Source organism: Somniosus microcephalus, unplaced genomic scaffold (assembly GCF_052327205.1).
Source record: "Somniosus microcephalus isolate GS21.2 unplaced genomic scaffold, FLI_Smic_1.0 scaffold965, whole genome shotgun sequence".
Lineage (NCBI taxonomy): Eukaryota > Metazoa > Chordata > Chondrichthyes > Squaliformes > Somniosidae > Somniosus > Somniosus microcephalus.
Window position 1 is genome coordinate 2,084 of NW_028226152.1, and position 67,060 is coordinate 69,143.

Below are 67,060 nucleotides of genomic sequence, written 5' to 3' on the forward strand. Positions count from 1 at the left end.
CAGAGTACACTGGCAGTGTGTCTGACTCTCACACACACAGAGTTCACTGGCAGTGTGTCTGACTCACACACACAGAGTACACTGGCAGTGTGTCTGACTCTCACAGACACAGAGTTCACTGGCAGTGTGTCTGACTCTCACAGACACAGAGTACACTGGCAGTGTGTCTGACTCTCACAGACACAGAGTACACTGGCAGTGTGTCTGACTCTCACACACACAGAATACACTGGCAGTGTGTCTGACTCACACACACACAGAGTTCACTGGCAGTGTGTCTGACTCACACACACAGAATACACTGGCAGTGTGTCTGACTCTCACACACACAGAATACACTGGCAGTGTGTCTGACTCTCACACACACACAGAGTACACTGGCAGTGTGTCTGACTCTCACACACACAGAATACACTGGCAGTGTGTCTGACTCTCACACACACAGAGTACACTGGCAGTGTGTCTGACTCTCACACACACAGAATACACTGGCAGTGTGTCTGACTCTCACACACACAGAATACACTGGCAGTGTGTCTGACTCTCACACACACAGAATACACTGGCAGTGTGTCTGACTCCCACAGACGCAGAGTACACTGGCAGTGTGTCTGACTCTCACACACACAGAATACACTGGCAGTGTGTCTGACTCTCACAGACACAGAGTACACTGGCAGTGTGTCTGACTCTCACACACACAGAGTACACTGGCAGTGTGTCTGACTCTCACACACACATAATACACTGGCAGTGTGTCTGCTCTCACACACACAGAATACACTGGCAGTGTGTCTGACTCTCACAGACACAGAGTACACTGGCAGTGTGTCTGACTCTCACAGACACAGAGTACACTGGCAGTGTGTCTGACTCTCACACACACAGAGTACACTGGCAGTGTGTCTGACTCACACACACAGAATACACTGGCAGTGTGTCTGACTCACACACACAGAGTACACTGGCAGCGTGTCTGACTCTCACACACACAGAGTTCACTGGCAGTGTGTCTGACTCTCACAGACACAGAATACACTGGCAGTGTGTCTGACTCTCACACACACAGAATACACTGGCAGTGTGTCTGACTCACACACACAGAGTACACTGGCAGTGTGTCTGACTCTCACACACACAGAGTTCACTGGGAGTGTGTCTGACTCTCACACACACAGAATACACTGGCAGCGTCTCTGACCCTCACACACACAGAATACACTGGCAGTGTGTCTGACTCACACACAGAGTACACTGGCAGTGTGTCTGACTCTCACACACAGAGTACACTGGCAGTGTGTCTGACTCTCACAGACACAGAATACACTGGCAGTGTGTCTGACTCTCACACACACAGAATACACTGGCAGTGTGTCTGACTCACACACAGAATACACTGGCAGTGTGTCTGACTCTCACACACAGAGAGTACACTGGCAGTGTGTCTGACTCTCACACACACAGAATACACTGGCAGTGTGTCTGACTCTCACACACACAGAGTACACTGGCAGTGTGTCTGACTCTCACACACACAGAGTTCACTGGCAGTGTGTCGGACTCTCACACACAGAATACACTGGCAGTGTGTCTGACTCTCACACACACAGAATACACTGGCAGTGTGTCTGACTCTCACACACACAGAGTTCACTGGCAGTGTGTCGGACTCTCACACACAGAATACACTGGCAGTGTGTCTGACTCTCACACACACAGAATACACTGGCAGTGTGTCTGACTCTCACACACAGAATACACTGGCAGTGTGTCTGACTCTCACACACAGAATACACTGGCAGTGTGTCTGACTCTCACACACACAGAATACACTGGCAGTGTGTCTGACTCTCACATACACACAGAATATACTGGCAGTGTGTCTGACTCTCACACACACACAGAATACACTGGCAGTGTGTCTGACTCTCACACACACAGAGTACACTGGCAGTGTGTCTGACTCTCACACACACAGAGTTCACTGGCAGTGTGTCGGACTCTCACACACAGAATACACTGGCAGTGTGTCTGACTCTCACACACACAGAATACACTGGCAGTGTGTCTGACTCTCACACACACAGAGTACACTGGCAGTGTGTCTGACTCACACACACAGAATACACTGGCAGTGTGTCTGACTCACACACACAGAGTACACTGGCAGTGTGTCTGACTCTCACACACACAGAGTTCACTGGCAGTGTGTCTGACTCTCACAGACACAGAATACACTGGCAGTGTGTCTGACTCTCACACACACAGAATACACTGGCAGTGTGTCTGACTCACACACAGAATACACTGGCAGTGTGTCTGACTCTCACACACAGAGAGTACACTGGCAGTGTGTCTGACTCTCACACACACACAATACACTGGCAGTGTGTCTGACTCTCACACACACAGAATACACTGGCAGTGTGTCTGACTCTCACAGACACAGAGTACACTGGCAGTGTGTCTGACTCTCACACACACAGAATACACTGGCAGTGTGTCTGACTCTCACACACACAGAATACACTGGCAGTGTGTCTGACTCTCACAGACACAGAGTACACTGGTCTGACTCTCACAGACACAGAGTACACTGGCAGTGTGTCTGACTCTCACACACACAGAGTACACTGGCAGTGTGTGACTCACACACACAGAATACACGGGCAGTGTGTCTGACTCACACACACAGAGTACACTGGCAGTGTGTCTGACTCTGACACACACAGAGTTCACTGGCAGTGTGTCTGACTCTCACACACACAGAATACACTGGCAGTGTGTCTGACTCTCACACACACAGAGTACACTGGCAGTGTGTCTGACTCTCACAGACACAGAATACACTGACAGTGTGTCTGACTCTCACACACACAGAGTACACTGGCAGTGTGTGACTCACACACACAGAATACACGGGCAGTGTGTCTGACTCACACACACAGAGTACACTGGCAGTGTGTCTGACTCTGACACACACAGAGTTCACTGGCAGTGTGTCTGACTCTCACACACACAGAATACACTGGCAGTGTGTCTGACTCTCACACACACAGAATACACTGGCAGTGTGTCTGACTCTCACACACACAGAATACACTGGCAGTGTGTCTGACTCCCACAGACGCAGAGTACACTGGCAGTGTGTCTGACTCTCACACACACAGAATACACTGGCAGTGTGTCTGACTCTCACAGACACAGAGTACACTGGCAGTGTGTCTGACTCTCACACACACAGAGTACACTGGCAGTGTGTCTGACTCTCACACACACAGAATACACTGGCAGTGTGTCTGCTCTCACACACACAGAATACACTGGCAGTGTGTCTGACTCTCACAGACACAGAGTACACTGGCAGTGTGTCTGACTCTCACAGACACAGAGTACACTGGCAGTGTGTCTGACTCTCACACACACAGAGTACACTGGCAGTGTGTCTGACTCACACACACAGAATACACTGGCAGTGTGTCTGACTCACACACACAGAGTACACTGGCAGTGTGTCTGACTCTCACACACACAGAGTTCACTGGCAGTGTGTCTGACTCTCACAGACACAGAATACACTGGCAGTGTGTCTGACTCTCACACACACAGAATACACTGGCAGTGTGTCTGACTCACACACACAGAGTACACTGGCAGTGTGTCTGACTCTCACACACACAGAGTTCACTGGGAGTGTGTCTGACTCTCACACACACAGAATACACTGGCAGCGTCTCTGACCCTCACACACACAGAATACACTGGCAGTGTGTCTGACTCACACACAGAGTACACTGGCAGTGTGTCTGACTCTCACACACAGAGTACACTGGCAGTGTGTCTGACTCTCACAGACACAGAATACACTGGCAGTGTGTCTGACTCTCACACACACAGAATACACTGGCAGTGTGTCTGACTCACACACAGAATACACTGGCAGTGTGTCTGACTCTCACACACAGAGAGTACACTGGCAGTGTGTCTGACTCTCACACACACAGAATACACTGGCAGTGTGTCTGACTCTCACACACACAGAGTACACTGGCAGTGTGTCTGACTCTCACACACACAGAGTTCACTGGCAGTGTGTCGGACTCTCACACACAGAATACACTGGCAGTGTGTCTGACTCTCACACACACAGAATACACTGGCAGTGTGTCTGACTCTCACACACACAGAGTTCACTGGCAGTGTGTCGGACTCTCACACACAGAATACACTGGCAGTGTGTCTGACTCTCACACACACAGAATACACTGGCAGTGTGTCTGACTCTCACACACAGAATACACTGGCAGTGTGTCTGACTCTCACACACAGAATACACTGGCAGTGTGTCTGACTCTCACACACACAGAATACACTGGCAGTGTGTCTGACTCTCACATACACACAGAATATACTGGCAGTGTGTCTGACTCTCACACACACACAGAATACACTGGCAGTGTGTCTGACTCTCACACACACACAGAGTACACTGGCAGTGTGTCTGACTCTCACACACACAGAGTACACTGGCAGTGTGTCTGACTCTCACACACACAGAGTTCACTGGCAGTGTGTCGGACTCACACACAGAATACACTGGCAGTGTGTCTGACTCTCACACACACAGAATACACTGGCAGTGTGTCTGACTCTCACACACACAGAATACACTGGCAGTGTGTCTGACTCTCACACACACAGAATACACTGGCAGTGTGTCTGACTCTCACACACACAGAATACACTGGCAGTGTGTCTGACTCCCACAGACGCAGAGTACACTGGCAGTGTGTCTGACTCTCACAGACACAGAGTACACTGGCAGTGTGTCTGACTATCACACACACAGAGTTCACTGGCAGTGTGTCGGACTCTCACACACAGAATACACTGGCAGTGTGTCTGACTCTCACACACACAGAATACACTGGCAGTGTGTCTGACTCTCACACACACAGAGTACACTGGCAGTGTGTCTGACTCTCACACACACAGAATACACTGGCAGTGTGTCTGACTCTCACACACAGAATACACTGGCAGTGTGTCTGACTCTCACACACAGAATACACTGGCAGTGTGTCTGACTCTCACACACACAGAATACACTGGCAGTGTGTCTGACTCTCACACACACACAGAATATACTGGCAGTGTGTCTGACTCTCACACACACACAGAATACACTGGCAGTGTGTCTGACTCTCACACACACACAGAGTACACTGGCAGTGTGTCTGACTCTCACACACACAGAGTTCACTGGCAGTGTGTCGGACTCTCACACACAGAATACACTGGCAGTGTGTCTGACTCTCACACACACAGAATACACTGGCAGTGTGTCTGACTCTCACACACACAGAATACACTGGCAGTGTGTCTGACTCACACAGAGTACACTGGCAGTGTGTCTGACTCTCACACACAGAGTACACTGGCAGTGTGTCTGACTCTCACAGACACAGAATACACTGGCAGTGTGTCTGACTCTCACACACACAGAATACACTGGCAGTGTGTCTGACTCACACACAGAATACACTGGCAGTGTGTCTGACTCTCACACACACAGAATAAACTGGCAGTATGTCTGACTCTCACACACACAGAGTACACTGGCAGTGTGTCTGACTCTCACACACACAGAGTTCACTGGCAGTGTGTCGGACTCTCACACACAGAATACACTGGCAGTGTGTCTGACTCTCACACACACAGAATACACTGGCAGTGTGTCTGACTCTCACACACAGAATACACAGGCAGTGTGTCTGACTCTCACACACAGAATACACTGGCAGTGTGTCTGACTCTCACACACACAGAATACACTGGCAGTGTGTCTGACTCTCACACACACACAGAATATACTGGCAGTGTGTCTGACTCTCACACACACACAGAATACACTGGCAGTGTGTCTGACTCTCACACACACACAGAGTACACTGGCAGTGTGTCTGACTCTCACACACACAGAGTACACTGGCAGTGTGTCTGACTCTCACACACACAGAGTTCACTGGCAGTGTGTCGGACTCTCACACACAGAATACACTGGCAGTGTGTCTGACTCTCACACACACAGAATACACTGGCAGTGTGTCTGACTCTCACACACACAGAATACACTGGCAGTGTGTCTGACTCTCACACACACAGAATACACTGGCAGTGTGTCTGACTCTCACACACACAGAATACACTGGCAGTGTGTCTGACTCCCACAGACGCAGAGTACACTGGCAGTGTGTCTGACTCTCACACACACAGAATACACTGGCAGTGTGTCTGACTCTCACAGACACAGAGTACACTGGCAGTGTGTCTGACTCTCACAGACACAGAGTACACTGGCAGTGTGTCTGACTCTCACACACACAGAGTACACTGGCAGTGTGTCTGACTCTCACACACACAGAATACACTGGCAGTGTGTCTGCTCTCACACACACAGAATACACTGGCAGTGTGTCTGATTCTCACAGACACAGAGTACACTGGCAGTGTGTCTGACTCTCACAGACACAGAGTACACTGGCAGTGTGTCTGACTCTCACACACACAGAGTACACTGGCAGTGTGTCTGACTCACACACACAGAATACACTGGCAGTGTGTCTGACTCACACACACAGAGTACACTGGCAGTGTGTCTGACTCTCACACACACAGAGTTCACTGGCAGTGTGTCTGACTCTCACAGACACAGAATACACTGGCAGTGTGTCTGACTCTCACACACACAGAATACACTGGCAGTGTGTCTGACTCACACACACAGAGTACACTGTCAGTGTGTCTGACTCTCACACACACAGAGTTCACTGGCAGTGTGTCGGACTCTCACACACAGAATACACTGGCAGTGTGTCTGACTCTCACACACACAGAATACACTGGCAGTGTGTCTGACTCTCACACACACAGAGTTCACTGGCAGTGTGTCGGACTCACACACAGAATACACTGGCAGTGTGTCTGACTCTCACACACACAGAATACACTGGCAGTGTGTCTGACTCTCACACACAGAATACACTGGCAGTGTGTCTGACTCTCACACACAGAATACACTGGCAGTGTGTCTGACTCTCACACACACAGAATACACTGGCAGTGTGTCTGACCCTCACATACACACAGAATATACTGGCAGTGTGTCTGACTCTCACACACACACAGAATACACTGGCAGTGTGTCTGACTCTCACACACACACAGAGTACACTGGCAGTGTGTCTGACTCTCACACACACAGAGTACACTGGCAGTGTGTCTGACTCTCACACACACAGAGTTCACTGGCAGTGTGTCGGACTCTCACACACAGAATACACTGGCAGTGTGTCTGACTCTCACACACACAGAATACACTGGCAGTGTGTCTGACTCTCACACACACAGAATACACTGGCAGTGTGTCTGACTCTCACACACACAGAATACACTGGCAGTGTGTCTGACTCTCACACACACAGAATACACTGGCAGTGTGTCTGACTCCCACAGACGCAGAGTACACTGGCAGTGTGTCTGACTCTCACAGACACAGAGTACACTGGCAGTGTGTCTGACTCTCACACACACAGAGTTCACTGGCAGTGTGTCGGACTCTCACACACAGAATACACTGGCAGTGTGTCTGACTCTCACACACACAGAATACACTGGCAGTGTGTCTGACTCTCACACACACAGAGTTCACTGGCAGTGTGTCGGACTCTCACACACAGAATACACTGGCAGTGTGTCTGACTCTCACACACACAGAATACACTGGCAGTGTGTCTGACTCTCACACACAGAATACACTGGCAGTGTGTCTGACTCTCACAACAGAATACACTGGCAGTGTGTCTGACTCTCACACACACAGAATACACTGGCAGTGTGTCTGACTCTCACACACACACAGAATATACTGGCAGTGTGTCTGACTCTCACACACACACAGAATACACTGGCAGTGTGTCTGACTCTCACACACACACAGAGTACACTGGCAGTGTGTCTGACTCTCACACACACAGAGTACACTGGCAGTGTGTCTGACTCTCACACACACAGAGTTCACTGGCAGTGTGTCGGACTCTCACACACAGAATACACTGGCAGTGTGTCTGACTCTCACAAACACAGAATACACTGGCAGTGTGTCTGACTCTCACACACACAGAATACACTGGCAGTGTGTCTGACTCACACACAGAGTACACTGGCAGTGTGTCTGACTCTCACACACAGAGTACACTGGCAGTGTGTCTGACTCTCACAGACACAGAATACACTGGCAGTGTGTCTGACTCTCACACACACAGAATACACTGGCAGTGTGTCTGACTCACACACAGAATACACTGGCAGTGTGTCTGACTCTCACACACAGAGAGTGCACTGGCAGTGTGTCTGACTATCACACACACAGAATACACTGGCAGTGTGTCTGACTCTCACACACACAGAGTACACTGGCAGTGTGTCTGACTCTCACACACACAGAGTTCACTGGCAGTGTGTCGGACTCTCACACACAGAATACACTGGCAGTGTGTCTGACTCTCACACACACAGAATACACTGGCAGTGTGTCTGACTCTCACACACAGAATACACTGGCAGTGTGTCTGACTCTCACACACAGAATACACTGGCAGTGTGTCTGACTCTCACACACACAGAATACACTGGCAGTGTGTCTGACTCTCACACACACACAGAATATACTGGCAGTGTGTCTGACTCTCACACACACACAGAATACACTGGCAGTGTGTCTGACTCTCACACACACACAGAGTACACTGGCAGTGTGTCTGACTCACACACACAGAGTACACTGGCAGTGTGTCTGACTCTCACACACACAGAGTTCACTGGCAGTGTGTCGGACTCTCACACACAGAATACACTGGCAGTGTGTCTGACTCTCACACATACAGAATACACTGGCAGTGTGTCTGACTCTCACACACACAGAATACACTGGCAGTGTGTCTGACTCTCACACACACAGAATACACTGGCAGTGTGTCTGACTCTCACACACACAGAATACACTGGCAGTGTGTCTGACTCCCACAGACGCAGAGTACACTGGCAGTGTGTCTGACTCTCACACACACAGAATACACTGGCAGTGTGTCTGACTCTCACAGACACAGAGTACACTGGCAGTGTGTCTGACTCTCACAGACACAGAGTACACTGGCAGTGTGTCTGACTCTCACAGACACAGAGTACACTGGCAGTGTGTCTGACTCGCACAGACACAGAGTACACTGGCAGTGTGTCTGACTCTCACACACACAGAGTACACTGGCAGTGTGTCTGACTCACACACACAGAATACTCTGGCAGTGTGTCTGACTCACACACACAGAGTACACTGGCAGTGTGTCTGACTCTCACACACACAGAGTTCACTGGCAGTGTGTCTGACTCTCACAGACACAGAATACACTGGCAGTGTGTCTGACTCTCACACACACAGAATACACTGGCAGTGTGTCTGACTCACACACAGAATACACTGGCAGTGTGTCTGACTCTCACACACAGAGAGTACACTGGCAGTGTGTCTGACTCTCACACACACACAATACACTGGCAGTGTGTCTGACTCTCACACACACAGAATACACTGGCAGTGTGTCTGACTCTCACAGACACAGAGTACACTGGCAGTGTGTCTGACTCTCACACACAGAGAATACACTGGCAGTGTGTCTGACTCTCACACACACAGAATACACTGGCAGTGTGTCTGACTCTCACAGACACAGAGTACACTGGCAGTGTGTCTGACTCTCACAGACACAGAGTACACTGGCAGTGTGTCTGACTCTCACACACACAGAGTACACTGGCAGTGTGTGACTCACACACACAGAATACACTGGCAGTGTGTCTGACTCACACACACAGAGTACACTGGCAGTGTGTCTGACTCTCACACACACAGAGTTCACTGGCAGTGTGTCTGACTCTCACACACACAGAATACACTGGCAGCGTGTCTGACTCTCACACACACAGAATAGACTGGCAGTGTGTCTGACTCACACACAGAGTACACTGGCAGTGTGTCTGACTCTCACACACAGAGTACACTGGCAGTGTGTCTGACTCTCACAGACACAGAATACACTGGCAGTGTGTCTGACTCTCACACACACAGAATACACTGGCAGTGTGTCTGACTCACACACAGAATACACTGGCAGTGTGTCTGACTCTCACACACACAGAATATACTTGCAGTGTGTCTGACTCTCACACACACACAGAATACACTGGCAGTGTGTCTGACTCTCACACACACAGAGTACACTGGCAGTGTGTCTGACTCTCACACACACAGAGTTCACTGGCAGTGTGTCGGACTCTCACACACAGAATACACTGGCAGTGTGTCTGACTCTCACACACACAGAATACACTGGCAGTGTGTCTGACTCTCACACACACAGAATACACTGGCAGTGTGTCTGACTCTCACACACACAGAATACACTGGCAGTGTGTCTGACTCTCACACACACAGAATACACTGGCAGTGTGTCTGACTCCCACAGACGCAGAGTACACTGGCAGTGTGTCTGACTCTCACAGACACAGAGTACACTGGCAGTGTGTCTGACTCTCACACACACAGAGTTCACTGGCAGTGTGTCGGACTCTCACACACAGAATACACTGGCAGTGTGTCTGACTCTCACACACACAGAATACACTGGCAGTGTGTCTGACTCTCACACACACAGAGTTCACTGGCAGTGTGTTGGACTCTCACACACAGAATACACTGGCAGTGTGTCTGACTCTCACACACACAGAATACACTGGCAGTGTGTCTGACTCTCACACACAGAATACACTGGCAGTGTGTCTGACTCTCACACACAGAATACACTGGCAGTGTGTCTGACTCTCACACACACAGAATACACTGGCAGTGTGTCTGACTCTCACACACACACAGAATATACTGGCAGTGTGTCTGACTCTCACACACACACAGAATACACTGGCAGTGTGTCTGACTCTCACACACACACAGAGTACACTGGCAGTGTGTCTGACTCTCACACACACAGAGTTCACTGGCAGTGTGTCGGACTCTCACACACAGAATACACTGGCAGTGTGTCTGACTCTCACACACACAGAATACACTGGCAGTGTGTCTGACTCTCACACACACAGAATACACTGGCAGTGTGTCTGACTCACACAGAGTACACTGGCAGTGTGTCTGACTCTCACACACAGAGTACACTGGCAGTGTGTCTGACTCTCACAGACACAGAATACACTGGCAGTGTGTCTGACTCTCACACACACAGAATACACTGGCAGTGTGTCTGACTCACACACAGAATACACTGGCAGTGTGTCTGACTCTCACACACAGAGAGTGCACTGGCAGTGTGTCTGACTCTCACACACACAGAATACACTGGCAGTGTGTCTGACTCTCACACACACAGAGTACACTGGCAGTGTGTCTGACTCTCACACACACAGAGTTCACTGGCAGTGTGTCGGACTCTCACACACAGAATACACTGGCAGTGTGTCTGACTCTCACACACACAGAATACACTGGCAGTGTGTCTGACTCTCACACACAGAATACACTGGCAGTGTGTCTGACTCTCACACACACAGAATACACTGGCAGTGTGTCTGACTCCCACAGACGCAGAGTACACTGGCAGTGTGTCTGACTCTCACACACACAGAATACACTGGCAGTGTGTCTGACTCTCACAGACACAGAGTACACTGGCAGTGTGTCTGACTCTCACAGACACAGAGTACACTGGCAGTGTGTCTGACTCTCACACACACAGAGTACACTGGCAGTGTGTCTGACTCTCACACACACAGAATACACTGGCAGTGTGTCTGCTCTCACACACACAGAATACACTGGCAGTGTGTCTGACTCTCACAGACACAGAGTACACTGGCAGTGTGTCTGACTCTCACAGACACAGAGTACACTGGCAGTGTGTCTGACTCTCACACACACAGAGTACACTGGCAGTGTGTCTGACTCACACACACAGAATACACTGGCAGTGTGTCTGACACACACACACAGAGTACACTGGCAGTGTGTCTGACTCTCACACACACAGAGTTCACTGGCAGTGTGTCTGACTCTCACAGACACAGAATACACTGGCAGTGTGTCTGACTCTCACACACACAGAATACACTGGCAGTGTGTCTGACTCACACACACAGAGTACACTGGCAGTGTGTCTGACTCTCACACACACAGAGTTCACTGGCAGTGTGTCTGACTCTCACACACACAGAATACACTGGCAGCGTCTCTGACCCTCACACACACAGAATACACTGGCAGTGTGTCTGACTCACACACAGAGTACACTGGCAGTGTGTCTGACTCTCACACACAGAGTACACTGGCAGTGTGTCTGACTCTCACAGACACAGAATACACTGGCAGTGTGTCTGACTCTCACACACACAGAATACACTGGCAGTGTGTCTGACTCACACACAGAATACACTGGCAGTGTGTCTGACTCTCACGCACACAGAGTTCACTGGCAGTGTGTCGGACTCTCACACACAGAATACACTGGCAGTGTGTCTGACTCTCACACACACAGAATACACTGGCAGTGTGTCTGACTCTCACACACACAGAGTTCACTGGCAGTGTGTCGGACTCTCACACACAGAATACACTGGCAGTGTGTCTGACTCTCACACACACAGAATACACTGGCAGTGTGTCTGACTCTCACACACAGAATACACTGGCAGTGTGTCTGACTCTCACACACAGAATACACTGGCAGTGTGTCTGACTCTCACACACACAGAATACACTGGCAGTGTGTCTGACTCTCACATACACACAGAATATACTGGCAGTGTGTCTGACTCTCACACACACACAGAATACACTGGCAGTGTGTCTGACTCTCACACACACACAGAGTACACTGGCAGTGTGTCTGACTCTCACACACACAGAGTACACTGGCAGTGTGTCTGACTCTCACACACACAGAGTTCACTGGCAGTGTGTCGGACTCTCACACACAGAATACACTGGCAGTGTGTCTGACTCTCACACACACAGAATACACTGGCAGTGTGTCTGACTCTCACACACACAGAATACACTGGCAGTGTGTCTGACTCTCACACACACAGAATACACTGGCAGTGTGTCTGACTCTCACACACACAGAATACACTGGCAGTGTGTCTGACTACCACAGACGCAGAGTACACTGGCAGTGTGTCTGACTCTCACAGACACAGAGTACACTGGCAGTGTGTCTGACTCTCACACACACAGAGTTCACTGGCAGTGTGTCGGACTCTCACACACAGAATACACTGGCAGTGTGTCTGACTCTCACACACACAGAATACACTGGCAGTGTGTCTGACTCTCACACACAGAATACACTGGCAGTGTGTCTGACTCTCACACACAGAATACACTGGCAGTGTGTCTGACTCTCACACACACAGAATACACTGGCAGTGTGTCTGACTCTCACACACACACAGAATATACTGGCAGTGTGTCTGACTCTCACACACACACAGAATACACTGGCAGTGTGTCTGACTCTCACACACACACAGAGTACACTGGCAGTGTGTCTGACTCTCACACACACAGAGTTCACTGGCAGTGTGTCGGACTCTCACACACAGAATACACTGGCAGTGTGTCTGACTCTCACACACACAGAATACACTGGCAGTGTGTCTGACTCTCACACACACAGAATACACTGGCAGTGTGTCTGACTCACACACAGAGTACACTGGCAGTGTGTCTGACTCTCACACACAGAGTACACTGGCAGTGTGTCTGACTCTCACAGACACAGAATACACTGGCAGTGTGTCTGACTCTCACACACACAGAATACACTGGCAGTGTGTCTGACTCACACACAGAATACACTGGCAGTGTGTCTGACTCTCACACACAGAGAGTGCACTGGCAGTGTGTCTGACTCTCACACACACAGAATACACTGGCAGTGTGTCTGACTCTCACACACACAGAGTACACTGGCAGTGTGTCTGACTCTCACACACACAGAGTTCACTGGCAGTGTGTCGGACTCTCACACACAGAATACACTGGCAGTGTGTCTGACTCTCACACACACAGAATACACTGGCAGTGTGTCTGACTCTCACACAGAATACACTGGCAGTGTGTCTGACTCTCACACACAGAATACACTGGCAGTGTGTCTGACTCTCACACACACAGAATACACTGGCAGTGTGTCTGACTCTCACACACACACAGAATATACTGGCAGTGTGTCTGACTCTCACACACACACAGAATACACTGGCAGTGTGTCTGACTCTCACACACACACAGAGTACACTGGCAGTGTGTCTGACTCTCACACACACAGAGTACACTGGCAGTGTGTCTGACTCTCACACACACAGAGTTCACTGACAGTGTGTCGGACTCTCACACACAGAATACACTGGCAGTGTGTCTGACTCTCACACACACAGAATACACTGGCAGTGTGTCTGACTCTCACACACACAGAATACACTGGCAGTGTGTCTGACTCTCACACACACAGAATACACTGGCAGTGTGTCTGACTCTCACACACACAGAATACACTGGCAGTGTGTCTGACTCCCACAGACGCAGAGTACACTGGCAGTGTGTCTGACTCTCACACACACAGAATACACTGGCAGTGTGTCTGACTCTCACAGACACAGAGTACACTGGCAGTGTGTCTGACTCTCACAGACACAGAGTACACTGGCAGTGTGTCTGACTCTCACAGACACAGAGTACACTGGCAGTGTGTCTGACTCTCACAGACACAGAGTACACTGGCAGTGTGTCTGACTCTCACACACACAGAGTACACTGGCAGTGTGTCTGACTCACACACACAGAATACTCTGGCAGTGTGTCTGACTCACACACACAGAGTACACTGGCAGTGTGTCTGACTCTCACACACACAGAGTTCACTGGCAGTGTGTCTGACTCTCACAGACACAGAATACACTGGCAGTGTGTCTGACTCTCACACACACAGAATACACTGGCAGTGTGTCTGACTCACACACAGAATACACTGGCAGTGTGTCTGACTCTCACACACAGAGAGTACACTGGCAGTGTGTCTGACTCTCACACACACACAATACACTGGCAGTGTGTCTGACTCTCACACACACAGAATACACTGGCAGTGTGTCTGACTCTCACAGACACAGAGTACACTGGCAGTGTGTCTGACTCTCACACACACAGAATACACTGGCAGTGTGTCTGACTCTCACACACACAGAATACACTGGCAGTGTGTCTGACTCTCACAGACACAGAGTACACTGGCAGTGTGTCTGACTCTCACAGACACAGAGTACACTGGCAGTGTGTCTGACTCTCACACACACAGAGTACACTGGCAGTGTGTGACTCACACACACAGAATACACTGGCAGTGTGTCTGACTCACACACACAGAGTACACTGGCAGTGTGTCTGACTCTCACACACACAGAGTTCACTGGCAGTGTGTCTGACTCTCACACACACAGAATACACTGGCAGCGTGTCTGACTCTCACACACACAGAATAGACTGGCAGTGTGTCTGACTCACACACAGAGTACACTGGCAGTGTGTCTGACTCTCACACAGAGTACACTGGCAGTGTGTCTGACTCTCACACACACAGAATACACTGGCAGTGTGTCTGACTCTCACACACACAGAATACACTGGCAGTGTGTCTGACTCACACACAGAATACACTGGCAGTGTGTCTGACTCTCACACACAGAGAGTACACTGGCAGTGTGTCTGACTCTCACACACACAGAATACACTGGCAGTGTGTCTGACTCTCACACACACAGAGTTCACTGGCAGTGTGTCGGACTCTCACGCACAGAATACACTGGCAGTGTGTCTGACTCTCACACACACAGAATACACTGGCAGTGTGTCTGACTCTCACACACAGAATACACTGGCAGTGTGTCTGACTCTCACACACAGAATACACTGGCAGTGTGTCTGACTCTCACACACACAGAATACACTGGCAGTGTGTCTGACTCACACACACACAGAATATACTGGCAGTGTGTCTGACTCTCACACACACACAGAATATACTGGCAGTGTGTCTGACTCTCACACACAGAATACACTGGCAGTGTGTCTGACTCTCACACACAGAGTTCACTGACAGTGTGTCTGACTCTCACACAGAGTACACTGGCAGTGTGTCTGACTCTCACACACACACAGAATACACTGGCAGTGTGTCTGACTCTCACACACACAGAATACACTGGCAGTGTGTCTCTCACACACAGAATACACTGGCAGTGTGTCTGACTCTCACACACAGAATACACTGGCAGTGTGTCTGACTCTCACACACAGAGTACACTGGCAGTGTGTCTGACTCTCACAGACACAGAGTACACTGGCAGTGTGTCTGACTCTCACAGGCACAGAGTACACTGGCAGTGTGTCTGACTCTCACAGACACAGAGTTCACTGGCAGTGTGTCTGACTCACACACACCAGACTGGTTATCTTTGGTCACCCGGTGCGGAGGGGAGCGGGCAGATCGGGGGACCTCCTCGTGGGACTGCTCCTGGGCCTGGCCAAGGTGGCCATCAACTAGTCCAGGCAGAGGGCGGTCGAGGCGGTCGTTCGGCCCGACTGCCTGCCTGCCTCTCTTCCGCGGTCACGTTCGCGCCCAGGCGGCCCTGGAGATGGAGCACGCGGTGTTCGCTGGCACGCTCGAGGCCTTCTGTCACCGGTGGGCACCGTAGGGACTGGAGTGCTTCATCAACCCCAGTAACCAAACTTTAATTAAATTTAATAGCAAAATACTGCTGATGCTGGAAATCTGAAATAACAACAGAAAATGCTGGAAATACTCAGCAGGCCAGGCATAGAAACATAGAAGATAGGAGCAGGAGTAGGCCATTCAGCCCCTCGAGCCTGCTCCGCCATTCAATGGGATCATGGCTGATCATCCAATTTCAGTACCCTGTCCCTGCTTTCTCCCCATATCCCTTGATCCCTTTAGCCTTAAGAAATATATCCAACTCCTTCTTGAATATATTTAATGAATTGGCCTCTACGCCTTCTGTGGTAGAGAATTCCACAGGTTCACCACTCTCTGGGTGAAGAAATTCCTCCTCATCTCAGTCCTAAATGGCTTATCCGTGGAGAGAGAAATAGAGTTAACGTTTCAGGTCTGGAACCCTTCATCAGAACTGGAAAAAGCTTTAATTTAATTTGTTAAGTTTCTATTTGATGTATTTTTTTGTTAAGTTTCAGTTTTCGTTGATAGCACCAACACAGCAGCATCCAGTTGAGTCTGAACAGGTGGTGACGCCACTTTCGGGTCCCGCCCCCTCTTCACTGCGCATGCGCTCGCTCTCCCCCTCCCCTCTTCCCGCTCGGACGCATGCGTGTTGCGCCACCGCTACCCGCGACGCGGCCTGTGTTTTCATGTCAGCGGCCGGAGCGGAGCCGAGAGGCCGCCAGTGTTTATGGTGTGAGGGAAAAGTTCACCCGGCGGCGTGAAAGCAAAAAAAAAAAGAAAATAGTTAAAAAAAAGAGAAACGAAACGGAAATCGACTTTCGTCCCCTTTTTACATGCTTAAAATATGGAACAGAAATTCGCCGAGATCGACGGGGAAAGCCGCTGGCCTCAGTCCTATTTGGTAAGTTTGTGTGTGTGTGTGAGAGAGAGTAAAGTTGGGCCTTATTATTTACCGTCCTCTCAGAAGTGCACCGAACTGCGGGAATCTCAGGAAAGTCGGACGGTGCGAGTCGGGCTGTCCGCTAACGGAAGTCGAGCGCGGTCAGCCCACTGGGGGCGCCAGAGCCCCCGCGCATTGCGCCTGCGCCTGCTTAAAGGTTTTTTTTTGGCCGAAGGTTAATGGCTTGGTTTTAAAGGGGATGTGTGTGTGGTTTCCCCACTCCCCAGCAGCAGGTGGTTTGTAACTTGGGACTTCACGCACCTGCCTGTGTCAGCCAGTGGCTCAGTGGGTAGCACCCTTCGCCTCTGAGTCAGAAGGTTCCTACTCCGTGGGGGTGAGGACTTGCGCACAATTTAAATCCAGGCCGACGCTTGCTCGCAGCGCGGTGCCGAGGGAGCGCCGCACTGTTTGGAGGTGCCGTCTTTCGGATGAGACGTTAAACCCCGAGGCCCTGGTCTGCGCGCTCTCAGGTGGATGTAAAAGATCCCACACAGCCGCTATTTTGAAGAGGAGCCAGGGGAGCTATCCCTGGTGTCCTGGCCTATATCTGTTCCTCAATCAACATCGCTGGTCATTAACACATTACTGTTTGTGGGAGCTTGCTGTATGCAAATTGGCTGCCACGTTTCCTACACTGCAACAGTGGTTGCATTTCAAAAAATACTTGTTGGTTGTAAAGCGCTTTGGGACGTTCGGTGGTCGTGAAAGGCGCTATATGAATGTAAGTCTGTTCTTTCTTTCCTTTCTTCCCTCCCCAGCTCAGTGTTCTGCACGTTCTTACTAATTTAGGTATGACAGTCACTTAATATTTTTGCTTTTAGGTACTCATTACAGCTCCACCAATTCAAATAGAAAGTGAAAAATAGACTTGTATTTATATAGCGCCTTTCAGGGTGTCCCAAAGCGCTTTACAGCCAATGAAATACTTTTTTTGAAGTGTAGTCACTGTTGTAATGTAGGAAACACGGCAGCCAATTTGTACACAGCAAGCTCCCACCAACAGCCATGTGATAATGACCAGATAATCTGTTTTAGTGATGTTGGTTGAGGGATAAATATTGGTCAGGCCATGTACCATGGAGACAGGGACCATGTACAGCAGGCACCTCAAAGCACTGGAGAGGTACCACCAACGCTGCCTCTGCAAGATCCTGCATATCCATTGGAAGGATAGGCGTACCAACGTCGGTGTTCTCGCTCAGGCCAGCATTGAAGCTTTGGCCACGCTCGATCAGTTCTGATGGACGGATCATATTGTCTGCATGCCCGATACGAGACTCCCAAAACAAACACGCTACTCGGAGCTCCGGCACGGCAAGAGAGCCCCAGGTGGGCAAAGGAAACGCTTCAAGGACACCCTCAAAGCCTCCTTGAAAAAGTGTAACATCCCCACCGACACCTGGGAATCCCTGGCCCAAGACCGCACAAAGTGGAGGAGAAGCATCTGGGAAGGCGCCGAACACCTCGAGTCTCTTCGCCGGGAGCAAGTGGAAGCCAAGCGCAGGCTGCGCAAGGAGCGCACGTCAACCCAAGCACCCCGCCCCTTCAACCACCGTCTGTCTCACCTGTGACAGAGACTGCAGGTCCCGCATTGGACTCATCAGTCACCTGCTAACTCATTTTTAATGTGGCAGCAAGTCATCCTCGGTTCCGAGGGACTGCCTAAGAAGAAGAAATATTGGTCAGGACACCAGGGAGAACTCCCCCCCACCCCCCCCGCTCTTCGAAATAGTGCCATGGGATTTTTTACGTCTACCTGAGAGGGCAGACGGGGCCTCGGTTTACCGTCTCATCCGAAAGACGGCACTTCCGACAGTCGAGTGTCAGCGTAGATTTTTGTGCTCAAGTCTCTGGCGTGCGACTTGGAACCCACGACCAGCTGACTCGGAGGCTACCCACTGAGCCATGGCTGACACTTAACTATTCCACTCAAAACTATGGTGTGGAGATGCCGGAGTTGGACTGGGGTGGACAAATGTAAGAAATCACACAACACCAGGTTATAGTCCAACAGCTTTATTTGAAATCACAAGCTTTCGGAGCGCTGCTCCTTCTTCAGGTGAAGTGGAGAAATGCATAAAGACACAGCTTATATAGTCAGAGAATCATGTCAGATGTTTACAGGTAACCTTTCCAACTGCCATTTGTCACACCTCGGCAGAGAGATAATCACAGCAGTCAAAGGTGTGAATGGTGTCCAAACAGGTCAGTCAGGGAAACATTACATCAAAGAACAATGGGGTGGGGTCACAAGGGGTCAAATATTGCAGATGCTGGGGTCTGTATGAAAAACAAAAAAACAGACAAAAAACATTTTTTTTGGCTGGAAATCACAGCAGGTCCAGCCGCATCTGTGTAGAGAGAACAAGCCAATGTCGACTCGAGTCTGGATGACCCTGCATCAGGTGGGGTTACATGTAGCGTGACATGAACCCAAGATCTCGGTTAAGGCCGTCCTCATGGGTGCGGAACTTGGCTATCAGTTTCTGCTCGACGATTTTGCGTTGTGTGTCTCGAAGGCCACCTTGGAGAATGCTTACCCGAAGATCGGAGGCTGAATGTCCTTGACTGCTGAAGTGTTCCCCGACTGGGAGGGAACACTCCTGCCTGGTGATTGTTGCGCGGTGTCCGTTCATCCGTTGTCACAGTGTCTGCATGGTCTCGCCGATGTACCATGCTCCGGGGCATCCTTTCCTGCAACGTATGAGGTAGACAACGTTGGCCGAGTCACATGAGTATGTACCATGTACCTGGTGGGTGGTGTCCTCACGTGTGATGATGGTATCTGTGTTGATGATCTGGCATATCTTGCAGAGGTTGCTGTGGCAGGGTTGTGTGGCGTCGTGGTCGCTGTTCTCCTGGAAGCTGGGTAATTTGCTGCGAACGATGGTCTGTTTGAGGTTAGGCGGCTGTTTGAAAGCGAGTAGTGGAGGCGTGGGGATGGCCTTAGCGAGGTGTTCGTCGTCATCGATGACATGTTGAAGGCTGCGAAGAACATGGCGTAGTTTCTCCGCCCCGGGGAAGTACTGGACGACGAAGGGTACTCTGTTGGTTGTGTCCCGTGTTTGTCTTCTGAGGAGGTCTATGCGATTTTTTGCTGTGGTCCGTCGGAACTGTCGATCGACGAGTCGAGCGTCATATCCCGTTCTTACAAGGGCGTCTTTCAGTGTCTGTAGGTGTCCATCGCGTTCCTCCTCGTCTGAGCAGATCCTGTGTATTCGCAGGGCTTGTCCATAGGGGATGGCTTCTTTAACGTGGTTAGGGTGGAAGCTGGAGAAGTGAAGCATCGTGAGGTTGTCCGTGGGCTTGCGGTAGAGTGAAGTGCTGAGGTGTCCGTCTTTGATGGAGATTCGTGTGTCCAGGAATGAGACTGATTCTGAGGAGTAGTCCATGGTGAGTTTGATGGTGGGATGGAACTTGTTGATGTTATCGTGTAGTCTTTTCAGTGATTCTTCGCCGTGGGTCCATAGGAAGAAAATGTCGTCGATGTATCTGGTGTATAGCGTTGGTTGGAGATCCTGTGCAGCGAAGAAGTCTTGCTCGAACTTGTGCATGAAGATGTTTGCGTATTGTGGTGCGAATTTGGTCCCCATGGCTGTTCCGTGTGTTTGGGTAAAGAACTGGTTGTCGAAGGTGAGGACATTGTGGTCAAGGATGAAGCGGATGAGTTGTAGGATGGCGTCTGGAGATTGGCTGTTGGTGTTGAGTACTGAGGCTGTCGCAGCGATGCCGTCATCGTGGGGGATACTGGTGTAGAGTGCCGAGACGTCCATCGTGGCGAGGAGTGTTCCTGGTTCAACTGGTCCGTGGGTGCTGAGCTTCTGTAAGAAGTCTGTAGTGTCGCGACAGAAGCTGGGGGTTCCCTGTACGATGGGTTTCAGGATGCCCTCGACATATCCAGAGAGGTTCTCACACAGGGTTCCGTTGCCTGATGCGATAGGACGTCCAGGTGTGTTGGCTTTGTGTATCTTTGGGAGGCAGTAGAAGTCACCCACGCGGCGAGTACGTGGGATGAGAGCATGTCGGATGCTTTGAAGGTCTGGATCGAAGGTTTTGATCAGTCTGTTGAGTTGGCGGGTGTGTTCTTTGGTCGGATCTGCGGGTAACTGTCTGTAGTGTTCCTGGTTGTCCAGTTGTCGGTATACTTCTTTGCAATAGTCCGTTCTGTTCTGTATGACGATGGCACCTCCTTTGTCTGCTGGTTTGATGACGATGTTGCGGTTGGTCTTGAGAGCGTGGATGGCGTTGCGTTGTGCTCGGGTGACATTGTTCTTTGATGTAATGTTTCCCTGACTGACCTGTTTGGACACCATTCACACCTTTGACTGCTGTGATTATCTCTCTGCCGAGGTGTGACAAATGGCAGTTGGAAAGGTTACCTGTAAACATCTGACATGATTCTCTGACTATATAAGCTGTGTCTTTATGCATTTCTCCACTTCACCTGAAGAAGGAGCAGCGCTCCGAAAGCTTGTGATTTCAAATAAAGCTGTTGGACTATAACCTGGTGTTGTGTGATTTCTTACTCAAAACTATTACCGCTTCTCCACAAATTTGAATAGGAATGCAAAGAGGGTCTCACTAATTGTTTAGTTTGGATTGTGGGACACTGACTGGCACCTGTATGGTGGCTCTCCGTGTTTACACTGGTTAACAGTGACGTCCTATCTTGGTGGCAGATTGTTGACTAGAGCCACGATGATTTGTCTTTTTCATTTGGAATCCTGGAGCTTGGTGTCTGAGAGCTAATTTCTAGTGTTTATACTTTTAAATCTGCTTTTCATAGACCAGTAGCAGACTCGTAGGCTCAGTTATACTTGGTCACCGATTGTGCTGCTGTGAACCAGATTTAGTAGTATAATTATGGCAAGGGGACTTACAGACACTGGCTTCATGGAGTCAAACCAAAAAACAATCCTTGACCCCTCCATCCTTACAAACTACCGCCCCATCTCTAACCTCCCTTTCCTCTCAAGTCCTTGACTGTGTTGTTGCCTCTCAAATCTGTGCCCACCTTTCCCGCAACTCCATGTTTGGATCCCTCCAATCAGGTTTCCGCCCCTGCCACAGTACCGAAACGGCTCTTAACAGAGTCACAAATGACATCCTTTGTGACTGTGACAAAGGTAAACTATCCCTCCTCGTCCTTCTGCAACCTTCGACATGGTTGACCACTCCATCCTACTCAAATGCCTCTCCGCCGTCATCCAGCCGGGCGGGGCTGCACTCGCCTGGTTCCATTCTTATCAATCTAATTGTAGCCAGAGAATCACCTGCAATGACTTCTCTTCCCGCTCTTGCATTGTTGCCTCTGGTGTCCCCCAAGGATCTATCCTTGGCCCCCTCCTATTTCTCATCTACATGCTGCCCCTTGGCGGCATCATCTGAAAACAGCGTCAGTTTCCACATGTACGCTGACGACACCCAGCTCTATCTCCCCACCACACCTCTCGACCCCTCCACGGTCTCTAAATTGTCAGACTGCTCGTCTGACATCAGTATTGGATGAGCAGTAATTTTCTCCAATTAAATATTAGGAAGACCGAAGCCATTGTTTTCAGTCCCCGCCACAAACTCCGTTCCCTAGCCACTGACTCCATCCCTCTCCCTAACATCTGTCTGAGGCTGAACCACACTGTTTGCAACCTTGGTGTCATATTTGACCCTGAAATTAGCTTCCGACCACATAGCTGCAGCATAACAAAGACAGCCTACTTCCACCTCCGTAACATCGCCCGTCTCCGCCCTTGCCTCAGCTCATCCACTGCTGAAACCCTCATCCATGCCTTTGTTACCTCTAGGCTTGACTATTCCAACGCACTCCTGGCTGGCCTCCCATGTTCTACCCTACGTAAACTTGAGGCCATCCAAAACTCTGCTGCCTCTGTCCTAACCCGCACCAAGTCCCGTTCACCCATCACCCCTGTGCTTGCTGACCTAAATTAGCTCCCAGTTAAGCAATGCCTCGATTTCAAAATTCTCATCCTTGTTTTCAAATCCCTCCAAGGCTTTGGCCCTCCCTATCTCTGTAATCTCCTCCAGCCTCCGCGCCGCCCCCCCCCCCCCCCCAAATCAAAGATATCTGCGCTTCTCTAATCCTGGCTTCTTGAGCATCCCTGATTATAATTTCTCAACCATTGGTGGCCGTGCCTTCTGTTGCATAGGCCCTAAGCTCTAGAATTCCCTCCCTAAACCTCTCCACCTCTCTCCTTCTTCAAGACGCTCCTTAAGACCTACCTCTTTGACCAAGCTTTTGGTCACCTGCACTGATTTCTCCTTCTGTGGCTCGGTGTCAAATTTTTTGTCTTATACTCCTGTGAAGCGCCTTGGGATGTTTTACTATGTGAAAGGCGCTATATAAATATAATAATAACTTGTTGTTTTACACTGGTACTTGTTATTTTGGATTCTGTCACTGCATTTACAATGCTAGATGTGGTTCACTTATCCTGGCACAGGATCATAGACTTGGATTTCATTGACTAAGCTAATGGAGCTATATTTAATATAAATGCGGTGAGTACGTTCGTGGACACTGGTCTCCCGGAACCCAACTAAATGGACGTTATTGTAAATGTGCTGCACTTTTTGAGAAGTGGAAAGAATGATCTGTGTTGACATGCCCTGGGAGCCCTATCATGTTGCAACACTTCACTATACCCTTTCTCAATGCTACCAGACCCTGGGAACCTGGATCCTCGTTGTGACACACCCTAGGATCCTGTTCAATGTTCCAGACACGGGCACCTTCTACAGTGCTGTGTCATCATGGGATTATCCACCCTAGATGCTGCCAGGTCAACTCCCTTGTCATCAACAGCACCTCCCTTCCCCGCAGTCTCTACCTCTGAGGGCAACAAGAGCAGCAGTGTTGTGGGAACACCATTATCTCCATGGCGCCCTCCAAATCATGCACTATACTAACTAGGACATAGCAACGCTGGAGGCGCACCATCACCACAAGGACTGCAGCGGTTCAAGAAAAAGGCCCAGTACCACCACCTCAGGGTAATTAAGAATGGACAATAAATTGCCAGCATTATCCACATACCAAGAACTAATACAGTATTAAAAAAATTCCAGTGCTCCCCTCACCCCACCCTAATAAAGAAAAAAAGCCTTGCATTTATACAGCGCCTTTCACGACCACCGGACGCCTCAAAGCGCTTTACAGCCAATGAAATACTTTTGAAGTGGAGTCACTTGTAATGTGGGAAACGCGGCAGCCAATTTGCGCACAGCAAGCTCCCACAAATAACAATGTGATAGTGACCAGATAATCTGTTTTTGTTATGTATGTTGAGGGATAAATATTGGCCAGGACACCGGGGATAACTCCCCCGCTCCTCTTCAAAATAGTGCCGTGGGATATCTTACGTCCACCTGAGAGAGCAGACGGGGCCTCGGTTTAATGTCTCATCCAAAAGACGGGACCTCCGCCAGTGCAGCACTCCCTCAGCATTGCACTGGGAGTGTCAGCCTAGATTTTTGTGCTCAAGACCCTGGAGTGGGACTTGAACCCACAACCTTCTGACTCAGGCAAGGGTGCTACCCACTGAGCCACAGCTGACGGTTAACCATGCCCCCAAACCCTGTAATTTCCTGCCGTCCCAGTGCCTGCTCATCCAACACATAGCCCTGACTACTGCCAGATCCCAGGAACAATCCAGTAAACCAACCCCTGTGTGCCCTGCTGTAGTGCTACCAAACTAGGTTCGCACTCCACAATATGCAGTTCCACCGATCCACCCACTAAATATACCAAATAGCAGCGACCCCGCCTCCCCACCCCCAACTCACCCCAACTCACCACTGTTGAGCCTCACGTATCTGCCAGCCATCTATATATTGACTGCCATCTTACTATGTATCATGGCAGAGTAAAAAGGAAATAAGTAAGTGAAGGAACATACAGTAGTCAAGGCCACCTATTTATGGTTTTCCTGGAATTTGGCCCCCAAACACTGGTAAAAGTCCAGAATAACATCTGTTTGCCATGGAAATGGACAAACTCCCTGGACCTGTTAATACGTTTTGTGCTGCAGTGCACAATGTCTGTTACATAGGAACAAGAGTAGGCCATTCAGCCCCTCGAGCCGGTTTCATCATTTAATCAGATCCTGGCTGATCTATACCTCAACTCCATTTACCTGCCTTTGTTCGATATCCATTGATATCCTTGCCTCGCAAAAATCTATCCGAGAGAGTCTGGAAAATATCAATTGACTTTGCACCCACAGCCTTTTGGAATAGTGAGTTCTAGATTTCCACTGCCCATTGCGTAGAAACATTGCTTCCTGACTTCACTCTTAAATGGCCGAGCTCTAATTTTAAAATGTTGCTCTCTTGTTCTGGATTCCCAACCAGAGGAAATAGTTTCTCTGTATCTATCCTGTTGAATCTCTATAATTTTAGATACCCTGATTAGATCACTCCTCAACCATCGAAACTCAAGGGAATACAAGCCAAGTTTATAAAACCTGACCTCAAAATTTAACCCTTTAATTCTGGTGAATCTGCGCTGTACCTCTTCCATCCATTGGCAATATATCTTTCCTGGGGTTCGATGCCAACTATGAAGGCAGTGCTCCAGATGGGGAGTGGCTAAGGCTCTGAACAGTTGAAATAATCACCACCTCACTTTGAAGCTCCAACCCTCTTGAGATAAAGGCTGACATTCCGTTAGCCTTCTTGATTACTTTGTGTACCGATGTACTAGCTTCTAGTGAGCTGTGTACATGGAGACCTAAATCCCTTTGCCCCTCCACAGCTCCGAAAATATTCCAATTTGTCTGTCTTAGATCTAAAGTTGATGACCTCACACTTCCCCACATTGAACGCCACCTGCCACAGTTTTGCCCACTCACTTACTCTGCCTATGTCCCTTTTATAACTTCCTTGTGTGCTGTGAGGAGGATGCCGAGAAACTCCAGTATGATTTGGACAGGTTGGGTGATTGGGCAGAAGCATGGTAGATGCAATATAACGTGGATAAATGCGAGGCTATCCACTATGGTGTCAAAAACAGGAAGGCAGATTATTATCTGAATGGCAATAGATTGGGAGAAGGGGAAGTGCAACGAGACCTGGGTGTCCTTGTGCACCAGTTGCTGAAGGTAAGCATGCAGGTGCAGCAGGCGGTTAAGAAGGCAAATGGTATGTTGGCCTTTGTAGTGAGAGGGTTTGAGTACAGGAACAAGGATGTCTTGCTGCAGTTGTACAGGGCCTTGGTGAGACCACATCTGGAGTATTGTGTGCAGTTTTGGTCACCTTATCTGAGGAAGGATGTTCTTGCCATGGAGGGAGTGCAGCGAAGATTCACCAGGCTGATACCTGGGATGGCAGGAATGACGTATGAGGAGAGATTGGGTCGATTGGGCTTGTACTCGCTGGAGTTTAGAAGAATGAGAGGGATCTCATTGAAACTTATAAAATTCTAACAGGACTAGACAGACTAGATAGACTAGATGCAGGAAGGATGTTCCCGATGGTCAGGGAGTCCAGAACCAGGGGTCACAGTCTAAGGATAAGGGGTAAGCCATTTAGGACAGAGATGAGGAGGAATTTCTTCACCCAGAGAGTGGTGAACCTGTGGAATTCTCTACCAAAGAAGGCAGTAGAGGCCAATTCATTAAATATATTCAAGAAGGAGTTGGATATATTTCTTAAGGCTAAAGGGATCAAGGGATATGGAGAGAAGGCAGGAACAGGGTACTGAATTTGGATGATCAGCCATGATCTCATTGAATGGCGGAGCAGGCTCGAGGGGCCGAATGGCCTACTCCTGCTCCTATCTTCTATGTTTATGTTTCCTCCTTCCATCCACACAGCTTACTGTACCTCCACACTTAGTGGCATCTGCAAGCTTGGATATACAACTCTATTCCTTCATCCAAGCCATTAATATATATGGTGAAAAGCTGAGGCCCCAGTTCATGTCCCTGGGGAACTCCAGTTGTCACATCCCCCCCCCCCCCCCCCCCATCAGGAAACATTCCCTTTATCTCTACTCTCTGTCTCCTACTTCCCAACCATGTCACAAAGTTACCTTCAATTCTGTGCGCACTCATTTTTTTGTTAATAGTCTCTTGTGCAAAACCTTATCAAATTTTTTCTGGAATTCCATATAGACAACATCCATAGACAACCCCCTCTTCACCATGCTAGTGACCTTCTCAAAAAATTAAACTAGATTCGTCAGACATAACCTACCAATCACAAATCCATAGTGACACTCTGATCTGCTGATACAGCCCTCAGCCATCTAAACTCAAGGGAATAGAAGCCAAGTTTATAAAACCTAACCTCAAAATTTAACCCTTAAAGCGCAAGTCTTGGATAGATTCCAATAACTTATCCACAATTGATTTTAGACTAATAGGGCTGTAGTTATCTGGTTTTTCCCTTAAATTGCAAATGTCACTCCATTGTTTTCTAATCCAACGGCATAATTCCTGAATCTAGTGAGCTTTGGAAAATTATAACCAACACAATTTCCGCACCTATTTCTTTTAATAGCTTGGGTGAAAACCATTGGGTCCTGGTGATTTGTGTATCTGAAGTCCCATTATTTTCTCCATTACCATTTTAGAAACTTGTATTAAATCCACTAAATTCCTCCCCTTGACTTATTTTTAGGTTCCCTTGTGCTGCTGATATGTTGTCCTCTTCTGTGAAAATGGATACAGAGTACTCAGTTAACAAGCCTGCTATTTCCTTATGATCGATTTCTAATCTCGCCATATTGTTGTTATAAAACGTGTTCTCAGAATTAAAGAAGCATATCGGCGCATGATGAGTCTGAAATGTGACAGGACATCCACTGGTACAAGGGCTAGACGTTATACTTTGTTACAGATGCAAAATGATCCATAAAGAAGAGATAAAAAGGCCAGTTACTTAATGCTGGGTGCCTCTGACCTGGTGCTGAAACTTGACAAGTTTGCCAAGTTCTCTGCTCAAACAACAATTAAACACTTGGATCTCCGCTTGTATTTATTTATCAACAATTAGCGGAATAATACATTGTGTGTTACATCACGCCACATAAAACTCCCGCCATAAAACAGTACACCAACCGACTTATCACGAGTAACGTTATGGAAGATCTGATATTTTACTGTAATACAATTATTATATGTATGCATGGATTTCTGATGAGCAGGAATGAAAACTGCAAACACGAAACTTCCCCTCGCGCATTGGCAACAGCTGCCGACAGCGAGTAGCAGAAGCAAAGCCAATCAAATTGTGGCAAATATCGTTTTTTTTCATAAGTAGTTGAGAATAGGTAGAGCATGAATTTTGGAGAGGCACACTGGGCATGAGGACAGAGAAATATTTAGATTATGTAATGCACCCTAAATGGTTATGACTCTACCTTCCTTTGTACTGAGAACTTGAAAATATGGATTGTTGATTGGGAACAGAGGAATTGCTAGACCAAAAAAAATCATCCAGTTCACCTTCTACCATCCTGGTAGCCGCATGATGCAATGATAATGGGGTTGTTGACTATTCGTAGCAATCAGTCTCTAATAATTAGTCAACAACAGACCCAGAAATGACACGAGCAAAACCCCAGTGGTGGAGAGCTTTGGAACCATAGGTCTTGTCTCAAATAACTCTTAAACTGTATCCTAAAAAGTTATTTTCTGAAAGAAATGGATCTAATTTGCATTTGAATCAATATTAACCGCTTCCACCATCTGCCTAGGGAGCCTGTTCCATTTATTGACTGCTCGCTCACTGAAATATTGTTTCTGCAGATTGGTTTTGAATTTACCCGCCTTCAAGCGCAGGCTGTGTGCTCTGGTTCTACTGTTCTGGACAAGGTGAAATATCTTGGTCATGGTCTACATTATCTAGTCCTGTTACAGTCCTAAAAATAGCAATCATATCACCTCTCAACCTTTTTTCCAGTGAGAATAGGCCCATTTTACACAATTGCTCCTCATAATCCAATCCCTCCACTCCCTCAGTCATTCTGGTTGCTCTCTTCTGTATCCTTTCAAATCGCTGCAACATCCTTTTTTTACTGTGGCAGCCAGAACTGTGTTCTAAGTGCGGTCGCGCCAATGATTTATAAAGTGGTAGGTAGGATTACCTCACTGTTTCGGCTGAATATTGACCTTTTAATACATCCCAACGTCTGATTTGCTTCACTCACTGCCGCCGAGCATTGTTGTGATGGTTTCAATTTATTGGCAATCAGTAACCCAGGATCTCTTTCATTTTCAATGCATCTATTTATATAATATAAGCTTTATTGAAGTACTGTGGTACTGTCTATCCATGATAATTAAGAAAAAACCCAGTGAATTGCGAATTCCAAGTTAAGAAATTGGATTATCTGGTAACTTCAATTTAGCAATCTTGAATTAAGAGGAGTAGACTGGATTGTTTTCTAGTGAAAAACTTCTATTTCACTGGAATGAATCAGCAAAACCAAATGATTTCTGGGGCGATCTCTTACAATCGTCGTTCTAAATTCTGAACACAGAAGTTGTGCACTCCCCACTCTCCAGCAACTCTCCTTGGGCCCAGAACTTCGGGTCCTCACGGACGGGTACGCACGGGGTACTCGCGCGTAGGCCCAATGGAAGTGCCGGCTTTGTGCATGCACGGGAAACCGGCACTTCCGTTCCTCTGAAAGAAGGGGTTCAGAGTTTGAACGTGTGCGCGGGAGAGGCTGCGCGTGCGCATCGAACTTAGGTTTTTTTTGCAGGTTTTCCCGGGAAGGTAAGTCTCCAGAAGTTAGACATTTAAAAAGCAGTCGTAAGGCCTGCTTTTTACAAGGTAAGTGGTGTATTAATTAAAATTAAAACATTTTTTCCACAGGTTTATTATTTTTGAATACTTTAAAGAAAGGTAAGTTTATTTTTAACCCCGTTAGAAAATTAAAAAAAAAATTTCAAAAATTTAAATTATTTAAAATAGTTATTTCATGTAATTTATAGTTTATTTTAAAAATGTGATGTTTTTAAAAAAAAAAAAAAAAAAAAATTATTTGAAGATATAGTGATGTTTTGGGGCTTATAGTATTTATAGGTTTGACAGGTCTTCCTGTCAAACTTATGAATGAAGCATTCCCTGCTCCGATTGGCTCCCCATGGCCCACGTGATCCCAGGGGACGCATCAAAGTAACTGCGCCCCTGGGATACGCAAGCACTGCGCGCCGGCAGCTGGAGCAGGCCCAGGATCGGAATCCCACGGGGGCTCACAGTTCAACGGCCGGCGCGCAAGGTAAGTGCAGGTCGGGGGCTTGCACCCGCGGGAAGCCCCCGACCCGAATTTCTCGGCCCACGTAATCTCAGACTCTCAGTGCACAATCAATCTATGTATGGTAGCAGCATCACCAAGGGCTACAGGAAAGGCCCACCACCACCTTCTCAGGGCAGTTAGGAATGAGCAATAAATGCGGCTTTCCTGTCTTCAGCCAAATCCAGAGAGCAATTTAAAGACAAAATGGAGATCTGCTCGTTACTTTATCGATTAAAAATGCTATGTTTAGCGTTATTTCCAGTCCGTCACACTCCGGCATCGAGCCTGTATTCAGTACATTTATCTATAGTAATTATTACTTAGTCCTCCTTAGTTGAGATTTCTTCCACTTTATTTGGTTATTAATAATTATTAATGATTGGAGTTTATTAATTGCACGCAAGTTTCTTATGCAAGGGAAAGCTGAACCAATAAAATTACTGAAAGACCTTTTTTTGAAGGGCGTTACATTCCAGGAAGCAATTTAAAAAGTACTGTTTCTGGGCAGAATGCTTAAGAAATTCCTTTCTGAAGCCTTTCATTGGATATATGCACTCTGCCCCAACTTCTACACCCCAGCATTTTCCCTTGGAACAGTGTTCACCTCTGACTTCATCAGCAAACCATTGAAAATCTACCATTAATATATCATTAAAAGCCTTGTGTATGGTGTGTATTTCCCGTCCACAAACCTTACTTCCTGTTGCTTTTATGTCAACATATAACATCTAAAATTGCTGTGTAAACATTCATAATGGGGTTTTGTATGTAAACATTTATAATGGGACTTCTTATGTAGCAGTCACTTGTCCTGGTATAGTTGCAGGTGCCCAGCTACCAGATAGTGCCGTGGCATGAATTGCTCTGGTATGCCTGCCATTTTTTTTCAACTTTTGACCCCTATATTGCCTCTGTATTGAGACTGCTTGCCCAACATCCAGTCTCGAATGAACCGCAATTATTTTGAGCTAAGCATCGAGAAGACCAAAGTCATTATCTTCGGCCCCTGCCACAAACTCCATCCCCCTCCCTGGCAGATCCAGTCTGTCCGTAATCTTGGCGTCCTATTTGGCTCCAAACTGAGCTCTGTCCCCATATCCTCTCCCATCACCTCGATAACGTCACTCGTCCGCACCCCACCCGCTGCTGAAACCCACAGTTATGCCTTTTTCACCTCCAGCTGTGAGTATTCGGCTTACCATTATTCAAGTTCTGTAAACTTCAGCTCATTCAAAACTCTCTTCTCATCCTATCCCTCACCAAATCCTACTCTCCCATTATCCCTGTCTTTGCTCGATTACTTTGGCTCCTGGCCTTCCAATACCTCAGATTTAAAACTCATCTTTGTTTTAAAATTCCTGCCCTAGAACCCATCCCCCAAACTCTCCGTTCCTCCGACGCTGGCCTCTTGTGCATTCCCCAGCTCTTTTGCCCAGCATTGGCGATTGTGCTTTCACCCGCTTAAGCCCCATGCTCTGGAATTCCCTCCAACTCTCGCTTCTCTTTAAAACATATCTCCATTGACTAAGCTGTTTGTCACCCCTGCTAATATCACATCCTTTGGTTCAGTGCATGCTTTTTTGATTACGCCTTGAGATATTTTTCTACATTTAAGGCTGTATATAAATGCAAGTTGTTGTACTATTGCCCTTTCCTCGGGTAAATTTATCTTTTTTTTACACTTAGAGTTAATATTTTCCTGCCTCGTGACTTTGTTACCCTCCATGCTGCTTCCGGCTCCCCAATCGCAGTCTTCGAGGTGCCATTCCATCCTGCCCACGTTGATCTCAGCCATTCTAGTTCCGCTCCCTCTTCTCCCCCCACCTATATATATAAGAATATAAGTAGTAGGAGCAGGAGTAGGCCATACGGCCCTTCGAGCCTGCTCTGCCATTCAATAAGATAGTGGCTGATCTTCAACCTCAACTCCACTTTCCCGCCCGATCTCCATATCCCTTGATTCCCCTAGAGTCCAAAAATCTATCTCAGCCTTGAATATATTCAACGACTCAGCATCCACAGCCCTCTGGGGTAGAGAATTCCAAAGATTCACAACCCTGTGAGTGAAGAAATTCCTCCTCCTCCTCAGTCTTAAATGGCCGACCCCGTATCCTGAGACTATGACCCCTAGTTCTAGTCTCACCAGCCAGGAGAAACAACCTCTCAGCATCTACCCTGTCAATCCTCCTCAGAATCTTGTATGTTTCAATGAGATCACCTCTCTTCTAAACTCCAGAGAGTATCGGCCCAATCTACTCAATCTCTCCTCATAGGACACCCCTCTCATCCCAAAATGAATCTAACCCTGTCCTCAATGCATGTCTATAAACAAGCTTTTCCAGCAGAATTTACTGGCTACTATCAGCATTGGAAACTCTGGATGATTTCACCGCCTCCTCTTTCTACTTGATGTTTCCATTTGTGAGGAGTCCAAAACTAGGGGCCATAAATATAAGATAGTCATAAATAAATCCAATAACGATTCAGGAGAAACGTCTTTACCCAGAGAGTAGTTAGAATGTGGAAGTTGCTATCACATAGAGTAGTTGAGAGACGACTAGCAGAGATGCATTTAAGCCGAAGCTAGATAAGTACATGAGGGAGCAAGGAATAGAAAGATATGCAGATTGGGTTCGGTGAAGAAGGGTGGGAGGAGGCTTCTGTGGCGCACAAACACCAGCATGGACCAGCTGAGCCAAATGGCCTGTTTCTGTGCTGGAAATTCGATGTAATTTAATTCTACACTGAGTACACAGTCTACTGCGAGCTTATTCAGCACTGACCAATCGTCTCTTCAACCTACAATGAAAGCTCTGGATTCAGGAGAATGACAAAGTCCCCTGATGTTCATGACGCCCAGCAGTTATATATACCACAACATTTGTTGATGACACTAAGGTTTGGCCAGGTGACGAGTGTAAGGGGGAAGTGTTCAAAGGGTCATGGATCAAGTAACAAATGTGTTGAGGGTTGGCGATAAATTGGTGCTGCACATTTGAAAAGGAAACATGAGACATCCATGAGCAAAAGTGGAAAAGGTTTTGACAATTCAAAAATAACTTTTCAATATGAAACTCCTCAGTGAAGCTAGTCAAGAACTGGGATTCAACTCAACATTTCATTATAAGTCAGAGGAAACTATCCTAACATTGTACAGGTCATTGGTGATGTTCTCTTCAAAAATTTGGAAAGCCCAACTCGTGGCCCTGCAAACCACTTAACTAATTGTAGAAATAACTGCTGAAGAAAGCAGCCCACAACCACCTTCTCACGACTAGGATGGGCAATAAAGGCAGCCGATATCCAGACACTAAAACAATGTAGTGTATGTGCTAACGGGCCATTTAACAGAGCTGGAGGACACCGGTTCAGAAATAACAGGCCTCAAGTGACACTAGAGGGGTGAAATTCCACCGTAACTTTGGCGGAAGAGTTGCAGAAACACCAGCAAAGAGGCATGAACACCATTTACACCTGGGGATTCAGCAGCTCTTCTGTCTAATTAATGGCGGGCCAGCGAGAGAATCCCACGCAAATTCACATCAGAGGTAGCCGTGAGGTGCGGTATTACCATAGGAATGCTTCATGCATTTCAATAGAATCCTTTGGTTTGAATAGAGGTAAACACCCAACAAAAATAAATTGCATTAAAATTGTGGACAAAGGAATTTTACAACACATAAGCATGCCAATGTGATTTCATTCCATATAATATTTATTTCCCCAGAGAGTATTGCATACATGGAACAGAAGCTCAAGAAAAAGCAGTTAATGCCTTCAAAAGAGACCTGGATAAACATCTGGGTAGGAATCTGATTGAAAGTGGCTGGCCAGGTTTAAAAAATAGTTAATAAAAAGGCATTATGCAGTCACTGTTACTGGGTTAGTGGTTACCAGACTTTTACCTTCCTAAAAGAGGATGCCTTCTTTGTGGACTCAATTTGAACACAGGTACCAAAGTGGGAGAAAAAAGGTAATGATCAAGTGACCCGAAGCTTGGGTTTTAAAAACCTGTAATTATATGGGCCTGATTTTCCTCTGCTATCCTGTGTCAAATTGGGCAGAAGAGGCAGCCGGGAATATAAAGGGGCAAAAGAGAAGAGGAAATGTGTTGCGGTCTCAGCCGACACTAAGCCCTTAGTAGATGAGGAAATAGGGAGTAGAAATGGAGGGAGAAGGATGTCCACTAAGTCCTCTCCCTCCATTTATAAATTGATATTGTGCTGGTCCAGATCCAGCGAGCAGCATCAGAACAGCCATTTGGGGCGGGCACAGCTTGTCGGTTCCAAATAAATGAGGTCCAGGTCTCTCAATGGCTCTGGCCTCTTTTGCTCCTGGTACAGGCGGGTGAGTGATCCTGGTACATTTGGCCACCCAAGTGTTAAAATCTACTCCTTTAGGGGATATTTTCAGGCTACCCCCGGGCAGAAACTCGGGAGGGGAGGTGCTCAGCAGTAGATTCTTGGGGGAGATAGTCGGCCACACTGCCGGCAGGAACGTGGTGGTATGTCACCCCATTTCTGCCCAGTGGGGGGGGCCTGAAAGTTCCCCCAGTAGAAAAGGAAACTCACATTTTCTCAATAGAATTTAAATAATTTTTATTATTTTTAAATATGATTTTTATCATTGCCTCTTTTTACATGGTTCTGATTCAGGACTATTCTGGTGGCTTTCTTTCAGCTCCACTTTAGGTCCAGTGTGTGGCTATAATTGAGGCCTGCTCTCCTCTGACTCCACTTCATTTGTTCTGCTTTATTCCACTCCATTTTGGGCCCTCATCCTAAGCTCCACTTCAGGCATGCAACACCTGGCTGTGCCTTGGCTCCAGTTCAGGGCTGCTCATCTGGCTTATGCCCTGGATCTGCTTTATCCCTTTGCTTCGTTTCAGGCCCCCATCTTAGCTGCACTTCTCAGGCATGCTTTAGTCCTGGCACCACCTCCGCTGCCTCCCTGTTCAAACTCAACTGCCCACCTCCTTGGTCCTGTTTTATGCTATACTACAGAAGAAAAACAGGGTCTGCAGTGGAGTATTTTTATACGGTTGCACACAACCACCACATTAGTGACATTTAAATAACTGCATTTAACGTCCACAACAATACCTAATAAGGGATGATGAGGGTCAAATGCAGCAAAATGTAAGTTACACATGCACATCAATACCATAAAAGGGCACAAAATGTAAGCAAATGCACAGTGTACATCAATATGGGCAGAAACACAATATAAGGGCATATGTTAACATGTTAAGCACTTGTACACATCACAATGGGTGTCATGCACATGTACGCATCACAATGGGTGTCATGGGGAAAATGACAACCCGAGCACTGTATAAAATGGCAACATTTCTCCAGTGGTCGCAGTAGTCAGAGGGAAGCCAAAGTACCACTATGCCAAGAAGCCACTCTAGGAGAAGTTATAGAAGAGCCAGAAGACGTGGTGGAAAAGACAGAAGACGTGGTGGAAGAGACACAAGACGTGGTGGAAGAAGAAGGAGGCGTCATGGACGCCGAGGGGGAAGCTGTTAGATCTCCTTCAGACATTCGGACCAACCGAATATTAGAGTCAACGACTGCATGAAACATCCTGCTATCTCCTTACGATTAGCAGATTGACTGCCCTGCATGTTTTGAAGCATCAGCAGTGATGCTGGAAAAAAAAATACGTGTATGCCTTGACATTCTTCTAGATATATCATTAAAACTGTTTGGTTTAAAATATAAGAACTTTTGCTGTAATCATGTTTGTTCTCCTTTTCCTATCAGCTGCACTTGTAGTTCAGTCAGACTCTGGGTAAAACAAGCTATTCCATAAACTTTGCCATCTATGCTCAAATGAAAACCATGAACAACAATAATGAAACCGGTTGAATATGACTGCTTCATGCTGAGTTCCTTTTGAGAAAACCATGATTTGTTCAGGCACTGTTTTGTCTGCTCTTGGCCACTTCATGAGGCCTGATGGCCTACCCTCCCTCTCGCTTCTCCTGTACTGACTTGCTTGTGCTGCACTGCTTTAGTGCATTGTCGTCCAATGTTAGCTGGTAACCACAGGTGGCTAATTGGGAATCCAGATGTGGCCAATTGCATTCCTGATTAGTGAATTAAAAAATGAATAATGGGCACATTCATTGGGCATGTCATCTCGGTACTCATGTTTGCACGGTGTACGCACCTGTACTTCAACCTTTCTTTGTGTGTTTATTGGTAAAATGGTAAATTGAAAGGCAGAGTGCGAGTGTTTGTTGATCATTGTGAGTGCGTTACTTCCTTGGTTACTGAATGGTGGTAGATGTTTAAGTAAAGATACATGTGAAGTACATCTAGTTGTACTGTGTGAGTAATACACAATTAACCAATGTAATAGCAACATTCCACAGTAACAGTTTAATTTAGGTTTTATTCTAATACAGCCTTCATGCTCTTTTATTCCAAAAATGCTCTTTATGCTACAAATACAGATACGCAGTTTCTATCAAACCAATACATACACACATTAAATGCTGTTAACAATCCCAATTCTAAATATACATAATTTAAATCTTTATAGTTGCAGCTATAGTGTATAGTTGCTATAGTGTATAAAAAGTACTGTTAGATTAGCAAAAAACAAATGTAAAGATAACCACACCTGTTTACGTAGTTTGAAAACTGCATCTCCTATTCCTTTAAGTGTCGCACTTGCTGTAGGGGTTCCTCATCATATTTTGTTGGTGATACTCCTATTATAAAAAGTATATATTTTGACTTGCAATAAACATTGCACGGGAGATATATTTGTATTCCTATAAAAATATTTTCTAGTGCTTTTTGTCTGCCGCTATTCACTGTTACCTTATGGATGTCAAATTTTAAATGTAACTTCTGGAGACTTACCCTCCCGGGAAAACCTGCAAAAAAAACGTAAGTTTGATGCGCACGCGCAGCCTCCCCCGCGCACGCGTTCGAACTCTGAACCCCTGCTTTCAGGGGAACGGAAGTGCCGGTTTCCCGCGCATGCGCAGTGCATGCAGGAAACCGGCACTTCCAGCGGGCCCACGGGTAAGTACCCTGTGTGTACTCACCCGTGGAGACCCGAATTTCCGGGCCAATCAGTTACAGGAAATCAGAGACCTGCATATGGTGCAAGAACAGAAGATGACTAAGCAGCAGATAACCAAATGGATGGTTGCATGCGTCCTATCTTACTACTGTCTTGCAGGGAAGAAGCTTGGGGCAGATTAAGAGTAGGCACAAAAAGTAATCAAAAAGGCAAATGGAATATTGGTCTTTATCTCAAAGGGGTTGGAAGTGATGCTTTAGTTTTATGGAGCCTTAGTCACACCCCATCTGGAGTACTGTTCAGTTTTGGGCACCTAACCTCAGGAAACAGAAACATAGAAGATAGACATCACCTATCTGCAACATGATCGATTCATGTGTTGAGCATACACATCAAGCTACTTTGTAATCCTAAAATATGGAAGGAATGCTTAGCATTTGCAGAAGACCCTACCAGGTAGATAATGTATATTTTCTGTGTGCTTTGTGGACATACACATTGACCTCAGCAAAACGCAAGATTGGATTAGTGTTTTAAATTCGTGGGCCTGGTCCAGTACTAACTTTGTAACTACAGTAATACCATCACAAACAGATTAGTCTATCATCTCATTGCTGTGTGTGGAACTTTGTTGTGCATAAAATGGCTGCCATGTTCATGTACAGAATAGTGACTGCATTTTTTTCTATTCATTCATGGGATGTGGGTGTCGCTGGCAAGGCCGGCATTTATTGGCCATCCCTATTTGCCCTTGAGAAGGTGGTGGTGAGCCGCCACCTTGAACTGCTGTGGTCTGTGAGGTGAAGGTACTCCCACGGTGCTGTTAGGGCGGAAGTTCTAGGATTTTGACCCAGCGACGATGAAGGAATGCCAATATACAGGGAACTCTTTGGTATCCGGCACCGACGGGACCGGGATGGTATCGGTTGATTAAAAATTCCGGATGACGGAGAGGGTTACCTACCGAGGCTATTTTTAACAAACAAAAATAAATAAATCAAGAAATGTGCAGTATAATTGGGTACTCACCTGCAGAATGTTGTATTAAAGAGACTCCCAGCAGCGTGGAAGAGTCAGATAGAATTCTTCATTAAGATGGAGAATGAAGTAGTTGACTCAGAGACTAGGGTCCTGAATTTAAATAAAGGAAACTATGATGGTCTGAGGCGCGAGTTGGGTAGGATTGATTGGGGAATGTCACTCAAAGGGTTGACGGTGGATAGGCAATGGCAAGCATTCAAAGACTGCATGGATGAACTACAGAAATTGTTCATCCCAGTATGGCATAAAAATAAAACAAAGAAGGTGACTCAACCGTGGCTAACCAGGGAAATTAGGGATAGCATAAGATCCAAAGAGAGGACATGTAAATTGGCCAGAAAAAGCAGTAAACCTGAGGATTGGGAGCAGTTTAGGATTCAACAAAGGAGGACAAAGGGATTAATTAAGAAGGGGAAAATAGAATATGAGAGTAAGCTTGTAGGGAACATAAAAACTGACTGTAAAAGCTTTTATAGATATGTGAAGAGAAAAAGATTGGTGAAGTCAAACGTAGGTCCCTTGCAGTCAGAATCAGGGGAATTTATAATGGGTAACAAAGAAATGGCAGACCAATTATTAAATACATATTTTGGTTCTGTCTTCACAAAGGAGGACACAAATAACCTCCCAGAGATGTCGGGGAACATGGGGTCTGATGAAGGGGAGGAACTGAAAGAAATCAGTATTTGTAAGGAAATGGTGTTAAGGAAATTGATGGGACTGAAGGCCAATAAATCCCCAGGGCCTGATAATCTACATCCTAGGGTACTTAAGGAAGTGGCCCTAGAAATCATCTTCCAACATTCGATGGAATCTGGAACAGTACCCATGGATTGGAGGGTAGCTAATGTTACCCCACTATTCAAAAAAGGTGGTAGGGAGAAAATGGGGAATTACAGACTGGTAAGCCTGACATCGGTAGTGGGGAAAATGCTAGAGTCCATTATGAAGGCTGTAATAGCTGAGCACTTGGAAAACAGTGACCGGATCGGACAAAGCCAACATGGATTTACAAAAGGTAAATCGTGCTTGACTAATCTACTGGAATTTTTTGAGGATGTAACTGGTAAAATAGATAAGGGAGAACCAGTGGATGTGGTGTATTTGGACTTTCAGAAGGCTTTCGATAAGGTCCCACATAAGAGATTAGCGTGTAAAGTTAAGGCACATGGGATTGGGGGCAAGGTATTGACTTGGATAGAGAACTGGTTGGCAGATAGAATAAACGGCTCTTTTTCCGAGTGGCAGGCAGTGACTAGTGGGGTACCGCAGGGATCGGTCCTTGGACCCCAGCTATTCACAATATATATTAATGATCTAGATGAGGGGACTAGATGTAATATCTTCAAATTTGCAGACGACACAAAGCTGGGTGGGCGTGTGTGCTGTGAGGAGGATGCCGAGAAACTAACTCCAGGATGATTTGGACAGGTTGGGTGATTGGGCAGAAGCATGGCAGATGCAATATAACGTGGATAAATGTGAGGTTATCCACTTTGGTGGCAAAAACAGGAAGGCAGATTATTATCTGAATGGCAATAGATTGGGCGAAGGAGAAGTGCAACGAGACCTTGTGCACCAGTCGCTGAAGGTAAGCATGCAGGTGCAGCAGGCGGTTAAGAAGGTAAATGGTATGTTGGCCTTCGTAGCGAGAGGCTTTGAGTACAGGAACAAGTATGTCTTGCTGCAGTTGTACAGGGCCTTGGTGAGACCACATCTTGAGTATTGTGTGCAGTTTTGGTTGCCTTATCTGAGGAAGGATGTTCTTGCCATGGAAGGAGTTCAGCGAAGATTCACCAGGCTGATACCTGGGATGGCAGGAATGACCTATGAGGAGAGATTGGGTCGATTGGGCTTGTACTCGCTGGAGTTTAGAAGAATGAGAGGGGATCTCATTGACACTTATAAAATTCTGACAGGACTGGACAGACTAGATGCAGGAAGGATGTTCCTGATGGTCGGGGAGTCCAGAACCAGGGGTCACAGTCTAAGGATAAGGGGTAAGCCATTTAGGACAGAAATGAGGAGGAATTTCTTCACCCAGAGAGTGGTGAACCTGTGGAATTCTCTACCACAGAAGGCAGTAGAGGCCAATTCATTAAATATATTCAAGAAGGAGTTGGATATATTTCTTAAGGCTAAAGGGATCAAGGGGTATGTGGAGAAAGCAGGGACAGGGTACTGAATTTGGATGATCAGCCATGATCTCATTGAATGGCGGAGCAGGCTCGAGGGGCCGAATGACCTACTGCTCCTATCTTCTATGACTCCTGTTGTTGAGGTGTTCGGACTTCCGACAGCGCCACGAAGCTGAGTAGTGGCAGTTTGGAGAACTGCCCCCACTGACTAACTCGGCCACTGCGGGAGACTTGGACTCGGCAACATTTCCGGTTATTGAGGTGTTGTTTTCGGAGTATGAATTTTGCCAGTTAATAGAGAATTCCGGATAGTTAGGTGCTGTTTAAACGAGAGTTTCCTGTATTTCCAAGTCAGGATGGTGTGTGATTTGGAGGGGTACTTGCAGGTGATGTTGTTCCCATGCGCCTGCTGCCCTTGTCCTAGGCGGTGGAGGTCGTGGGTTTGGGAGGTGCTGTCGAAGAAGCCTTGGTTGAGTTTCAAAAGTACTGTAATTCATTGGATGTAAAGTGCTTTGGGACATTTCTGAGAAATAAGGCACTTATCCTGTATCTCAAATATCCAAAAACATTTCACATTCAATGAATGCAAGTTCTTTTTCATTCTTGGTTGGATTATTGATAATTTAATTAAAATAGCATAAAGATGAATGTTAATTGGTTTGATTCAGAAGCTTAATACAAACTGGTTGAATTGGTTTGTTTGATGTCATGGGCGCTGTCATTAAAACAGATCTGGAATCTTACAGAATAAAACCAGTATGATCGACTTTTCAGGAAGCTAGATTCTTTTGTTCAATGTAAGTTCTTTCCTACATGAAATTGTAAAGGTTTGTAATAATTTGTATAAAACTGTTTATATAAATGCTGCAGGATTGAAAAAAGTACACGTCAAAAAGAAGATGCATTGTGGTGCCCCTTGATTATTGTGTGCAAATGTTAATGAAAGTTTTTTACTTTCGATGGCAGGAAATTCGAAATGAATCTCGAGACTTTCCCTACGAAGTAGCCAAACATCCAGAAAACCGGATTCGAAACAGATACAGAGATGTCAGCCCTTGTAAGTAGAATGTTTTAGATGTTGTGCTCTGTAAATGTCACATGGCCTAATCTGTGGACGGGGTTACATGTTACCTTTTCAGGTACCTTGGTGACAATAGCAATAAAGCCAACATATATATTAAATAGCAGTCGATATCGTGGTGTTACACATGGAGAGTCAAAACTAAGTATAGTTTTCAGGTGAAGTGGACAGGGGATACTTGCACTGCGGCACAGAGATGTCCTATTTTAAAGTTTTACATTATTTTTCTTTTCCATTATAAATTCTGTGCAAATTTATAACGGAAATTGCCAATGTTTTCTTGTCACACTATAATTGCATCTTCCTGCTAATAGTGGCACTGCCGTACTTGCAGTGACAGAAGAGTGTAATTACAAAAAAAAGACAGACTTACATTTATATAGTGCCTTTCACGACCACCAGACGTCCCAAAGCGCTTTATTATATGATGTACTTTTTGAAGTATAGCCACTGTTGTAATGTAGGAAACACAGCAGCCAATTTGCACACAGCAAGCTCCCACAAATAGCAATGTGATAATGACCGAATAATCTGTTTTAGTGATGTTGATTGAGGGATGAGTATTGGCCAGGACACCGGGGAGAACTCCCCATCTCCTCTTCGAAGTAGTACCACAGGATCTTTTACGTCCATCTGAGGGAGCAGACGGGGCCTCGGTTTAACGTCTCATCTGAAAGATGGCACCTCCGACAGTGCAACGTTCCCTCAGTACGCTGGAATATCAGCCTAGATTTTTGTGCTCAAGTATATGGAATGGGATTTGGACTTGAACACACAACCCACTGACTCAGAGCTACCCACTGAGCCACAGCTGACACTAGGGTTACAGAGTGGTGACATGTTTACATAGGCAGTTCGCATTTTAAGGGTGGAGATTGGAATTTATAATAGCAAAAGTTGCCAGAAAGTCAACGCAAGATATTTAGTAATTACCAGTCGATCCTCCTTTCGTCGAGCATTCTTGACTCTGACTTAAAAGGTTTAAAACCTCGGTCTAGAGACGTGCGCATTATACCGAGGCCCGATCTGCCCCCTCAAGTGGATGTAAAAGATCCCAGGGTACTATTTGAAGAAGAGCAAGGGTGTTCTCCCAGCGTCCTGGCCAACATTTATCCCTAAACCAACACCACCAAAAACAATTTAGCTGCTCATTTATCTCATTACTGTTTGTGGGATCTTGCTGTGCATCAATTGGCTGCCACTGTTGTCTGCATTACAAGTGTTTATGCTTCAGTTGTACTTAATTGGCTGTGAAGCACCTTAGGATGTCCTATGGTCATGAGAGGTGCGATATAAAATGCAAATTCGCCCTTTCTTTCACCTGGATATGCCTGACCCCATAGTTTGAGAGTCACTGGCCTAATTAGTGAGTGTCAGCAGACAGTTCTACTGTGGGGATTGCATTCTCCCCCCTCGGTGCACGTGTACGCATTTATCCAACAGAAGAAAAACGAATAATGTAGGTGAGACTCCCTTTTTAAATTTATACAACCATAGGTCTATAGGGTTAAACACTTATTGTTTACATTCTCAAAAGGAATTCAGATCTGTACGGAGATGAAAATAAAAAGTACCGGCTGTGCAACATGTTGGTTCTATGTAAATTCTGCAGCTGTCTGCAGAGTAATGTGAAAGTATATTATCTGTTTCCAGTAAATGATGTTATTTCTTGCTGATTAGTTATCTTGGGACAAAATCCTCAGGGGAGTTGTTGACAGTGTCGGCTGTGATCTATCTAACTGTTCCTTGTAGTTGCATCAGAAAGAGTGTGTTAAACCTATAGGTTACAAGGTTGTAATATATTGGGCTCTCATACCTAAACTGGTAGCGTGAACCATGAGTGGTTTTTGATGTATGCTGCAGCCTTTAAACTACACTAGCAGATCTCCCTTAGCATTGCTCATGATGAGACAGGTTTAAAAAAAATAAGAACCAGGTGTGTTTTGGGAAGTAGCATTACCATGGCCACTGATTTATCAGTATTGGGGAAGTTATGGGATCTTGGAGCACTGTAATGGGGGCCTGGAGTCTGCCAGTACTGGAGTGGCGGCTAATAATCTAGCAGTATTTTAAGAAGGAAGTCCCAGTGTCTGAATGAGGGGAGAGGGAAATTACAGGAACACTGGAAAGGTAGATTTTGGGAATGATGAGGCACATCCTTGGATTTGGGAGCATGGTGGAGGGTGGTCTCAGGATCAGTGAGCATTGTGGCTGGCTCTGGAATCTGGGTTGTGAGCAGAGATGGGGTGCTGGGAACTGGAAGATGGGGAGGGAAGTCTGGGGAAGGAGCTCCTGGGTTCAGGACTGGGGATGGGTTTTTGGAACATGGGTGGGCACAGTCTTACATGGGGGTGGCTATTGGGATCTTGCAGTACCGTGGGGGAAGCAAGATCTAGCAGCCTTGTGGGGGAGGCAGCCCAGGAGAATGGGACACATAGCCTGAGGTCACAACTCCTCACTACATTCCTGAATGTCTCAGCCTGTGCTCCCCAACCTTTCATAGCCCCGTTTGTGTTCATGTCGCTTTCCGATTAGAGGGTTCTTTGTCTTTATTTTTCTGCCTTAAAGCACTTAAGGGGTAAATGTTTTGCTTCTTAAAATGAATGGATGGAAAATTGCAAGCTGGAAGTGTGCATTTTCCTGACTTAAAAACGAATAATTTACCCTTCAGTCCACTTGGTGAGTTTGCTAACTTGTACAACCTTTAATTAGCATCAATTTCCATACACAAAAATGGCCTCACAAAATGTTTCAAAGTTCATTGTTTGCACAATTTTCAAATCTTTAAGCCTCAAAGTGGCTCAGAAGAGATCATGTTTTGTACTGAATCTTCAACACAAACATACAGGTATATGACTAAAAAAGAAATACAGTCTTTGCAAATTGTGCCTTTGTTTTCTTTTTTAACTATGGACGTCCTGAGGTTGCAAGCTCTTTCCTTTCCTTTTTCTTCGATGTCTGTCTGTGAGCAGTTCGTAATGGAAAAATAGCGTCTGTTAATAAATTTAGATAAATGTTAGGTTTGCCTGAAATAAGTCTTGCAGAATTCAATCTCTCCACATTGTTTGAAAGCCTTTTGGAAAAAGAACAAAAGGAACTCTCAAATTCTCTCCGCACTCTCCGTGTCATGCTAATGGTCAGATTGAGTGCTGGGAAAGTTTGCAAACTGCACATAGAAACATAGTGTATAGGAGCAGGAGTAGGCCATTCGGCCCCTCGAGCCTGCTCCGCCATTCAATGAGATCATGGCTGATCATCCAAATTCAGTACCCTGTCCCTGCTTTCTCTCCATATCCCTTGATCCCTTTAGCCGTAAGAACTATATCTAACTCCTTCTTGAATATATTTAATGAATTGGCCTCTACTGCTGCCTTTGGTAGAGAATTCCACAGGTTCACCACACTCTGGGTGAAGAAATTCCTCCTCATCTCTGTCCTAAATGGCTTACCCCTTATCCTTAGACTGTGACCCCTGGTTCTGGACTCCCCGACCATCGGAAACGTCCTTCCTGTATCTAGTCTGTCTAGTCCTGTTAGAATTTTATAAGTTTCAATGAGATCCCCTCTCATTCTTCTAAACTCCAGCGAGTACAAGCCCAATCGACCCAATCTCTCCTTATACGTCATTCCTGCCATCCCAGGTATCGGCCTGGTGAATCTTCGCTGCACTCCTTCCATGGCAAGAACATCCTTCCTCAGATAAGGCGACCAAAACTGCACACAATACTCAAGGTGTGGTCTCACCAAGGCCCTGTACATCTGTGCACATGCTCAGAGTGCACAGATGTGGTTGAAAGCTCTGTTTAACCGTTGAGGCAAACCTATCCAGTCAAAGCTCTGACATTTGAGATGGGCTGAGGCCTTGAAGTAAAAACATTCATGAAGGTGTTAAAAGACACAAAGGACAAGTCAGTGGTTAATTTCTGTAGTGTTATTGTGAAATATGCTCTATTTATTTTGTTTAAAACTTTATTTTGGACATTAGAAATTTCAGTTACTGAGCTGAGAAACGGTGAACAAATATTATTCATTTGAATAATTCAATTAATTTATCAACCGATCATAATGGTAAAACATTTATATACGGTTTTGTCATTATAAATGTTGGCAAATGGTTTCCCATTATAAATGTTGACGTACAAAGTGCGACAGAAAATAATGTTTATGGCTGGGAAGGGCATGCCATGTGCAGGATTTTTAATGATCGTAATGTGTGCTAGATTTTATAAAAAGTTAAATTCTTTTGTCTGAGGGATTGGAAATGCGAGGGAACTGATTAGAAGGACGGAAGAATCTGCAGCACTATTAATGTATGTAGGAATACTTCTGTATTCTAATGAATTACAAATCTCCAGCTGAGTGCTGCAAATGGAAATAGTTCATCTTCTAAAATCCCAACGGCAGATTAAAAAAAAAAAGATTTGCTGGCTGGGATTTTGCAAGCTAAGCAGTTGCTGTTTGTAGAGCTCAGTGGCATTTCGTTCTTCAGTCTGAGGAGCGCTGTGTACTTGGATTGAAAGTAGAAATTCCTGGTTGAGTTACGAATAGACTATAAATGCACCTCAAGCACTTCATATCCAAACCTTGATTGGGAGTCAGTGCGTCCCTTGTGTACAATAGAAGGTGCCTGTTTTCCAGGGAACAGTCAAAACTGGCACCTTCAGTACAAATGCATGTGGAGAGTCCGCAGCCCCCTCCTCTGGTAGTCGATGCTTCTCCTTGAATGGGGTCCATGTGGCACACAAGTAAAACTGCTGACCTTAATGCATGCAGATATGGGTCATAATTCAGCTTCAGACATCCAGTGCACCCCAGCAACTTGCACACAATTGCTAGGCATGTGATGTGTGAATACACAAAGACAAGATGAGACAAGATACAAAATAGGAGCATGAGTTTAGATTCTGCACGAAAGTTTCCTCTGATGAACTTGAGAATTATGTATCCTGTTTAGACTTGTCGAGGCTGGGTGCACCAGTAGAGGTATCATTGGCGTTGCTAGTACAATCACTAGCATTACAGTTCTTCCAAAAAACATTTGGTAATTCATATACATTTTTTAAGAAGTCAAATAATGAGCATTCCTGTTAACATCTGCCTATCTGACGTCAAGTCACTGGTGTGCAAAGCAAAAGATCTGCTCCCGTTTGTGACAGAGGTTGAAGATGATGGTGTTGGGTTTCCCAGTATTAAGCTGGAGGAAATTGCAGTTCAGCCAAGACTGGATGTTGGGCAAGAAGTCTGCCAGCACAGAGGAGGGGTTGAGAGAGGTGGTGGAGAGGTAGATGTTGGTGTCATCCGTGTACATATGGAAGATGAGTCCGTGTCTGCCGATGATGTTGACAATGGTGTAGATGAGAGATGGGGGGGTGGGTGGCAGGGATTGATCCCTGACATGAGGTGACGGTGTTGGGGTGGGAAAAGGAGCCATTGGTTGTGATGATCTAGCTATCGGCAAATAGGTAAGAGTTGAACCATGCAAGGGCAGTCTTAGCAAAGCAGGGGTGTTGGAGGAGGATGGTGTAGTTGACTGTGCCAAAGGCTGAACTGAAGTTGAGGAGGACAAGGAGGGATAATGCACTATGATCGCGATCGCAGAGAATATCATTTGAAGGTTTGGTTAGGGCTGTTTTGATGCTGTGGGAGGGGTGTGAACTTGATTGAAGAGATTGAAACCGAGTTCTGGGAGAGATGGACGTGGATCTGGGATGTGACAACACATTCAGGTTCTTTGGAGAGAAAGGGGAGGTTGGAGATGGGATGATGGTTGGCAAGGACAATGGTGTTAAGGGTGGGTTTTTTGAGCTGGGGAGCGATGACAGCTTTGAAAGGAAAGGGGTTGGTTCCTGAGGAGAGGAAGCCCTTTAAATGTCAACTAGAATGAAGAGAAACTGGGAATGGAGTTAAGGAAGGAGGAGTTGGGTCTCTGATGCAATAAGCTTGGAGGGAGATGGGCAAGAAACTAGAGAGAGAAGGGAGTTGAGGGTCTGGGGGAGGTGGGAAAGGGGGAAAACTGGAGAAGCAGCTGAATGGATAGATTTTATCTTGGGGACAAAGAAGTCCATGCACGACTAAAAATTCTTGAGGTGAGAGTGGAGGGGACAGGGAGTGTAATTTAAGGAGGTGGTTGGTGGTGGGAAAAGAATCCAGGTTTATCTTTGGCCTTCAGCATAAGAAACAGGAGCCGGAGTCGGCCATTCGGCCCCTCGAGCCTGCTCCGCCATTCAGTAAAATCATGGCTGATCTTCTACCTCATCTCCACTTTCTTGCTCTATCCCCATATTGCTTGATTCCATTAATATTCAAAAATCTGTCGATCGCTGTCTTGAATATACACAACGACTGAGACTCCACAGCCCTCTGGGGTAGAGAATTCCAAAGATTCACCACCCTCTGAGTGAAGACATTTCTCCTCCTCTCAGTCCTAAATGGCCAACCCCTTATTCTGAGACTGTGACCCCTGGTTCTAGACTCCCCAGCCAGGGGAAACATCCTCCCTGCATCTACCCTGTCGAGCCCTGTAAGAATTTTGTATGTTTCAATGAGATCACCTCTCATTCTTCTAAACTCTGGAGAATATAGGCCTAGGATGATCCTGGAGCAGTGGGTGGTTAAAAATGGGGTAGATGAAGCCACTGAAGACACTCATTTCTGCGTAAAGCCTGCTTCCTGTGACTTGATTCTCATTTGAAGATTGAAACCTGTTATGATGGAAGGGACTTTCCGCAATGAGTCACAGTAGTTAAAAAGAACAGAGTAATGAAAGTAATGCCAACTTCACTTTTAATAAAATTGCTTTAACAAAAGAGGCAGCTGAGGTTTTTGCTTCACTTTTCTTGGTCAACTCTAACCTCCCTCCAATGCTCCATCCTGTTCTATAATTATGACCAGCATCAAGTTTTATCTAATATTAAAAACAGAAAATGCTGGAAATACTCAGGCGATCAGGCAGCATCTGTGGAGAGAGAAACAGAGTTAACGTTTCAAATCAATAACCTTTTGTCAGAACTGGAAAAAGTTTGCAATGTAACCGGTTTTAAGCAAGTACAGAGGCCGGGGAATGGGGGAGTGGAAAGAACAAAAGGGAAGGTCTGACAGCTTGAAAGGCAGGAGAGATAAAATGACAAAAGGGATGATGGTGCGAGGCAAAAGGGGATGGTAATGGGACAAGTAAAGAAACAAAAGATGGGTCTAGAGGGGGTGTAAATGGGAATAGTGGAATCATCAGCAACAGCTGTTCTCAGAAAAATGGGAGCAGTGGTTATGATCTAAATTTGTTTAACTCGGTGTTGAGTCCGGAAGGCTGCAAAGTTTCACCTGAATGGAGTGTTTGGGGCCCTGGACGGTGGGAAGGGAGGAGGTGAAAGAGCAGGCGTTACATCTCCTGCGCTTGATCGGGAAGGTGCTGTGGCAAGGGGAGGAGGTGTTGGGGGTGATTGAAGACTGAACCCAGGGTGTTGTGGAGGAAACGGTCCCTTTGGAATGCTGAAAGTGAGGGGTGGGGTGGGTGCGGGGGCAGGGGAAGATGTGTTTTGTGGTGGGATCATGCTGGAGGTGGAGGATGATCTGTTGAATGTGGAGGCTGGTGAGGTGGAATGTGAGGACAAGGGGAAACCCTATCATGGTTCTGGGAGGGAGGGGAAGAGAAGGATTTTTATCTGTTGGATTCTCCTTTTCTTTGGTCTATAATTCAAAACAAAAGCAAAATACTGTGGAGGCTGGAAATCCAAAATACTAACACAAAATGCTGGAAATACTCAGCAGGTCAGACAGCATCTGTGGGGAGAGAAACAAAGTTAACGTTTCAGGTTGATGACCTTTCGTCAGAACTGCCCTGACAGTTTTGGGTACTGGAAAGACTCCCCACTGAGTGATGCCCCAGGCGGTAAGTCCAAAAAACAGAATGCTTCTAAATCTAGAGCCATATGCCTGGGATTGTCAGGTTAGGTAGTTCGACTCTGGTCGATGTCAACTTTGTCAGATGTGTGGGATACATTCCAATAAACACCCTGATCTAGATTGTGACGGGTAGGTCATTTTTCTTGGACTTCTCCAGCCTGTTCCTGCTTTCTCAATCTGAACCGTCAGGTTGTGCATGGTGAAATAAGAATGTTGATTTGCAGCTGAATTGTTTGTACTGGCTGATATTGATAAAAATCATTCTCTGTGCTGCCCCCCACCCGTGGAAGATGCTGGATTACCCAAGTGAGACCACTGGCAACTCCCCTGCTGTGGCTGCATATAGTGGCGTCGGCAGAGATGCGTGGCATTGTTTTTCTTTGATGCCCTTTTCTTTTGGAGCACCTAAGTGTTTAGATCCTCAATCTGGGGCTTTGTGTGGTGCTTCCATTTCACTGGGAGAATTCCTTGCATTCATTTCAGAAAAGGGACAAAACACAATACATTGAGGGAAAGAATCGGATGTGTAAAAATCTATATAACACAAATACAGTTTCAGAAAAGCAGACATCAGGCACAGACTACCAGGGTAAATAATACAAATATGACACATACAGAAAGAAAACTATGCCAGTGAGATAGGAGAGAGAAGCGCACCGAGAAAGGGCCATGCGGGTTTTTGAAATTATTTATTCGCTTGTGCGATCTGGGCGTCGCCGACAAGGCCAGCATTTATTGCCCATCCCTAGTTGCCCTCGAGAAGGTGGTGGTGAGCCACCGCCTTGAACCGCTGCAGTCTGTGTGGTGAAGGTACTCCCACAGCTAGGGAGTGTAGGGGGTTTTTGGCGTGTGCCCAGTCAGCTCTGCCCCTGACTGTCTCTGAGCGGCTTGAATCGCTCCCACACCCCCTGGGTTCTAGACACCGGACTTAGGTACAGGCGGCGATACAGAAAATCGAGTAGACAACTGGTTCGGTGCAAGAAAACCATAATTTTTATTAAAGGCAAAACAAAATCACAATACTGAGAATTACTAGGATAATTGCAGGCATATAAGAACAATACACTTATTTGGGAATGGGGAGCACACGGCACATCGAGGGAACAAACACATTAAAATCCCCTTACCCTTATCCCACCCCCAATACCTAACTAGATTAAGCTATGAGGGGCCCGGGATTCATGCTCACCAATTCGAAACCTGTTGATTTAACTGGTTGTGGGTTTTGGGGTTTACTCTTGTTGTCCTTTGGGGTTCGTCGTCGTCATGTGGTCACAGGGCGCGGCGATGGAGTTGTTTGTGCGAAGCACCCTCCTTTTCCTCCGTTAACGTCTTCGTTGGGTACTTTGTCGCGATGGGTCGTCGTCTTCTTCTGGCGGTTTGGTCGCCGATGGTTTTATTACGGTTGGGGCTCGGTTGGTGGTTTATATTGTCAATATGCTTTTCCTACCCATGCTTTGAATGCCAGTTTATTCATCAAACGCCAGCTTATAACTAGGCCGTTTGTCCCCCCAATGCGTCTTTCCGCTGCCCTTCTCTGCCTTTACCGGTTTACCGTTTTTCTCGTCTTGTCTCGTCTCGTCTTGCCTGCCCATTCGTGGCCCCGTACGTCCTGTGCGTAATTGAATCGGGTCTCGTTCTCCTCCCGCGTTCGGCCCTCGGTGTAGTAATGGGCGTCCTTGGTGTCGAGCAGCGCGGGGAGGGAGAAGAGAGCCCGCGACGAGGCCAGGGGCAAGAGCGAAGAGCAAGCGGCAAGAGAGAGCAAGAGACCTTGGCTACCGGTGGGCCTACAATTATACCCGGTTCTTCATCCCTTATCTGTGCGCCAAATCAGGTCAGTCCCTTTTCTAACTTTTGGCGGGCTCGTCCAAAGTGATTACGGTCATCCACTTTAACGGCTTTTAGGGCAGTTGTCTCCTGGTTTAATGGCTCCGATATCCTGGCTGTTTGTTATTTATGAAATTTAGTTGTCCTTTTCCTGGCTTGATGGCTACTGTGAGCTGTTACCGATTATGTATGCAGAAACTTAATGGCCTCAAGATTAGGCGCATTCTGACTTGATCTGTTCCAAGATGAAGAATGCATATTCTGTGTTTACCTAGCTGTCTGGCTTTACAAAGCCTTTCACAGATTCATGCATGTTAGGTTTCGTTTCGGGTTTTGAAAGTGCCTGCCTTTTGCAGGGCCTTGCTTTTAAAATCCTGTACGTTTTGGTCACGAGATTTCAGAAGCCATTTTGGGTACCCTTTTTAATAACTTGTCCATACAGGGTCCCTTTATCCATAACCTTTGGGGAATGTGGGAATTTTGAGAACCCTACATGGAGTTCCAGGATTTTGACCCAGTGACGATGAAGGATCGACGATATACCTCTAAGTCAGGATGGTGTGTGACTTGGAGGGGAACTTGGAGGTGGTGGTGTTCCCATGCGCCTGCTGCCCTTGTCCTTTTAGGTGGAAGAGGTCGTGGATTTGGGGGGTGCTGCCGAAGAAGCCTTGGCGAGTTGCTGCAGTGCAACTTGTAGATGGTACACACTGCAGCCACGGTACGCCGGTGATGGAGGGAGTGAATATTTAAGGTGGTGGATGGGGTGCCAATCAAACGGGCTGCTTTGTCCTGGATGGTGTCGAGCTTCTTGAGTGTTGTCGGAGCTGCACTCATCCAGGCAAGTGGAGAGTATTCCATCACACTCCTTACTTGTGCCTTGTAGATGGTGGAAAGGCTTTGGGGAGTCAGGAGGTGAGACACTCGCTGCAGAATACCCAGCCTCTGACCTGCTCTTGTAGACACAGTATTTATGTGGCTGGTCCAGTTAAGTTTCTGGTCAATGGTGACCCCCCAGGATGTTGATGGTGGGGGATTCGGCAATGGTAATGCCGTTGAATGTCAAGGGGAGGTGGTTATACTCTCGCTTGTTGGAGATAGTCATTGTCTGGCACTTCTGTGGCGCGAATGTTACCTGCCACTTATCAGCCCAAGCCTGAACGTCATCCAGGTCTTGTTGTATGCGGGCATGGAGTGCTTCATTATCTGAGGAGTTGTGAATGGTGTTGAACACTGTGCAGTCATCAGCGAACATTCCCATTTCTGACCTTATGTTGGAGGGAAGGTCATTGATGAAGCAGCTGAAGATGGCTGGGCTTAGGACACTGCCCTGAGGAACTCCTGCCGCGATGTCTTGGGGCTGTGATGATTGACCTTCAACCGCCACAGCCATCTTCCTTTGTGCTAGGTATGACTCCAGCCAGTGGAGCGTTTCCCCCTGATTCCCATTGACTTCTGTTTTACTCGGGCTCCTTGGTGCCACGCTCGGTCAAATGCTATCTTGATGTCAAGCGCAGTCACTCACCTCAGCTCTGGAATTCAGCTCCTTTGTCCATGTTTGGACCAAGGCTGTAATGAGGTTGGGAGCTGAGTGGTCTTGGCAGAACCCAAACTGGGCATCGGTGAGCAGGTTATTGGTGAGTAAGTGCCGCTTAATAGCACTGTCGACGACACCTTCCATCACTTTGCTGATGATTGAGAATAGACTGATGGGGCGGTAATTGGCCGGATTGGATTTGTCCTGTTTTTTGTGGACAGGACATATCTGGTCCGTTTTCCACATTGTCGGATAGATGCCAGTGTTGTAGCTGTACTGGAACAGCTTGGCTAGAGACATGGCTAGTTCTGGAGCACAAGTCTTCAGCACGATAGCCGATTGACTGATCAGCTGACAGAGATGGAACACAGTGAAATACAGACCGATACACGTGCGAGAGACAGATCATGACAAACACTGACAATGGACATGATTCAATATTGTGGAGGCAAATCAAGGTACAAAAACAAAGATTGGAGCCAAAGATATATAGAGTCATAAGGGGGGGGGACAAAGAAACATAAGAACTTAAGAAATAGGAGCAGGATTAGGCCATACGGCCCCTTGAGCCTGCTCCCCCATTCAATAAGATCATCATCCACCTCAACTCCACTTTCCTGCCTGATCTCCATGTCCCTTGATTCTCCTAGAGTCCAAAAATCTATCTATCTCAGCCTTGAATACACTCAACAACTTCGCATTCACAGCCCTCTGGGGTAGAGAATTCCAAAGATTCACAACCCTCGGAGTGAAGAAATTCCTCCTCATCTCAGTCTTAAATGGCCTGCCCCTTATCCTGAGACTGTGCCCCCAAGTTCTAGACACTCCAGCCAGGGGAAACAACCTCTCAGCATCTACCCTGTCAATCCCCCTCAGAATCTTGTATGTTTCAATGAGATCACACCTCATTCTTCTAAACTCCTGAGCGTATAGGCCCAGTCTACACAATCTCTCATCATAGCACAGCCCTCTCACCCCAGGAATCAATCGAGTGAAGCTTCGTTGCACTGCCTCCAAGGCAAGTATATCCTTCCTTAGATAAGGAGACTAAAACTCTGCACTGTACTCCAGGTGTGGTTTCGCCAAGGCCCTGTACAATTGCAGCAAGACTTCCTTACTCTTATACTGCAACCCTCTTGCAATAAATGCCAACATGCCACTTGCCTTCCTTATTGCTTGCTGTACGTGCATGTTAACTTTTCTGTGTTTCTTGCCCGAGGACACCCAAATCTCTCTGAACACCAACATTTATAAGTTTCTCACCATTTAAAAAATATTCTGTTTTTGTATTCTTCCTACCAAAGTGAATAACTTCACATTTCCCTACATTATACTCCATCTGCCACCTTACTGCCCACTCACTTAATCTACCTATGTCCCTTTGCAGACGCTTTGTGTTCTCCTCACAGCTTACTGTCCCACTTAGCTTTGTATCGTCAGCAAACTTGGATACATTACACTCGGTCCCTTCATCTAGGTCATTAATATAGATTGTAAATAGCTGAGGCCCCAGTGCTGATCCTTGCGGCACCCCACTAGTTACAGCCTGCCAACCTGAAAAAGATCCGTTTATCCCTACTCTCTGTTTTCTGTCTGTTAACCAATCCTCTATCCATGCTACTATATTACCCCAACCCCATGAGCCCTTATCTTGTGTAATAACCTTTTATGTGGCACCTTATCGAATGCCTTTTGGAAATGTAAATATACTACATCCACTGGTTCCCCTTTATCTACCCTGCTAGTTACACCTAAGAAGAAGAACATCCTGAAAAAACTCTAATAAATTTGTCAGACATGATTTCCCTTTCGTAAAACCATGTTGACTCTGCCTAATCATCTTATGATTTTGTAAGTAGCTTGATACCACTTCCTTAACAATAGATTCCAGCCATTTTCCCGACTAAAGAAAGTACAGGAAACTTTGTGCTATCCGGCACCGACGGGACCGAGCTGTTGCCATTCCCTCAAAACTGCAGGACAAACCAGCGCTAATGTTGAAACATACGGAGATTTTGAGCTCCGTATCTGGCAACAAACCCTGTTGGCAACAGCTTCTAAACAGTCGGCCGTACTCTCTGTAGCGTCTCTGTAGCTTAGCAACAGCTTCAGCGAGACCTTGCAGAGCTTGACTGTTGAGAAAAAAGCAACGAAAAGAAAAAAAACCTAACGAAACAGCTCCTGATTTTTGCCGGTGGCTTGAGCTTGCCGGACATTTAGCCTCCGGATAACACAAAGTTTCCTGCAGCAGCTTGCTGCAACTGAATAAGAGCTTCCTAAAGATCATGGCTATACCGAATCCACGATCAGCAACTCCACAGGGATATGAACCTCATTTAGTGACCTGATAAAATGTGTAAACCTTTTTGTACACTAATTTTACACACAATGATAATTTAATGTTAAATATTCTAATTCAAGGATGTATCTCCCCAGCAGTTAAAGAGTTAAGCAGCTGTATTTATGTGTAGGCTGCATCAGGAACTATTCATAGTATTACATTAGTTCATCTTTCTGCAACAGTGATGTCATCTTTCCGAGAACACTAGCGCTTTGGTTTACCAGAAAGAGTAGAACTTTTCCTGTTGGCACCTGAGATGTAAGCATTGTAAACATGATTATGGAAACGTTATTGGACCCATAATGATGTAGAAACGAGCTTCATGTGTCTATTTTGGAAAATGCAGCTTATTTAGAATGACTCGTATGCTGCTGTGTTAAATTACTCCAAACAAATGATAGTTGTGTTTTATTTAAAATGTAAGCCTTTTCAGTACAGTACAGCCATTAGTGAATATTTGTGTCGTCTACATAGTTACCATCATTTTAAAACTTAAATTTGGGAGGTTGCATTTTTAACTCTTAATTTTATAAATATATTTAAAGGTACTGTTGGGGTGAATAAAATATTACACACACTCTCTACACAGAGTGGTTGCACAAGCAGTTCTACATCATAATGTAACTTATGTCGTGAGAACCTGGTGAAGGCAAACATTAATGGTCAGGCTTATGTCGGTTTTAATTGTTCCAAATGAGAGATTTTTCATTTAAACAAAATATCCATTGTCGTCTATTTTTCTGCTGCTCTTTAACTTTTATAAATCATTCTCATCCATAGAACGCTGGCAGGGAGTTCAGACCACTTCTTCTTACATTTTCAACTTTGGCCCAGGTTGAGTTTTATTGAACTTGCTGCACAGCGAAATACAGATGTAATATATAAAATATATATTTCCTTAGTTGGGCTGGCTTGATAATAGTGGCAACTTACAGGCTACCACAAGTGGAAATGTTGCTCATTGTGCTTTCCTTCACCCCACCCACACTATACTCCACAACAGTTTATTGTGATTCTTGCCAAATTAGTTTTTCTGCTTTACTAGCAGATCTCGAGTGACATTGCTCACTGAGTCAAGGTCGTGTGCGTACACAATGCATTCGATCAAGTAGTATTAGTAGATAGTGACCAGCATCGCGAGTGCTACTGAGATCTAGCACTGGTACAGGCTCTGAGGTCTAGCAGCACTGGGATGGGGTGGGGGGCTTGGGGTTTTTGCAATATTATTTTGTGGGGGGGGGGGGGGGGATGTCACAGGGTCAGGGAGCACCAGAGAGGAAGGTTCTTGCAACACTGGGGGTCAGCTGTGGCTCAGTTGGTAGCACCCTCGCCTCTGAGTCAGAAGGTTGTGGGTTCAAGTCCCACTCCAGAGACTTGAGCACAAAAATCCAGGCCGAGACGCCCTCAGTACTGCACTGTCGGAGGTGCCGTCTTTTGGATGAGACGTTAAACCGAGGCCCTGTCTGCTCTCTCGAGTGGATGTAAAAGACCCCATGGCACTATTTCGAAGGAGAGCAGGGGAGTTATCGCCGGTGTCCTGGCCAATATTTATCCCTCATTCAACATCATCAAAAACAGATTATCTGGTCATTATCACATTGCTGTTTCTGGAAGCTTGCTGTGCGCAAATTGGCTGCTGCATTTCCTACATTACAACAGTGACTCCACTTCAAAAGGTACTTCATTGGCTGTCCGGTGGTCGTGAAAGGCGCTATAGAAATGCAAGTCTGTCTTTTTTTCCACTGGGGCAGCTCTCTGGGTGCAGAAGCATTGGGGGTGGTGCCCCTAAGTCGAACATTGAGAGTTCAAACCCATCTACGGACTTGAACACATAATGTAGGCTGACACTTCAGTGCAGTGCTCGGGGAGTGTTGCATTGTTAGACGTTCTGTTTGCCTGTTCAGGTGGATGTATTTGAAGAAAATATTGTCCTGCCGGTGTTTATTCCTGAGGCAGCACCGCCAAAACCAGATTAACTGGTCATTTTATCTTGCATGCTGTTTCTAGGACCAGACTGAAAGCAAATTGACTTGCCCCTAATATAATAACAGTGAGTGAGCTTCAAAAATGGCTATGGTACTGTTGGCACTTTGAAATTACTGGGTAAGAGTTTTAAAACATCCCTGTTAATTGAATCATAATTTTAGTGTAGGTTTCCCTTTTAACCTTTGAATAGCAAATATCACTTGCAGTTTTACTTTAGCTTTTTTTTATTTTCTGTGAATGAAATAATTCAAGGAATGTACAGAAGTATTTGAAATTGTGAAGTAGAAAATGTTCTTTGAATGAAATTAGAGAAAAGTAATATATTCTTTGGGAGGGTGGGGAGATTTTGAGGCCAGGGGAGGTAGCGACCTTAAAAATAGTGGAGAATGTCTTGCAGCCCTATTCCCGCTGTGGCCGGTGTAATCTTCCCATGGGCCTGCCGCTGGGTGGCTGGCGTGCCTGCCTGAGTCGGGCAGTGCGCCCTTTTAATAACGCAAATCGGGGTATTATGGCCAATATTCCCTCTTTTTTGAGGGGGGGGTGGTGTGTGGGGCCCATTCAAATTTTCGTGGATGCGTGGTTTTTTTTCATTGTGAAGCTGGCAAGCTTCCCGCGCGGGACTGCCAGACAGCGCAGCTTAACGGGCGCGCCGCTTAGTACTGGCTGAAGCCTGCCTCTTGCCCGCTTCGCCCAGTATTAACTGGCAGTCCAGCCAGAGAGGAGCCCGCGGGTAAGTTTTTCTGTATCTTTATGTGGCTTGGCGGGGTAGGAGTGCTCTTCCGGGGCTCCACAAAACCAGCCTGCGCTGCTGCTGCTTCTCCGGCCCGGAGGCCACTCCATGTTGTTGCGGCGGCCAGAGCCGGTGGAACGCCCCGCGGAGCTTGTTTTCCACCCGCAGCCCACTGGCTGAATGCTGATGAGGTCTGGCTCCCAAAATGGACTGGGCCGCCTGCTGGGACTATCGGGCTAGGGTTGGGGGGAGCAGGGCGGCAGGTACGATCAGGCGGCTGGCTGCTTGGAGTTGGTTCGGGAGGAAATCTTGTATTCATAAACCCTAAGTTGAGTGTTCAAGTTCTCCGTGCCCCATTCTTATTGAATCAAGGTGAGGATGGAGTATTTTTCCATTTCGTGCAGCCAGTGTCGGGATCAAGTACTCCCAGAACAGGTATCCCATGAGCTAGGTTAATGGTTTGAGACTGCTCAATCTCCTCTCCTTTCATTTCAGCCCCCTGCTGCCAATTGAGGAAGGAGACTTTCATTTCATCAGTTGATCCGGATTCAAATCCAGGTCCACCACCCCATTTAAGTTTTAGTACTTCTTATTTTATACTGCATGTATAAGTGTAACATGATCTAAAATGTTAATTGTGATCTGACGTCTCCATTAAAGTATTAATATATTTTTTTAAATTATTTTTTAATTGTAGTTGACCACAGCCGTGTTCAGCTTCAGAAAGCAGACAATGATTATATCAATGCAAGCCTAATTGTCATGGAAGAGGCCCAGAGAAACTACATTTTAACCCAGGTAGGTAGATGTAGAATGAACCACAAAGAGTGATTGTTGCAGAGTGCGATTGAGAATATTGAAATTTTTGCGGTAGTGTTATGTGAAAAATGCGTTGATTCCCAATTCGTTTAACCTCCAACCCCCAAATGAACAGGGAAATTCCTATAGGAATGCATTTCTTTTGAGGCTTTTAGTGCTGCGCATGGAGTTCAAAGGCTGATGGTCATCCATTTGCAATTGGCAGATGTCTATATATAGGCCTTGTTTTGGGAGGGTACCACCGTTATTTTTCCTCGGTTGGCGCAAGGAGAAAGTATTTATGCATGAGTAGGTCAGATTAATTTTTCAGCAAGTTTCAAACTTTGCAAGATCGCTGCTCCTGAAACTTGTTTATTTTTGGTGTTCACAGTTGCTTGATTGAGGCCTATGTTGCTTCAGTCAACTTGTCTTTTTACTTTGGCTAATGCCATTATGACAAATTGGAGAGCTATTACATTGCATTTGGTAAAGGACTTGATATATTAATTTTTCTATGTGGTTGTTTCTGTCTGATCACTTTTTAATGTAGTTACTGTTTTGCCTGAGTTGGAATCTGTACATCTGTGACTTATAGCTGTGTTCATAGTACAGGAAACTTTGTGCCATCCGGAGGTGAGCTATCCGGCAATCTGGAGCCACCGGCAAAAATCAGCAGCCGTTTTTTATTCTGTTTGTTTGTTTTTTTTGCTTTGTTTGAACAGTCAAGCTGTGCAAGGTCTGTAGCTATAGCAACAGCTTCAGCTACAGAGCTTTAGGGCCACACCCGAGTGTTTAGAAGCTGTTGCTAAGCAACAGTGTTTGTTGTCAAATACGGAGATAAGAATCTCCCTATCTCTCAACATTAACTCTGGAGAGTACAGCAGTTTTGAGGCAACGGCAGCAGCTTGGTCCCGTGGGTGCCGGATAGCACAAAGTTTCCTGTAACTTAATTTTCTTCTTTGATAAAAATTAGGAGGAGGGTAGCAAATTGGTAAGAAGGGAGGAAACTGAGCAGGAGTTAGGCCAGTTTCTCAGTGTTTGGAAGTATATAGTGGTGCCACACAGTTTTCTGTTCTGGGACGACTTCTGTTCACTGTCTACATCAATGATTTGGATATAGGACTAGAGGGAGCGGTGTCAAAATTTACAAATGATCCTAAAAAGAGACTTGAGCACACAAATCTAGGCTGACACTCCAATGCAGCACTGAGGGAGTGCTGCACTGTCGGAGGGTGCTGTCTTTTGGAAGAGATGTTAAACCTCTCAGGTGCACGTAAAAGATCCCATGGCACTATTTCGAAGAAGAGTAGGGGAGTTATCCCCGGTGTCCTGGCCAATATTTATCCCTCAATCAGCATCACCAAAAACAGATTATCTGGTCATTATCACATTGCTGTTTGTGGGACCTTGCTGTGCGCAAATTAGCTGCTGCGTTTCCTACCTCATAACAGTGACTACGCTTCAAAAAGTACTTAATTGGCTGTAAAGCGCTTTGGGACGTCCGGTGGTCGCGAAAGGCACTATATAAATGCAAGTTTTTTTTTCCTAAAATAGTAGGTATAGTAAATAATTCTGGGAATCAAAGGAATCGAGGGATATGGGGATCGGGCGGGAAAGTGGAGTTGAGGTCGACATTCAGCCATGGTCTTATTGAATGGTGGAGCAGGCTCAAGGGGCCATATGGCCTACTCCTGCTTCTAATTCTTACCTCCTTGTATAAGCTGCAAAGAGATATTGATAAGATGGTGGTATGGGCAAAAAGGTGGCAGATAGAATTCAATGTTGGTAAATGTGATGTGGAATGCTTCGGTTTTAAAAGTAATTTTACTTTGGGGGAAAGCTGGGTGATGTGGAAGCTCACAAGACATTAAAAGCAAGTGAATCAGATCATAAAAAAGCGAATGGATACAGGGTCTTACGCCAAGAGGTATAGAATATAAAAGTTATGATGCTATGGTGAATCTGTATAAAACCTTGGTAAGACTGCAGTCGGAGTACTGCGTGCAGTTTTGGGTTCCACACTATAGGAAGGATATTGTGGCAGTAGCGAATTCACCAGGACGTTACCTGGTGTGAGGAAATACTAATATGAAGAAAGACTTGGAAAAATTGTGGCTGTTTTCATTCAAACAGAAGAGATTAAGAGGTGCTTTGATAGTGGTGTTTAAAATTATTAAGGGATTGGAGAGAGGAGCTGGAAACCCTTGTCCCCAGTAAAACCTTTATTCTCCCATCCTGGTCGTTCCCCTTGGTATGGTCCCCATCTTTGCTCGCTCAAATCCAAGGGGCCCAGACTTGCACGTGTCTGGTGCATAACTGGTTTAGCCATTAGTCACCAGATCTGGCTAGACCACATTCAGCCGCTATTGGGGCTGACTGTCCTCTGCCAAAACAACCCACTACAGGAAAAGTTCTGATATCCGGCACCGACTGGACCGGTGTGTTGCCGATATATCAGAAGTGTCGGACATGCAAAGTCAATGTTGAAGCATACGGAGATGAAAATCTCCGTATTTGACAACAAACACTGTTGCTCAGCAACAGCTCATAAACACTCGGCCCGTACCTTGAAGCGTCTCTGAAGCTGAGCCTGCCTGTTAAAAGAATGCTAGGAGAAGAAAAAAAAACTAACCAAAACGGCTGCTGATTGCTGCCGTTAGAGCAAAGTTTCCAGCCATACAACCTCCGGATAAACCAAAGTTTCCTGTACTTCAGAATCATCCTGAAGAGCAGTGATGACCCCCTCCCCCCACAACTCCTTCCCCCCCCCCCCCCCCACCTTCTTTTCTCCACTACCAAAACTTCCTTAAAACTCTTCCTGCCCCCTCTACCCTCAACTCCAACAAGTGTGAGGGGTTCATGGACTAATTTGTTGCTAAGGTGAGACCATTCATTCAGCTGCCTTGATTGCTTACACCTCATTCCCCCTCTTTCCCCCACCACCCCATCCCCTTGCCCACTAAGCCAAACCTCCCAACAGAATCCCCCTGCCTTAGCCCTGAACCAGTCTTTCTTTCGTTTCACTCCTATCTCCCCTCATGTCCTCTCTGAGCTCATCTTGGCTATGAGCCCTATTGCCTGCTCCCTTGCCCCCATTCCCACTAAACTGCTGAACACCCAACTTCCATCCCTAGACCAGCTGACTTTGTAAATGGTTCCCTCTTAGTACTGTCCCTCTCCCTTTCACACCCATCATCATCACCCTGCTCCTCATAAAAACTCACCTTTTGACCTTTCTGTCCTTGCAAACCAGCTCCCCATCTCCAGCCTCCCTTTCATTTATAAAGTCCTTGAACATGTTGTCGCCTCCCAAATCCACTTCCATCTTTCCTGCAAGCCCATGTTTGAATCTCTTTAAATCAGGTTACAGCACTGAAGGGGCCCTAATCAAAATCACAAGTGATATCCTCTGTGATTGTGACCATGGTGCATTATCCCTCCTCGTGTTTCTTAATCTCTCTGTTTTTTACACTGCCGGCCAAACCATCCTCCTCTGTCTCACCTACGTTGTCTAGCTCAGTGGGACTGCACTCGCTGGTTCCACTCTGAACCTATCCGATTGTAGCCAGTGCATTTTCAGAAATGGCATCCCTGCTTGCCCCCTCACCATTACCTCTGGAGTCCCCCAAGGATGTATCCTTGCCCTTCTCCTCTTCCCCATCTACATGCTGCCCCTTGGTAACCTTACCTAAAGACATGGGAGTCCACTTCCACATATGCATGATGACTTCCCGCTCTACAGCTTTGCTGTGTCTCTTGACCTCTCCGCTGCCTCTGTATTGTCTGATTGCTTGTACAGGAAACTCTTTGGTATCCGGCACCGATGGGACCGCCGTGTTGCCGGTTGATCAAACATTCCGGATGACGGAGAGGGTTATCTACTGAGGCTATTTTAACAAAGAAAAATAAAAAAAATCAAGAAATGTGCAGTATACAGTAATTGGGTACTCACCTACAGAATGTTGTGTTAAATGGATGGTGGAAGATGCTTGATTAAGTACAGTACTGCCAGTTGAGGGTAATGCAATGCAATGACTACCAGCAGCGTGGGAGACACACAGTACCCCTGCAAAATGGCGGATCAGAAGAGACTACCGGCAGCGCGGGAGAGTCAGACTCCTGTTACAGGGGTATTGAGGGTTCCGACTTTCGACCGCGCCAAGAAGCCGAGTAGTGGCAGTTTGGAGAACTACCCCCACTGACTAACTTGGTCACCGCGGGAGACTCGGACTCGGCAACATTGCCGGTTATTGAGGTGTTGATTTCGGAGCGAGAATTTTGCCGGTTAATAGAGAATTCCGGATATTTAGGTGCCGTTTAAACGAGAGTTTCCTGTACAACGTCCAGTCTTAGATGAGCTGTAATTTCCTCTAGTTACGCATTAGGTAGCCATAACCATAGCAGTGACGAGTACTTGGGTACTGCAGTGCTATGGGCACCATGCCCAATCAACAGACCATCCAAGCCTCCTTTGGCCCTAATGGAAGTGGCTTTTCATTGATTTATGAATCAGCTGAGCCTGGTGAATTATATGAATCAAATGATGTAGGATCAGAGTGCTTTGATGGTGAAGAGTCAATGAAACAATGCGCTGCAAAGAAACATGAGAGAAAAAAAACTCTTGTTATGCAATGCATCTCAGTAGGATTCCTTTTTTTAAAGTTGTTTTCTGATTTTCTGTCCTCTCCTGCAGGCTGACATAGTGTTCCACAGGTGCCACAGCCCCTGGTTACCTTGTGCAAATGGTCATTCTTCAGATGGAACCTGACAGTAAATGTCAGCAGGGTGTTTGCCAATTGAGGGCATCACAGATGCTGTTCGCATAGAACGCCCACACACGCACTTCCAATAGTCATCACTGCATAGCAGTACGGAGCAAGAACCCTGATTTCATTCATCCACCCCCATCCCTAGCTCCAGAATGCTGATACTAACTGGAGCCCCAATTGCTGCCTTGGTTGTGATCAGCTAATTTCAGCATGAACTGAACTTGAGATCTTCTTGGTACCACACAAGCTTACATCTTGCAATCTGTGTTATTTTAGCCCATTTAAATGTATTTTATTTTTAAATCGGGTTCACCCGAATGTTAAAATAATGCCAAATTTAGGCTATGTGCCCTTGCAGCAAGAATCACTGGATAGCGATTAAGAAATCCTGAGTGTATTTATCCCTTCTGAATTTGGGGGAGCTGAAGCTAATTAATGTACCCCTTCACCTCCCTGACTGAGGTTAGCAAATTCAGCACAGACCGTAATTCAAACCTGGGAATTGCATGATCGTATTGCATAGCAATTAAGCTCTCTGAGCCAGTAGTGGATTTGGGGAAATTACATTTGATGGAATTTCTGTGAAGAGGGTCAGCTTCGATAAAGGAGGGTTGCCTCCCTTCAGTAGTGAATATCCTCATAGTATCCAGGGGACCTTCCATGCTGGGTGTCCTTGTACACGAATCACAGAAAGTTAACATGCAGGTACAGCAAGCAATTAGGAAAGCAAATGCTGTTATACCCTTTGTAATAAAGGCTAAGAGTAAAGACGTCTTACTGCAATTATATAGGGCCTTGGTGAGACCACACCTGGAGTACAGGAAACTTTGGTTTATCCGGAGGTTATATGTCCGGAATACTTGATCTAACGGCAAAAATCAGGAGCTGTTTTCTATATTTTTTTAGTTCTCGTTGCTTTTTTTTTCCCAGTCAAGCACTGCAAGGCCTGTAGCTATAGCAACGGCTTCAGCTACAGATGCTTGCAGCTGCAGCTGACTGTTTTGAAGCTGTGGGTTTGTTGATTCACATGGAGCTTCTCAGTTCCGTATGTTTAAACATTAACTCTGGTATGTCCGGCACTTTTGATGTTACGGCTCCAGCTCGGTCCTGTCGGTGCCGGATATCAGAAAGTTTCCTGTATTGTGTACAATTTTGGTCTCCTTACACAAGGAAGGATATATTTGCCATAGAGAGAGTGCAAGGAAGGTTCACTAGACTGATTCCTGGGATGAGGGAGTTGTCTTAGGAAGAGAGATTGTATAGCCCCTACAGTTTAGAAGAATGAGAAGTGATCTCATTAAAACATATAAAATTCTTAAGGGGCTTGACAGGGTAGATGCTGGGAGGATGCTTCCACTGGCTGGGGAGTCTAGAATTAGGGGCCACAGTCTCAGGATAAGGGGTCGGCCATTTAGGACTGAGATGAGGAGAAATTTCTTCACTCAGAGGGTGGTGAATCTTTGGAATTCTCTACCCCAGAGGGCTGTGGAGGCTCAGTCGTTGAGTGTATTTAAGACAGATCGATAGATTTTTGGATATTAAGGGAATCGAGGGATATGGGGATCGGGCAGGAAAGTGGAGTTGAGGTCAAAGATCAGCCATGATTTTAATGAATGGCAGAGCAGGCTCGAGGGGCTGAATGACCTACTCCTGCTCCTAGTTCTTGTGTTCCTATGTTATTAAGGGTTGAGATGCTCAGTGGAAACTGCTCGCTGGTGCGGGCCTTGTATATTTCTGCACTTATCCTTATATATATTTATAGCAGTTACTCAATTAAGGGCTGTTGCCTGTCTCGCTCGGGTTTCACGTGGCAGTTATTGCAGGCTGTTGGCTGTCAGTTGGTGAGCACCCAGTATGCTCAGTTCATGGAAAAAGAGTGATTTAAAAATTGGTAAATGATACCTATTGCGATTTTAATCTTGTCGCAGAAACTATTTTACATCCACTTAATAATTTCTTGTGATCTAAACTTAGTTTTAAACTGTTTGCTTGCCCTTATTTCTGCAAATGGGGCTGGTACACTTCATGTTTTCATTTATTTTGACAGAGAGCTACCTAATACATAAGACCAAAACAAAATTCATGTTAAAATTACTTTGGAGTTCCACTTATTTTGGGAAATTTAATTGGCAGAAATTTATGTTATTACATACTTAATTTCTTTCAAAGGGTTATCATTTTGTTGATATCTACAGAGCGTAGCAGTCTGAGTTTATCGAATCAAGAACATTTGGTCATCTGGGTAGAAGTTTGTTTCAACAAAATGTTAAGTGAGTGGACTTGTCTTTGTTTGTGTTGGGGTGGGTGGGAGGGGGGGATTGGGGACTTTATATCAGGCACGCAAAAAAGCTTTACCTGTGTGACTTTCTCGGTGTTCTGGCCAATATATTTATCCCTCAATCAGCATCACTAAAAGCAGATTATCTGGTCATTATCGCTTTGTTGTTTGTGGGAACGTGCTGTGCGCAAATTGGCTGCCGCGTTTCCTACATTACAACAGCGACTACACGTCAAAAAAAAGTACTTCATTGGCTGTAAAGCGTTTTGGGATGTCCAGTGGTCGTGAAAGGCGCTATATAAATGCATGTCTTTTCTTTCTGTATGTGGCTTGGTGATGGGTTTCTCTGTGTGTCAGATACCTAGCTTACCAAATAAAATTGGCAGTTGTTCCTGCACGTCTGTGCTCCAAGATGGCCTTGAAATGAAGTTATGTTTAGTACCTGCTGGTTTGCTTTTCTGTTTTTCAAGCATCATTTTCCACTTGAAACCTGAATACACGGAGGCTGAGGAAG

At 46.3% G+C, this 67,060-nt stretch overlaps 1 protein-coding gene across 2 annotated transcripts; it reads left to right on the forward strand.

Moving 5' to 3' along the window:
* Positions 1-17,481: 17,481 nt before the first annotated feature.
* On the forward strand, positions 17,482-59,706 carry LOC147080929 (tyrosine-protein phosphatase non-receptor type 2-like). 2 transcript variants are annotated; one of them, XM_085981017.1, is made up of 4 exons: positions 17,482-17,778; positions 42,271-42,361; positions 59,197-59,259; positions 59,399-59,706. In XM_085981017.1, exons 1-4 carry the CDS (start codon positions 17,722-17,724, stop codon positions 59,530-59,532), a joined length of 345 nt encoding a protein of 114 aa, XP_085837143.1. In that variant the 5' UTR covers positions 17,482-17,721; the 3' UTR covers positions 59,533-59,706. The 2 variants fall into 2 exon arrangements, with proteins under 2 accessions (XP_085837143.1, XP_085837144.1); XM_085981018.1 differs by lacking the exon at positions 59,197-59,259 and having other exon boundaries at positions 17,487-17,778; positions 59,399-59,547.
* The last annotated feature ends 7,354 nt before the right edge of the window (positions 59,707-67,060 follow it).

Coding starts and splice junctions, on each gene's coding strand:
- LOC147080929 (XM_085981017.1), top strand. CDS start 17,722: ATGGAACAGAAATTCGCCGAGATCGACGGGGAAAGCCGCTGGCCTCAG. Junction 17,779..42,270: donor GCTGGCCTCAGTCCTATTTG/GTAAGTTTGTGT, acceptor TTTCGATGGCAG/GAAATTCGAAATGAATCTCG. Junction 59,260..59,398: donor TGATCCGGATTCAAATCCAG/GTCCACCACCCC, acceptor TTTTAATTGTAG/TTGACCACAGCCGTGTTCAG.